Genomic DNA, 60948 nt, shown 5'->3' on the forward strand with positions numbered 1-60948 from the left:
TACGAGTGACAAGTCGGAGACCGTGTCTATAGTGTGGGTTACTCACGGTGAGGGGGGCGGAGGGGGCGTCTTTGCTCTGGGAGTAGCCCAGGTGCGAGGGCAAACTCCGCGGAGGGCCACTGTCCACTCTGCTAGACGAGGGGTTGGAGGAGGGCGGAGCAGCGCTGGGGAGACCCAGGGAGGGGGAAGGCGTGGCACTGGGCAAGCCCAGAGACGGGGAGGGGAAACTGGTGTCCGACACCGGAGGCATGGATGGCAAGCTGCCCAGGGGCTCACTGCAACAGAGGGAAGAGCTAGTGTGAGAAGTTCACCTTGGCCTCTACGCTCACACAACAGTGAGACTAATTAGGCTAATTATTTTGTATTTATTTGAAACACACCTGGCAGGTCCAGGTTTTGAGAACAAGCTAATCTGGGGTTGAGGTACGGCTGTGGAGGCCGGCTCCCTGGCAGACTCGGCCTGTTGGCCCATGTCAGTCACACTGGGCTCCGAGCCAAAGTCCAGAGCCCCAAACTGCACGTTGAGACCAGACACGTCTGCCGAGCCTGGCATCTCCACCGCAGACGAGGGGATCTGAGGAGAGAAAGCGAGAGACTTAAAGAAAGAGGGTGAGGGACATTTACACATGAAATCACATCAATGTACATACGCTATTCACAGTGTGATTAATGAGCACACTGACATTTCAGGCCCAATGTGTAAGAGCATGCAAAGTTACTCACTACTTGTAGATGTTTACAAATAGAGAAACAAACACTCCTTGTATGTACCCTGAGTGAGCAGGCAGCCTCTATTCCCACACACACACACACACACACACACACACACACACACACACACACACACACACACACACGTTTCCTAACCTTAGAGGGAGGTGGTACTCTGCGTCTTTGGGTCTTGATCTGCCTCTGTGGGGGTTCAGCCATGGGGGCCTGGTGGTCGAGAGCCAGCTTGACCCCGGGGGAAGGCCCGTCTCTGGGAGGCGGGGGCCCGGCGTCGTAGTGGCCGTGGCCTGGGGGAGTGGGGACTGAGGGGGGAAGAGACAGAGGCTCTGCCTGGGGCAGAGAGCTCTGCTGGGCCTGCTGCTGCCGCTGGGCCAGTTTGCTGAGGACAGGGGATGGTTCCGGCTGCATCTTCAGATCCACTGGAGAAGACAGAGAGAAACCGACAGAAGGGTTTATGGTGGTATTGGGAGTACAGTAAATACATGCATGAAAAACTTATGTCAGTATGGCTGCTGGTCTGAAATTGCCTCCCTTCTCCTTCAATGTTTGCGCCACCACCACTATACTGCTTACAGACTCATCAGATCTGGAGTTAGGACCCAGGGGATTGGACTAAGGAATTAGTAGGGCCCGGATATGTGTGGCAGCTTTTACAACAGAACTCTGACATAAGGTTCTTGGTGTACCCTGATGCTTCTCCTCCCCACAATGTCACTGGGGGGGGGAAGAGAAGTTGAACAGAGTGATAATGTACTGGGGGGGAAAAAAATGCAATTTGAGGACAGAAGGAGATTCAGTCAGCGGTAATCCACATTAAGTTTCAGCTATGTGCTTGTAACCACCATCTCCTATTCGACAAGCCGATAGACAATGACGTACCCACACCTGAAACTTGATTTCCGTGTGATAGTACCTGCGTGTGTCTTAAGTTGAGAGGTTGGAACTGGGCCATGCTCCACTCTTGGGGCCTTGAATTCGCTGGCGGAAATGGGAGAGGGGACTTCAACTGCAGGTGGACTGGATTCTTTGGCGACACTGCCGTTGCCCGCTGTGACCAGCTGCTGATTGGGCCGCGGGGCGAGCCGGGGCCCGTTGAGCTGCTCTGGTATCCTGACCTCATCCGGGGCCGGCTTGGGCCCACTCAGAGTCCCAAAACCAGAGCCCAGGACTGAGGACTGTCGTGGGGGGAGAGAGTTGATAATGTGAGTCTGAAAGCATTTCCAGGCGTCTAAATTCACTTGAGAGCATAATACTAGTGTGTATGGATAAGAATATGAATGCGTGTAACCATGTTAAGGGCATGCGTTCGGCTGGCTGCCTCACCAGGGCGGCGGGGGCGTAGCTGTTGGCGGCGGCACTGGCGTAGCTGTGTGTGGCGGTGCGAGTGCCATTGTGATGGGAGTTGGTGAATACCAGGCTCTGACCCCCGAGGCCCTCGGCGGCGGGGAGCTCCATGCCACCCAGCTCAGCCTCCACGCCGCCCGTCTTGGGGAGCAGCAAGCCTAAGTCCACACTACAGAGGGGGGGATAAAACAACCAGCAGTTTACAATGGGACACTGAATGCAAAGTGTTGTGCTGTACCCAGATACTGCTTTGTCACGATTAGATATCACTTCAATTTACTTATAATGCGTCTCATTTATATCTCAATGAGAAGTTGAGTAGAGTGAGAATGTAATGGAAAAATAATGTACTTATAGGACAGAAGGAGATTCAGAGATTGAGGTAGTCTACATATTACGATTCAGCTATGTGCTTGTAACCATCATCATCTCCATCATTTGTAAGAGAGCCAGAGGTACTCGAGTATTTCATGGGTGTAAAGTGCGCTTTACTGTGGTGAGCATTAGATTGGAGCCCTTACTTGTGTCCAGGCGTGATGTGGTTTGCAGAGGCAGTGAACACTTTGGTCTCAGACAGCTGTTGACAAAAACAGAAACATCAGGAAGATAACTTTTGTTGTGTGCGTCTGTGTGCGTCTGTGTGTGCGTGTGTCTGTGCGTGCGTCTGTGCGTGTGCGTGCGTCTGTGCGTGTGCGTGCGTGTGCGTCTGTGCGTGTGCCTGTGCATGTGCGTCTGTGCGTGTGCTGTGCGTGCGTCTGTGCGTGCGTCTGTGCGTGCGTCTGTGCGTGCGTCTGTGCGTGCGTCTGTGCGTGTGCCTGTGCGTCTGTGCGTGCGTGCGTCTGTGCGTGCGTCTGCGCCTGCGCGTGCGTCTGCGCCTGCGCGTGCGTCTGCGCCTGCGCGTGCGCGTGCGTCTGCGCGTGCGTCTGCGCGTGCGTCTGCGCGTGCGTCTGCGCGTGCGTCTGCGCCTGCGCCTGCGCGTGCGTCTGCGCGTGCGCCTGCGCGTGCGCCTGCGCGTGCGTCTGCGCGTGTGCGTGCGTCTGTGCGTCTGTGCGTGCGTCTGTGCGTGCGCCTGTGCGTGCGTCTGTGCGTGCGCCTGTGCGTGCGCCTGTGCGTGTGCCTGTGCGTGCGCCTGTGCGTGCGCCTGTGCGTGTGCCTGTGCGTGTGCCTGTGCATGCGTGTGTCTGTGCGTGTGCGTGTGCGTGTGCGTGTGCCTGTGCGTGTGCGTGTGTCTGTGCGTGTGCGTGTGTCTGTGCGTGTGCGTGTGCGTGCCTGCGCGCACGCGCGCGCGTGCCTGCGCGCGCGGGCCTGTGCGCGCGGGCCTGCGCGCGCGGGCCTGCGCGCGCGGGCCTGTGCGCGCGGGCCTGTGCGCGTGGGCCTGTGCGCGTGGGCCTGTGCGCGTGGGTCTGTGCGCGTGGGTCTGTGCGCGTGGGTCTGTGCGTGTGTGTCTGTGCGTGTGTGTCTGTGCGTGTGTGTCTGTGCGTGTGTGTCTGTGCGTGTGTGTCTGTGCGTGTGTGTCTGTCTCCACCGCAATATAAAGCCAAAAGTGGCAAACACTTACATCCTCATTCCAGTCTTCCGCAGCCCAGTCTTCTAAGGTGCCTCGCCATGTTCCTCCTACGCGGGTAGGGGTACATAAGTTAGACACGCCTTCATGCCTGGCCTACTCTGGCTAACAGAGCTCAATCAGCACAATAAAATCTGGGTTGTGTTCAATAGGGCGCCTCCTAAAGAAAACGCATCACAACAGAAAACAAAAAAAAGTGTTTCTTATTGGACAAATGTAGGTAGTCCCTTCCTGTGTTCTTCCCATATGAACACAGCCCTAGTTGTTAACTACTACACTTTAAAGCTCTAAAACATGTAACAACTTGTAAAGGAGTGGGCCTTCATTTCACACCTCAGGGAAACCCAGTTGGCCATCTAAAAATCAACTGGCGTGCCAGAAAGGTCTCACCTGTTCCATCGTCGATCCCCTCAGTTTCCCAGGTTTCCTGGCGAGACGCGCCCGAGTTGGCATTGTAGTCAGCAGGGTTGAAGAGTCTGGAGGCGAAGAGGGGTTGTGTAGGGGTTCGTCTGTGTGTTATCATTAAGTCGACATTATTCAGCAATGCTACGATACAGTGAAACAGCCACCCACACACTAAAGACCTCCTGGATACCAGGCTGAATAGACATGAACAGCGGGAGACAAACGGGTGGGCTCTCCTGTATAGGTTTTTTTTCCAACTCACCCCATCCCCTGAGAGGAGAACCGGCTCCCACCAGCTGCTCTTCCTCTGCCGCGACCCCCTGACCCTAAGGACACACAGACACACGTCTGATCTCTGCTGCAAGACACACAAACCTCTGTCTAATAACCACACGTGAAGTATGTGAGTTAAAAAAATAAATTTAAAAAACTGATATGTTTTCCGCCCACATCTGATATGTTGCTTCAAAAACACACAAGCATAGGTTAGAGGGGGGTATGTTAATAACGGGCGACTTCTACGTCTATACTGGTAGAGAATTTTGAACAGACTAAAAGCCTAACGTTACTTGCTTATTAGAAATCAGTGTTTAAACTTTAGCTTGACAACAGCGACACAATTTGACAGGCTTTAGATCAGTATACGAGAGCGGGCTTCGCCTGGACAGCTGAAGTTAAAACGTATGACGAAACACATCTAGAGGCAGCAACTGCCGTCATAGGCACCCCTGACCCCACCCTCACAGTATGCACGTCTGTCTTTGACTGTCCCAACCAAAACAACCCCCCCCCCCCGGCACCCTTTCCCTAGCAGCTGCAGGACACAGTACATTTCACACGTTGTATGGCACTTGTGGTAATAGCTTGGCGACACAAATAGACACATTGCCAACTAAAATTCTACCACCACCCTACTAGACGTACAAAATGCCCACATCACATGCCATTTTGGGGAGACAAGGGCCCCGTAGAGTAGAGAGTGGGTTTTGCAAAACGAAGATCAGGGAGGGTTATTGTGGAGGCTATTGTAGCGTACAGCATAGTAGTGGAATCTTTTTGTGTGGCACACAGGACTCTACATTGGGAACATTTTGGTAGTATATGCGCATAAATATTTTGCTGTGTGAGCTATTTTTTTATTTTTATTATTCTGGGTCTTTTTATATAAAAAGTCTCAGAATAATAAAAAATAATTGTTCTAATAACTAGGCTTCGCTGTAGTAGCCTAAAGAAAGGTGCTGGTCTTGGTTGCACCATTGCCACAATGAAAACAGATTTTTTTCTAGCCCAAGATATGTCCCAAATAACCAACTCTACATATTTCCTCTTTCCATCACACATTTTTCAATCCATGTCGCGGCCAATTCTAAAACTAGGTCAACTCGCGAGCTGCTAATTATTTGTTTTACATGTTGTTCAGTTCTCTAGCTACTTAACCAGTATATTCTAACATTTGAGGGCAGAGAAATAAAGGAAAAGGGGATATCTTCTTCAGGAGCTCAATGACCATAGCAATGAATGAGGCAGACTGATCTCTTGCATGTTGTCAAACCTTTTTTAAAGTGTGTGTACAATTTTCAAAGTAAGGCAAGGATACAAACTAGTGAGGGCGCAAAGGTGCCATGTTTCGCACCGAAACAATGCTAGAACTGCAAGAAATGTGCCTATTTTCAGAGTGAGGTCATCACAAGCCCAGCGTTTCACTAACGATGAGATACTAGGCCAAGTGTCACGATACCAAATACATCGTGATACCACAGGGTTCCCATTGCATCGAAGCTAGAGAACGTGGCTACATTATTTTCTTAGTACCAGTAACACTCACCTCTGCCAGCAACGCCTCTACCCCTGCGACCACGGTCTGCCCCTCTATCTCCAGGACCCATTTCAAACACATTCTCCTCTGACCGCACTGAAAGGGGGACACACACACACCAAAAACAAATGACATTTGTCAACACACTCGCAAAACAAAGAGGCGATTTAACAGTTTCCAGAACATTAAGAACACCTCTTTCCATGAGAGACTAGCTGAACGCTGTGCTCCTTTATTGAGGAAACCTGTTAAATCCACTTCAGAAATCAGTGTATATGAACGGGAGGAGACGGGTTAAAGACTCATGTTTTAACCTTGAGACAATGGATTGTGTATGTGTGCCATTCAGAGGATGAATGGGCAAGACAAAAGACTTAAGTACCTTTGAAAGGGGGATGGTAGGTGTCCCTAGGGCTGTGGCGGTCATGAAAATGGACTGCCTGTCTCACAGTAATTGACCTTTAATAAACAAACACGTTTAGCTAAATCCATACACCTGGTGCCTAGGCTGAGGTCTAGTTCATTTATAGCAGACAAGATATGCTTATAATTCCCATTATATTCTATGATTTTAGTTATATGAATACAAGTGAACATATAGCTGAATAAAATAGAAGGGATATTTCTTAAATGATTGCCATGGGAGTGTGCACATTGAGCGGCTATTACAAGTGATGTAAAAAGTGACTTGAAACAGGTCTTAAACGCTTAATTTAGAATTATTTAACAACCTTAGTGATAAAGCGTAGAATGTCTTGGAATTCAAAATATGGGCAGCGTGATGCAATTTGATGATTTTTTTATTTTAAAGTCCAAGGCATTCGCTCGGTTTCTGGCCGAGACTGCACCCGCAGCCCGTCTCATTCCCAAGTGAGAATATTCTTCTCACCCATCAGACTAGTCGCAATTCAATATTGTCTTTACAGATTATACTAATAAATGAAAAACAATTTCACACATTATTAACGGGCCATTATCAGGGCATGGCATTCGTATGCACCAACTTGGTAATAGCATATAGGATGCCTGTCCGGCGTTGCCAGTAGGCTACTCCGGATGTAAAGTGAATCATTGCGCATTAGGAGTTGAGAAATAAATACATTATGACTGGAAAGCTGAGATCCTCCTTTTAAGACGCCGTCAAAACTTGTTGCACGCGATTCCGTACAGCAATGTTGCGCAATGACTGGACTTGAAGTAAAATAAGTGATTCTCTATGCATCAACCAGCTGTTTGAGGAGCTGCCTCGGTCTGTGCAATGGACCTATTCCTCTCAAACTCTATGCCAGGGCTCTCCAACCCTGTTCCTGGAGAGCTACCCTCCTGAAGGTTCACTACAACCTCAGATGTTTATAATGTGATTCAGTTTATTCCAAATGGCTACCGTTGCGTTTGGCTTAGAGTTTGAAACAAGATTGACGTAAAAAAAATTGGATTGCTACTTTTATACGGCAGATTTTGGGTTCTAGCAAATAAAATTGTTTGCGTCATTTCTAATCCCCCTCATTCCACCACCCCTCCCCTGATTAGTCAGACAACAATACTTCCACTTAAAGCCATTTTATTCACATCTACAGCACATGCATAATGATTGCCTGATTTCCTCTTTCTGCAAGTGCTGGATTTTCACCCACAGCGGCCAATCCACCATCCACTGTGATCTTAACTCCAACCCTCCGGTGTCCACAGTATACCATTTTGCAATACATCCTTGAGGGTCTTGAACCTTCCCAGTTGTAATTTTGTATTGAGCATACACCTCCATACACTTGTTGACGCGTGACAATTTTACCGTTTACATTGTCTTCATACATATTATACCCATTTTTTCTAAGAAAATGTGTTTTACCCCCTCAGTACATTTGAGTTTAGTCATATTACTTGCTGAAATATTTGATCCGCCTTACCTGGAAGATGAAGTTGCAGCCAACTCTATAAGGCTTCATTTACACTAGCTGTTCCCATAGACTTCCAGTCATTGAGCCAACAACTATCTACTTAAAAGTGCATCTCGGTAGAAATATCTACAGCACCCGTCAAAAATTTGGACACCTACTCATTCAAAAGGTTCCTATTTTTACTATTAGCAAGTTGGTTAGGCTACTCAGCGCCATTCCTTTACAGAGCACAGTTTGAATGGTTACCGTGTGTCGAATTTGACCACATTCGCGACTCTCGACCATCGTTGTGGCGGTAATATGGTCACTAACAGCCCTAGGAGTCCGGCTCTCACCTTCTCGGCTACGGCTGGTTCCACGGCCCCTCCTGCTGGGACCCCCGCGGCCCCGGCTTGCCTCGCGATCCCTCTTCTCTCGGTTGTCCTTCATCTCAGAGGGTCCTCCCTCCTTCCCGGGGCCTCGCGCCTTTTTCCCAACTGTCTCCCAGGAGGTCTGAATGACAAACAGACCTTATTGCAAACATAACACTCAAACCTGAATAAGCAAACATGAGAAATAGGTTGTAGATTTTGGTTATGAGAATACTTTGAGCGCAAACTTGGGACTGACTAAAGTAGTTAAAGAGTCTACCTGCAATTGGAATTCATTTTTGTAGGTAAGTTAATTATGTATAGATCAACTGTCATACTCTATAAGAACCCAAAATACAAGCTAGTTTAACATCAGTGTTTGATCACAATTACATTATTTACAAACAATGTTTAGCAGGGCACTCCAAACCTGTCCTTAGAGATCAACCCTCGCGTAGGTTTTCGATCCAACCTTAAGTTGTAACTAACCTGATTCAACCAGCTAATTATTAGAATCGGGTAGACTAGATTAGGGTTGCAGCAAAGACCTACAGGACAGTAGCTCTCCAAGTGCAGGGTTGGAGAGAGCTGTTCTATATAGGCTGAAAACATGATTCAAACTATCATTTGGATCTCATGTATGGTCAGTACTAGCATCCATAACAGTCTCTAAATTTGAGAGTGGTTACACTTCTCCAGCCCCATCACTCAGCCATTTACCAAAACAGTAGCAGGGTGTTTGCTTTGTGGAAGTTTGAACTGCAGATTGCCCCTTTAATTAGAGTTAAGTGTCACTGGATGTGAATTCCTGTGTCAGAGCGTGGACGCATGTGAGCGCCTGCGGTGAACCTCACCGTGTCAGAGGTGCTTTCCAGCAGGAAATTGATGGCTCTGTTGACATCCTCGTTGCAGTCATGGAGGGCCACCATACACTCATCTTGGGTCTTCCCAGTCACCTCAATCAGCTGTGGGAATACACACATATGATTAGCACTTGGCTGATGGTTCAAATCCCTGAACCAGCAAGGTGGACAAATCTGCCGTTCTGCCCTTGAGCAAGGAAGTTAATCCCCCAACAACTTCTCCCAGGTGTAGAGGACAGTGATTAAAGACAGGTTGAGGCCAAACACGGAAGACATATTTCGGTTGAATTCATTCAGTTGTGCAACTGACTAGGTACCCCCTTTCCCCAAGTAGACATTTTTTTTACATTTAAACTGCCATTTAATAATTATTTACAAATGTTTCCATTGAAACTACGGGAAATGGGCCTCCAAGTGGCGCAGTAGTTTAAGGCACTGCATCGCAGCCGGGATTTCCTAGTCACGTCGCACTCCAGCGAGTGCTTGTGGCTGACCTCGGGCGCCTGCGGGCTGACCTCGGGCGCCTGCGGGCTGACCTCGGGCGCCTGCGGGCTGACCTCGGGCGCCAGTTGGATTGTGTTTCCTCCAACACATTGGTGTGGCTGGCTTCCAGGTTAAGCGAACAGTGTTTCAAGGAGCAGTGCGGCTTAGCAGGGTCGTGTTTCGGAGGACACGTGACTCTTGACCCTTTCCTCTCCCGAGTCCGTAGGGGAATTGCAGCGATGGGACAAGACCGACTTCCAATTAGATATCACGAAATTGGGGAGGAAAAAGGGGTAAAAGTACAAAAGAGGAAAATGAATAAAAATCCGCTTGAATTCACAACGTAGCTGTCGGCAACGGGTTGGGTCTCACGGCGAGTTCCTCTCCGATGATTAAACATTGCACATGTACTACCATTACGGTATCCCAACTCCAAAAGTTGCCATTTCCTTCTCAAAGTATTGCCATACAGGACTTTGCTGCTATCGCTCGTCTTTCTCTGACACATTTTTCTAACAGTTAACGGCACTGACAGTGGAGGAGACTCCCGGTGTGGACTCCCGGTGTGTCAACATTCGATTCTGCTAGGAATCGACTCCTAAGATTGTGTTTTTGGGACAGACCAGTTTGTTTGTGTATCTGGAAGTACAGCAACTAACACGTGCATATTTCATAGCAAATTAGACAGGGATGGAGTAAGAGGGGCACAGAATAGGCAAGCCGGCCACCAGGCAGAGAGCAAGAACCGTGCACTAGGCTCATCTATCGGCATTAGCCGTATCTCTCAATTTCTTGGCTTGCACCTTCAGTAAAGCAGGGCCTAATCAATGAATAGGGTAGGATATTCTAGCCGCAACAAACCGAACAAACTCACATCATTAGCTAAAAGAGTGTGGGCTGTAATCATTAGTCCAAACAGTTTGGAACTAAAACGAGTTTCAATTGGACAAAGTGAGGTAGGTCTCGGCCGTTTAGTTTGCTTACTTCGTGATACAGAATGGGAGTAATGAATGTGACCCAGGCGAGCCAGCCCGAGGGAAAGAGGTGGCACCACGGGCTGTCTTGGTAATATGCATCTGGGAATGTCTTGCATGCCTTACAAATTCACCAAAGTATACTGAAGTTCACCTCTTCTGGTTTTATTTCAAATTAAAACATTGCGCAGGCCTTTATTGTGTAGTTAGACTAACCGAGAAAATTATATATTTTGTGATAACTGCACTGTGATTTTCATTATGTGAGGAATTCTTTGTGGGGGGGGGGGGTTCTTAACTTTAAGGATCCAAATTTAATTTAAATGTTCACTGCCCTAATCGGCACGTGTGCACATAAAACAACTCAGCAGTGCCGACAAACGCACTCACAAATACAAAGAGGACACAAACAGACATGTGTGGGATGAGTGTGCATTGGTACTGTAATTAAAAATCACACACTGCTATACAAATGCCATGTTCACAACATCTTTCACACACTGTCCTCACTTGTTTGACCTTATCCTCAAAGTCGGCATCATTTTTGTCGTAGATCATCTGGGCAAGCCGAATCTGTTCCGCTGTGGCCTGCATAAAAAAAAAAGAGTAGTTACACCCAGGTGACCTCCATTTGTTGTGTGTGTGTGATAAGACTAAAAGGCGAGAGGCACATTTGAAATATGTACTTGTGATGGCAGGAATAACACGAGAAAAGATCATGCGACCCCTGGGTATGGTATAACAAAGGCTTGGTGGGACATTAAGTCAAGTTGGCCAAGATATGAGTATATGTAGCTCTCGAAAAACATTCTCCATACGTAGGGTTTTCAGCAGTTACATTCACCCACAGCTGGCTCCATGTGAACTACAATTCTTATGCTGTGTCTTAACGTTTATAAACGGCAATAACAAATAGTTTTCAAAATGGTTTGAAACATATGCAGATATGGCCTTTATCTTTCATGTCAGCTATAAATTATCTTTCAAGTGAAAAGATGCACTTATGGTACCAGTAACATAGGAGAAGGGTGGGGTGGGGCATAACTGATTTGACGAAGTGCAGGCAGACATAACAGAACACTTAGAAAAAACAATTTATCTGCACACTGCAGAGCTCCCAATGCAATGGGTCAAATAACATTTTTTTTTAAAAATCCATTGCATCAGAGCTATAAGCGGCTACATTTTTAGTACCAGTAGCAACCAAAGGTACACTGTACAGTGTAGCTACTCTGAAATTGTGTATGGAACTCACCTGTATCTGTTTTTGTGGCTGTGTGGTTTGTGTGGTGGTGGGCAGCGCTCTGTCTCGAGTTCCTCGAGGTGGATTGCTGACCACTGAAGTCATCATATACAGTATATACAAAACAATGTATGTACAAAATAGAAAAATCTGAAACAGAACAACGGAGGGGGGAGGCAGTCAGTCAGATGGACATCATAATCATTTCAACCTCACAGGACTACTTGTACCGAGTCTTGCTTTTGTCGTCAACTTTGCCTGTGCCGTGTAAGACTATAACCCTGTCCATCGCCCCTCATGTTTAAATTTAGACATGGGGGGGGGGGCTGTTCTGGTGTCAACTTACATCTCTCACCCAAACATTCAAAAACATTCCCACAAACACAGATGTAATGGTCAAACAAGCATCGCTCATACACCTGGCTACAATCAATTTTATTGAATTAAATGGCAGCTATAAATTCTGGCAATTTATAAATAGTTTTGTTGCTCTGTTGACAATGGCGAATGTGGATTTGAAGCTAGCGTTCAACATTATAGCAAGGCATTCAAACCACAGCGCCTAGTCCAAATCATAGGCAGCCATTTGGGATTGCCCAAAAAAGTTGAGACGTGCCAATGGTTCATGACATGTGCCCGTGAAGTTACTAAAAACTACTAACGTTTGCCAGCTAGCCAAATTAGGTATCGCTATTAACGGAATGCCAAGCGGATATATGGCCTAGCTAGCCAACTAATTTACAAATGAAGTGCGATTCTGATAATCTAATGATAGTGCGTAGCTGGTTTGCTAGCTCTCGTCTAGCTAACAAAGCAGCTGCCATTGTTGTTGTGACAGCTGTGTTCTCTAATCAGGGTGGGTACACAAATGAACAAACCGGATTCGGTTAGCTAAATAGCTAAGCGTCTTTGTAATCGAGAAAAAAATAGATTTTTTAGCTAGGTTCGCTAGCTATTTCCAGAAATAAGAGCATCCCAAAATTAGATTGGTTGAGCGCTTTATTATTTTGATGATTCACAGTAAAGACGATGACTTAACGTTGGCTTGCTTGCTAACGACGCGTTAACATAGCTAGTTATAACGTTAACATTGCCAATCTATTCTTTGTTCACATGTCTAAAGTAAGCTTGAGCAAAGACCAAACTGTCTGTCTCGCTCTAATCGTTAAATAGATAACATTAGCTAGCTAAAATGTTTACTAAAATTACTGTAACTATAGTAGCTAACCTCATGATTAAACCCATAACGCCCGTTTGATAGCTAGCTAAGTATGCTACCGCAGAGAACTTGGTTTGCAGTCACTGTCAGAGACCAAAATAAACAATGTTGGACGGAGCTCTTTGTGTAAACGGCTAATATTAGCCAGTTAGCTAGTACCACTAGCTAATGATTTATGATGGTCGCTCTTTGAGGAACAGTCGCCCATACACTGTACTCCACACACGTGGACTAATAACATTACATTAAAGGATAACATGTAACTAGCAACGTGATCTACAAATTGTATACAATACTACAATGTAACCCGCTAGAAAGAAGTGTGGACATAGCTAGGTAGCTAGCTATTTGACCCGTGAGTTATCTGGCTAGCATGCTAGTTAGCATACATTTTTAGCATTTGAAAACGATAGCACAATGTGGAGACGCTAGAGCTAACTTAGCACTGAAGTGGCTAAGCTAACTGGCAACGTGAAATGATGGCTCGGTCTATCTATTTTCGGAGTATCACTACAGTAAAGTGGATCCACCGTATTGTTTTGTTTATGATTATCATAACAAACCTTTTTCTTTCTTTACCTGCTAACACGCTTCACTCAGCCAGCAGCAGATGCCGTCACGTGACACACCGCGCAGTCGTTCAACCCCGAATAACCGAACCAGCCACTCATAACAGGTCTAGCACATTAGGTTGTTTTACGCACTCTACTGGTGTACGTGCTCACTCCCGCCACCTCGGAACACGCTGTTGATAAGTCAGTGGTTAGTTGGCCTCATTGGCATTTGATATGGATGGCTCTTGTTGGTATTATGCCACCTGCAAGCTACTTATGACGGCTCAAGGGAATCATCTTCTGTTCATCCTTATCCACCAAAATGTCTAAAGAAAAGGAAGGTATTACAGTCTAGAATGTAGATATAGAGCAAAAAAACAGAATGTCATTAAACTATTTTGTGAGCTCAAACCCCAAATGGTAGTTACCAATCAAGAGACAGATGGTACAAAGTCATTTTATTTCAACCCCACTGTCTTCTCTGGACACAAGCGAAGCAGTATATTTTTATTTTAGATAAAACATTTAGTCATTTAGCAGGTGCTCTTACCCAGAGTGACTTACAATCAGTGCATTCAACTAAGGTAGACCACACATGTGTATAATAATAATTGAAAGAAAAATCTAAATAGCCGCTATATGCAAAATCAGGGGCTCGGATGGTCTTTACTGAGCGGCGGCTGCAATAGAGAGGCAGGCGAGGGGGCATCCCAATGAGCCTTTGTCGACGAGGAAATAGACCGCCAATGCCCTCTGTCCTATTGTTGAAGTTATTACGTGACTTGTTAAGCACATTTTCACTCCTAAACTTATTTAGCCTTGCCATAACAAAGGGGTTGAATACTTATTGCCTCAAGACATTTCAGGTTTTAATTTTTCATTCATTTGTAAACATAAAAAAAACCATAATTCCACTTTGACATCCGAGCCCCTGATTTTGTGGTTACGCCAGGGACAACAAAATCTAAATTTGATCCATTTTAAATTCAAGCTGTAACACAACAGAATGTGGAAAAAGCAAAGGGTATGAATACACTGTACATACCCCAACCAGATGCCATGGATTACAGGCAAGGCGTCAATACAGGACTAAGATTTAATTATACTACGCCGGCTCTGACGTTCTACAGATGTGGCAGTACTTGCAAACTATCATGGATTACAAAGAGAAACCCAGCCGCGAGCTGCCCAGTGACACAAGCCTACCAGATGAGCTAAATACCTTCAATGCTAGCTTTGAGGCAAGCAACACTGAACCATGCATGAGAGCACCAGCTGTTCCAGACGAATGTGTGATCTCGCTCTCCATAGCCGATGTGAGTAAGACCTTTAAACAGGATAACATTCGCAAGGCCGTGGGGCCAGACAGAATACCAGGACATGTACTTAGATCATACACTGACCAGCTGGCAAGTGTCTTCACTGATATTTTCAACCTATCCCTGACCCGGTCTGCAAACCCAACTTTTTAAAGCCGACCACCATAGTACCCGTGCCCAATAACGCCAAGGTTACCTGCCTAAATCCCTTGCCCCGTAGCATTCACATTTATAGCCATGAAATGCTTTGAAAGGTTGGTCAAATCAAATCAAACTTTATTTACCACATGCGCTGAATACAGGTGTAGACTTTAACGTGAAATGCATACTTACAAGCCCTTAACCAACAGTGCAGTTCAAAAATAAGAAAATATTTACAACACCATCATCCCAGACACCCTGGACCCACTCCAATTTGCATACCGCCCCAACAGATCCACAGATGACGCAGTCTCTATTACACTCCACACTGGCCTCACCCACCTGGACAAAAGGAATACCTTTGTAAGAATGCTGTTTATTGACTATAGCTCAGCATTTAACACCATAGTCCCTTCCAAGCTCATCACCAAGCTCAGGACCCTGGTACTGAACATCTCCCACTGCAACTGGATCCTGGACTTCCTGACGGGACACCCCCTGGCGGTGAGGGAAGGCAAGAACACATCTGCCATGCTTACCATCAACATGAAGCCCCTCAGGGGTGTGTGCTTAGTCCTCTCCTGTACTCCCTATTCACCCATGACTGTGTGGCCACGCACAACTCCAACATAATCAAGTTTGCTGACCGCAAGACGGAGGTAGGTCTGATCACCGTCGACAATGAGGCAGTCTTTAGGGAGAAGGTCAGAGACCTGGCATTGTGGTGCCAGGACAACAACGTCACACTCAACGTCAGCAAGATAAAATAGCTGATTGTGGACTACAGGAAATGGAGAGTCAAACAGGTCGAGAGCTTCAGGTTCCTCAGTGTCAACATCATTAAAGAACTATCATAGTCCACACACATTAACACAGTCATGAAGAGGGCATGGAAACACCTCTTCCCCCTCAGGAGGCTGAAAAGATTGGTCAAGGGCCTTCAGATCCTCAAAAGGTTCTAAAGCTGGCCCATTGAGAGAATCTTGACTAGCTGCATCACCTCTTGTTACGTCAAATGCAAGGAACTGGATTGTGTTTACAGCATGAGTGGTCTCAAGTACAGTACCAGTCAAAAGTTTGGACACACCTAGTCATTAAAGGGTTTTTCTTTATTTTTACTAGTTCTACATTGTAGAATAATAGTGAAGACATCAAAACTATGAAATAACAAATGGAATCATGTAGTAACCAAAATAGTGTGGGAACTACACATGCTGAAATAATCTGTTCACCTTCTCTGGGTCTCAAATTTGGACTCATCAGACTAAAGGACAGATTTCCACCGGTCTAATGTCCATTGTTCGTGTTTCTTGGCTCAAGCAAGTCTCTTCTTATTATTGGTATCCTTTAGTAGTGGTTTCTTTGCAGCAATTCGACCACGAAGGCCTGATTCACAGTCTCCTCTGAAGGGTTGATGTTGAGATGTGTCCAGTTACTTGAACTCTGTGAAGCATTTATTTGGGCTGCAATTCCTGAGGCTGGTAACTTTAATGAATTTATCCTCTGCAGCAGATGTAACTCTGGGCCTTCCTTTCCTGTGGCAGTCCTCATGAGAGCCAGTTTCATCGTTGCACTTTATGGTTTTTGCGACTGCACTTGGGGAAACTTTCAAAGTTCTTGAAATGTTCCAGATTACCTGACCTTCATGTCTAAAATGAATGATGGACTGTTGTTTCTCTTTGCTTATTTGAGCTGTTCTTGCCATAATATGGACTTGGTCTTTACCAAATAGGGCAATATTCTGTGTAGCACCCCTACCTTGTCACAACACAACTGATTGACTCAAATGCATTAAGGAAAGAAATTCCACAAATTAACTTTTAACAAGGCACACCTGTTAATTGAAATGCATTCCATGTGACTCATGAAGGCACCTCGTGAAGCTGGTTGAGAGAATGCCAAGAATGTGTGCAAAGATGTCATGAAGGCAAAGGGTGGCTAATTTTTTATTTGTTTGGTCCATATGTTTTATTTCATAGTTTTGATGTCTTCACTATTATTCTACAATGTAGAAAATAGTCAAAATAAAGAAAAACATTTGAATGAGTAGGTGTGTCCAAACTTATGACTGGTACTATAGATGCGCTTGTTTTGAGATCAAAGCGAGAGCTTCATGTAGCCAAGTGTGCACATTCTGTTCATGTCCTAGTTAGTGAGTTATTAGCCCAGTTATAGATCATTTTAGTCAGCAATAGGGGAGTGATACTTTTTTTCTCCTAGAGGGGCAGTGTTATATTTTGAGACATGCTTGAACAAACTAAGTAGCCAATGGGCAGAGGGTAGCATCATTTGTCTGATTCTCTGTAATGGCATGGAAATAATTATTTTATTTTGTAAAGTGGTTTCTTGCATCAAACAACACAACAACATTTCCAATGAACTCCTTGCCTGAAGGACAGGTGGATAACAGGTTAATGTCAAGCCCTGCATATTTTCTTCAAAGGTTTCATGGAATTTAGGCCTACATTGAACACCACACATTGGCTGCTACTGTAGGCTGAATGAGAACAGCTATTTCCGCGTTAAAATGTTATGGTGTGCCATTGCTTTTGATTGTAGGTCACTCTGGTATGCCTACATTACGATCAAGTAGCCTACATGGCCACTGTTAAAACTGTAACATAAAGCAGGTACAGCCTCAGTGTTCACAGTAAACGCATGCTGGAAGTTGAACAGAATTTTCACAATGTTAAAGTTTGCTCTCAGTAGACTTGAAATCCGCTGTGCCGAGAAAAATTAGAGGGAACATTGGTGGTAAGTACGGCATCACTGGGGTACATCCCTGGGGCCGAGATACCTTCCATCCAGGACCTCTATACCAGGCGTTGTCAGAGAAAGGCCCAAAATATTGTCAGACTCCAGCCACCCAAGCCATAGACGGTTCTCTCTGCTACCGCACAGTAAGCGGTATTAGCGCACTAAGTCTAGAACCAACAGAACCCTGAAACAGCTTCTACCCACAAGCCATAAGATTGCTAAACAAGACTGCTAAATAGCTAATAAAATGGCTCCCCTACCTGCATTGATCCTTTTATGCACAAACACTGGACACTCACACATACTTACACTGACACCACAAACGCCCACACACACATACATACTGACACCACACACACACACTTTCACACTCAACATATACTCTACGGTCTAGTATCTATCCTGTTGACTAGTTCACTTTACCCCTACCTATAAGTACATAGCTATCTCAATTACTTCATACCCCTGCACATCAACTCAGTACTGGTACTCCCTGTATATAGCCGTGCTATTTTTACTCAAGATTTTTGTTATTCACTGTGTATTTATGCCTTGTGTCATATCAATTTTATATATTTATCTTAACTCTGCATTGTTGGAAAAGGACATGCAAGTAAACATTTCACTTTTAGTCGACACCAGGTTGTTTTACAAAGCATGTGACTTTTCTTTTTGAGTGAATTGTGCAATACATGTTCTACTCTGAAAACTAGGATTTTCACACACAGTACCTCCATCTGCTGGCAAGACAGATGAACAACTGGCAGACATCTTCTTTGCGCCTGCATTTCAAAGACCAACCACAGAGGACAGGCCTACCACATAAAAAAGTGATTTTTCTTCCATGTATATTTAATCTCTCGTGGATAGACTAACTAAACTACCAAAGTACATCATTATGATTCCATAACTTTTTATGGTAAGTTACTCGTAGCAAAATTATTGAAATGACAGAGGTTGGGAATCTCCATAGAGATAGAGGACTCATCTTTGTATCTGTGCCATTATAGCGTCTGTGACAGCATGGGCAGCACCATTGAGGCGATCTCCATTTTGATGTAGCACATTTTCTTCTTCACAATTGGCTGATCCCTCCTGATTACCAGGGTTGGACATGACTCCGACAGAGTCACCAGGAGGCATTAGACAATGAAGTTGGAAGTCCCACCCAGTTGACTACATTATAATGGTGGAAGCCCTCAATGGTGCTGTCCATGCTAATATGGCCTTTTGGCCACTAGAGGACTCTATCATTCTCTATGGGAATCTCATTATTTGTGATACAGGCTAAAGTAGTACAGTGCCTTAATCACGAAGGTATTGACTATAAGTGTTTGTTCCTGTAGGCTACTGTTTAAAAAAATACAGCTCACTCCACACAAGTTCACTCCACACCCACACAAATTATTTGCCTGGTGTAACTTAAGGTACGTCAGACAGGTTTGGGGTCATTTCAGCTTTCAATTCAGAAACAGAACTGAATTGAAATTCACTCCATGAATTGAAAATGACTAATAGTTTTCAACAATGATTTTTCAGTTGGGTGAGGTAGGGCTGTTGCAGAGATCTCAGGCTCCGAACGCACACAGCTTTCTGCTCCATGATCTCCTCCAGTTTATGAACGTAACTCCCTAAAGTCCTGAAGAATAGAGAGGGACCGGTGAGACAGACAGGGAAGGAAGTTGGATCAACAAATGGTAGACAGACACGGAGAGCACTATTCTCAAACCAAGTGTCCCATTCAGCAACAATAATAGTAATTGCAATGAATCTAATGAATCCAATCCATGATTTACGAGCTAGTATATTTAATACTTGTATATACAGTGCCTTGCGAAAGTATTCGGCCCCCTTGAACTTTGCGACCTTTTGCCACATTTCAGGCTTCAAACATAAAGATATAAAACTGTATTTTTTTGTGAAGAATCAACAACAAGTGGGACGCAATCATGAAGTGGAACGACATTTATTGGATATTTCAAACTTTTTTAACAAATCAAAAACTGAAAAATTGGGCGTGCAAAATTATTCAGCCCCTTTACTTTCAGTGCAGCAAACTCTCTCCAGAAGTTCAGTGAGGATCTCTGAATGATCCAATGTTGACCTAAATGACTAATGATGATAAATACAATCCACCTGTGTGTAATCAAGTCTCCGTATAAATGCACCTGCACTGTGATAGTCTCAGAGGTCCGTTAAAAGCGTAGAGAGCATCATGACGAACAAGGAACACACCAGGCAGGTCCGAGATACTGTTGTGAAGATGTTTAAAGCCGGATTTGGATACAAAAAGATTTCCCAAGCTTTAAACATCCCAAGGAGCACTGTGCAAGCGATAATATTGAAATGGAAGGAGTATCAGACCACTGCAAATCTACCAAGACCTGGCCGTCCCTCTAAACTTTCAGCTCATACAAGGAGAAGACTGATCAGAGATGCAGCCAAGAGGCCCATGATCACTCTGGATGAACTGCAGAGATCTACAGCTGAGGTGGGAGACTCTGTCCATAGGACAACAATCAGTCGTATATTGCACAAATCTGGCCTTTATGGAAGAGTGGCAAGAAGAAAGCCATTTCTTAAAGATATCCATAAAAAGTGTCATTTAAAGTTTGCCACAAGCCACCTGGGAGACACACCAAACATGTGGAAGAAGGTGCTCTGGTCAGATGAAACCAAAATTGAACTTTTTGGCAACAATGCAAAACGTTATGTTTGGCTTAAAAGCAACACAGCTCATCACCCTGAACACACCATCCCCACTGTCAAACATGGTGGTGGCAGCATCATGGTTTGGGCCTGCTTTTCTTCAGCAGGGACAGGGAAGATGGTTCAAATTGATGGGAACATGGATGGAGCCAAATACAGGACCATTCTGGAAGAAAACCTGATGGAGTCTGCAAAAGACCTGAGACTGGGATGGAGATTTGTCTTCCAACAAGACAATGATCCAAAACATAAAGCAAAATCTACAATGGAATGGTTCAAAAATAAACATATCCAGGTGTTAGAATGGCCAAGTCAAAGTCCAGACCTGAATCCAATCGAGAATCTGTGGAAAGAACTGAAAACTGCTGTTCACAAATGCTCTCCATCCAACCTCACTGAGCTCGAGCTGTTTTGCAAGGAGGAATGGGAAAAATTTTCGGTCTCTCGATGTGCAAAACTGATAGAGACATACCCCAAGCGACTTACAGCTGTAATCGCAGCAAAAGGTGGCGCTACAAAGTATTAACTTAAGGGGGCTGAATAATTTTGCACGCCCAATTTTTCAGTTTTTGATTTGTTAAAAAAGTTTGAAATATCCAATAAATGTCGTTCCACTTCATGATTGTGTCCCACTTGTTGTTGATTCTTCACAAAAAAATACAGTTTTATATCTTTATGTTTGAAGCCTGAAATGTGGCAAAAGGTCGCAAAGTTCAAGGGGGCCAAATACTTTCGCAAGGCACTGTACAAGGTGCTGAGTTCTCACCACGTCAGACTGTTGGCACAGCAATGTCCCCTCTCTATGACACATAGACTCTATCTGCTTCAACTGCTCCCAATGGGTCTGGACAACACACCATCTGATGAACACAGAAGGGAGAGAAAGAGAGAGATAGAGAGAGAAGGAAAGAGGAAGAGATGGCAAGGGATAGAGCCAGGATGAGTAAAGGACCATAAACCTACACATTGTACATGATACATAACAGATAGACTTGAACTTACTGGGCATGCTCCAGGGCTTCTCGAGTAGAGAAGGAGAGGGTGGCTGGGGGTCCAACGTGCTTTAACAGACCGTTTGAAACGTCTGGGCTGCTTGAACCGCTGAGACGGCATGGGGTGTGGCGATTAGGAGGACTGTTTGAACTGGGCGACTGAGATTGGTCCTGCAAAATGTTAAATTGCACGGGGTTGTTCATTTGTTGGAGAATTTGTACACTAGGGATGGAGGAGTTGGGTGTATCCTGAAATGTGTGTTTAGTCGCGATGGGATGCTTATGTGTATGTTGTGGTACATGGGTGGAAGGCAAAGGGTGTGAAGTTTGTGTGTTGGGCTGGACTGGGCCTTGGGAGCACTTGGTTGTGTGTGTATTGGATACAGTGAGGTTGTGTGGTGAGTGGAAGTGTGGAGAAGGGCCAGGGGGACATGTAGAGTCAGGAGCCTAGGACCTCCCTCCCTAACTGGGCTGGGGTTTTCAGGATTCCTCTTTGGTCTTGGACAGACACCAAGGAGACCACAGGGGCAGATGGTTTGGTCATAGCTGGACAGAACAGACAACACAAGAGAATTAAGAGCAACATTTGACTTAAAACATTATTATTTATTTTTTTACACGCAATCCCCTAACAAAACCGCAATTCTCACAAATGAACAATGTCAATGAGAAGGTGGCAATTATTTACCGAGATATTAAGTAAACAATGCGGGGGGGAAGAATTGCACAAGCTTGTGTATGTGACTCACCCATTCTCCAGAGAGGAGCAGCGTCCATCTTGGATCTCCTCTGATCCATGTGGCCTTCACCACTCTTCCCATCTATCACTAGAGTGGGTACTAGAGACTGGCCACCGTCCACCACCCCTTTTCCCTTTCTACCTTCCCTAGGCAGGAGGGAGGGGGAGTAGGTGCTGTGTGGTACCTGCTGGCAGAGGAAGGAGTCTGTGGCTGCCAGCCTGTCTACTTGAAGCAAGGAAAGTGAGAGGGGGTCCATGGTGCATCTAGATGAATCACCCGAGGACTCACAGTGTGGTGGTGAAGAAGGGGGCATTTGAGCCACAACTCCAGAATTATTTTGGCTCTCAGGGAGAAGCCTTGTGGTGCCATCCGCCGCTCCCCTCCCCGTTTGCACAAAGGACAGAAGGGGGGTGGCAGGGTCTATAAGACGTAGCAGCTCAGCACCTGGTAGCGCTGTCCTCTTTCTGGGGCTCAGTGGTACTCCCTGCTGGCAGGGGCAAATGGGGACATTTTGGAAGTGTAGGCACAGGCCACTGGAGCTCTGGTTGATGTGCTTGGACTCCAGGGACAGGTCGTTGAGCTTGGCTGGGGGCGGGGGTGGAGAGAGGGGCCTCTCGGCCGGAGCGTGGTGGCTGCAGTGTCGGTAAAAGCTGTCGTTGTCACTGTTGCTGTCTGTGGAGCCGTGGGTGAAGTCATTAACGGCAACCTCTCCTTCCTCCTCTGTGCTCCATTCAGCCCCCAGCAGCATGTCCTCTTCTCCTCTCTCCTTGTGTTCCCCTGCCCACCCCCTCCTCTCAAATGCCCCACGGAGGCTAGATGTTAACCGTTCCTCCTCCCCAAGACGCAACACAGCCCCTGTCCACCTGCCGCCCTCTTCTGACTCGACCACTCTACACTCTGGCCATGCCCATCTCCCTCTCTCCTCCTCCTTGGGTGACCCCCATTCGTCCCCACTCCCTCTCTCCACTCCTTCTCCTCCTGTCCCTCTGTCATCCAGCCTGCTGATGGTAGACAGCACTGATCCAACCCCGAGGAAGAGACATTTGAGGATGTGCTCTCCACTACCATCATTATCTCCTTCATTATCATCATCATTATCGCCATTGTGGCAGTGGCTCTGAGACGTGTTGTTAGAGAGGTGACTCTGTCCCCTCCCCTTTGCCTCCACTGTGACCCCTGCGGTCCCTTCCCCCCGGAGCGGGAGGTGGTCTCCCCCGGCCCCAGCAGTGGCCCTGTACCCAGCCAGCAGCTCCTCCACACCGCGGCAGACAGACGGAGAGGCAGGCAGAGGCTGCTGGAGCCACTGCATCTGCTGAAGCTGCTGGTGGTATCTTCTCAAATGCCTCTCTCTTTCCTTCTCGCTCTCCAGCTCCCTTGGCGTCTCAGTTTCTCTCTCCCTTTCCCATTCTGTACTAGTCCTCCTATCTCTCTCCCTGACCTCTCCCAACTCTCTCTGTCCCTCAGCTGTCTTCTCTCTCTCCCTCTCCCCCACAATTCGGTCCTGCTCTATCCATCTCCTGCCCTCTCCCTCTCCTTTACTCGTAGTAGTCCTCTGCCTCTCTTTTCCTCTGAGGCAGGTAGCAGCAGCTGCCCTCTTACCTATGGCCATCTGGCTTGTAGTGGCTCTTCCTTCTCTGGGTATTTCCCAAAGGGTTGTCCTCCCCTCTCCCATTCGCTGTCTCATCACCCAAGCCACCCCGTGGTCCTGTTCCGTGTTGGAATCATCTGTCTTCTCACGTTCCTTTCTGTGCCCTTTCTTTTCCACCTCCCTCTCGCTATTCCTCTCCCTCTCTCCCACTCCCTCACTCCTCCTGCGCCTCCAAAGCCCCCGGCCCAGTGAGCCCCTCACAGGTGTGGTGTGCTCCAAACAGAGGTCTTCTCTCCCCCTCCCAAAGCCCTCCCCCGCCCCCTGGCCCTTTGGTGTGGAGCAGAGCAGAGCTCCCCCTGGGGCTAACCTCCTAGCAGGGGTGCCAGTCACATTTTGGGCCTCCCTGTGTCCCCCCAACTTCACCCCTTTTGGGGGACTTTTCCCCCTGCTGGCACTAGTACCAATGCTGCTAGTCTGATCATGTTCCGGGATGGGGACGGGGTGACTGTGGGCCGTCTTCTCCCCCTTCCCCCCCTCAGCTCCTTCACCCTGTAGAGCCAATAGGACATGATATATCACAGGCCAATGTCACTGACCAATTAAACAATGATGTCAAAACTGTTGAGTCGGAGTGTGTGCTCTCATATGACCTACGTAATACGCAACACTCACCGGTCAGCGTATCTCAGCGTATTGAGTGTGTGTTTGGTTGCTAGGTGACCGGGGGAAACGTTTGCAATCATACATGTCTTTGAATCACCAACAAAGGAGTCCTTCAAAACCTATACAGACAACAAGGTAAACAGAGTTTGAACAAAGTGGTACTGACCCAAATTCTATCATTCCCTGTGGACAACACAGTTGAAGCACCAACCTGGTGTGGAGTTGCTCAGATGTGTTGTTGAGAGTTGAACCCGTGAACGTTTGCAATGTGTGTGTGAGATTCTTTACCTGTGTGAGCTTGCTCTGTCTGAACGGTGTGTGTGACTGCTCTTGGTCCAGAGAACGGATACATTCTTTCAGCTGAAACAAATAGGCTACATGTTAACAGCAATCCCGTTTTATGTGTGTGTGAAAATGAACAATAAAATATTGTATTGTATCCTGTTGTGTGTGTGTTGCGCTCACTGCCAGTAGACTCTGGTTGATCTCTGCCCCCTCCATGCGACTCAGTCTGTCTGGGTCTCTGGAGTCTGCTGCTCTCTCACTCCCAGCCAGATCCACAAATGACATCCTACACAACACAGTGTGGGACACATCTGGTCCGATTACTTTTAATTTAATGTCACATAAACTCTTTTACAAAGCTACTGAATTGTGCAGGCACACACGCACGCACGCACACACACACACACACACACACACTGTGTACTGTAGCTAATCATACATAAAATAACACATTCAATCTCAGGTATATTGCTGAATATGTGTTATATTTGAGATTATAAACTGTGTCTGAATTGCAATGTGCAAACTCCATATACCTGGTTGATCATTTTCTATATATCACTCTCAAAACAAAAATATGGAAATTAGTTTTGCTACCTGGAACTAATTTGGCGACTTTGTCCTATAAGTTATTATAACGTGACACTGACCTGCCAGTGGCCCGATGGCCAGAGTCTCTGAGCTGTATCTGGAGCAGAGCGTGGGAGCGGGACGACATTGGGTTGACTCCACTTGCCCCCTGGGTGCGCTCACCTGTACCCCACAAGATCACCTGGAGGGCGGAGAGAGGAGAAGGTGGGGAGGATGAATGAGGAGGGGTGGAGGCAGGAGAAGGTGGGGAGGATGAATGAGGAGGGGTGGAGGCAGGAGAAGGTGGGGAGGATGAATGAGGAGGGGTGGAGGCAGGAGAAGGTGGGGAGGATGAATGAGGAGGGGTGGAGGCAGGAGAAGGTGGGGAGGATGAATGAGGAGGGGTGGAGGAGGGGGTGGAGGATGAATGAGGAGGGATGGAAGGTGGGGAGGATGAATGAGGAGGGATGGAGGCAGGAGAAGGTGGGGAGGATGAATGAGGAAGGGTGGAGGCAGGAGAAGGTGGGGAAGATGAATGAGGAGGGGTGGAGGCAGGAGAAGGTGGGGAAGATGATGAGGAGGGGTGGAGGCAGGAGAAGGTGGGGAAGATGAATGAGGAGGGGTGGAGGCAGGAGAAGGTGGGGAAGATGAATGAGGAGGGGTGGAGGCAGGAGAAGGTGGGGAAGATGAATGAGGAGGGGTGGAGGCAGGAGAAGCGATGAAAGGAGGATGGAATGAAGAAGGGAAATAAATCAAAACAGCAAGACAGGGAGGTATAACAGACGAGAATAGGAAGAATGAGAAGAGAGGAATACAAGTCTCACCTCTAGCAATGAGTTGACAGACTCCACTTTGACCTCTCTTAGCCCTGCTATCTGAACCACTTGGTGCCCATCCTCCCTTGCAAACAAGCTGCATAGAGAAGACACAGATGTCATTATAAAGAGACCGATCAGAGGTTTACTGGTTCACTTATTTCCTGAGTGGTTCACTGAGTAGTTCACTGGTTCTGTGGTTCGCTGAGTGGTTCACTGAGTGGTTGTGGTTCAACTGGTTCACTGGCTCAATGTTATTATGAAGGAACCAATCAGAGAGCATGGTTATGACCATGTCATTGTGAAGGGACTAGAGGTTGATTGATTAATCGGCATGGCTGATTAATTAGGTGCGATTTAAATTTTTCATAACAATCGGTAATCTGCATTTTTGGACGCCGATTATGGCCGATTGATTACATTGCACTCCATGAGGAGACTGCGTGGCAGGCTGACCACCTGTTACGTGAGTGCAGCAAGGAGTGAAGGTAAGTTGCTAGCTAGCATTAAACTTATCGTATAAAAAACAATCAATCTTCACATAATCACTAGTTAACTGGTCCTTCTGTAGCTCAGTTGGTAGAGCATGGTTGATGGTTAACCACCCATAGCTGACTGTCCTTTGGATAAAAGCGTGCAAATATAATAACACACATGGTTGATGGTTAACTAGCTTGTCCTGCGTTGCATATAATCAATGCGGTGCCTGTTAATTTATCATCGAATCACTGCCTACTTAAGTCGGCTCCTCTCCTTGTTCGGTCGGTGTTCTGCGGTCGACGTCATCATCGATCTATTTTTCATGTTCCATTTGTTTTGTCTGGTTTTTTCAACCAAATTGGGATCAGGTTGAAAAATCATAATCGGTCGACCTCGAGAATGGACCAATCAGAGAGCAGGGTTATGTTCTGTGATGTAGTCAATTTACTAAACCTCGAGTGCGAGTCGAGTCCCAAGCCTCGAGTGTTCGAGTCAGAGTCCAAGTTAGAGTGTTACATTATGAAATATTTTCTGAAATACAAAGTCACAACTACTGGTCGAGATAAGTCAGTCCTGAACTTGAGTACATACACAATCACACACGCACCGTTTTCTACGGTCCAACAAGTCGTAGAGCTGGCCACAGTAGATCTCAAAGAAGCTGACATTGACATAGACGTGGGATGTGACTGCAGAGTTGCCACAGTCCTGGGTGGAGTGCAGCTGGGTAAATATGTCCCTGGCAGCCAGAGCGTATAGCCCCTGTCTCTGAGGAGGACAACCCAGCATGGTGTGTGTCTTCCCTGCTCCCGTCTGGCCATATGCAAAACAAGTGGCCTTGCCTCTGCCAACGTACATACAGACAGAACTAGGTCACACAATATCCCATTACAAATCAAATCTAATTTTATGTGTCCCATGCTTCCTTAAACAACAGGTGTAGACTAACAGTGAAATTCTTACTTACGGGGCCCTTCCCAATACTGCAGAGAAAAAAATAGAGAAATAGTCGAAGAAACAGAAAAATAGACAAATAATAACACAATTAGTACTGAGTCGATGCGCAGGGGTACGAGGTAATTTAGATAGATATGTACAGTTGAAGTCTGAAGTTTACATACACCTCAGCCAAATTACATTTAACCTCAGTTTTTCACAATTCCTGACATTTAGTCCGAGTAAAAAATCCCCTGTCTTAGGTCAGTTAGGATCACCACATTATTTTAAGAATGTCAAATGTCAGAATAATACTAGAGAGAATAATTTATTTCAGCTTTTATTTCTTTCATCACTTTCCCAGTGGGTCAGAAGTTTACATATACTCCATTAGTATTTGGTAGCATTGCCTTTAAATTGTTTAACTTGGGTCAAACGTTATGGGTAGCCTTCCACAAGCTTCCTACAATAAGTTTGGTGAATTTTGTCCTATTCCTCCTGACAGAGCTGGTGTAACGGAGTCAGGTTTGTAGGCCTCCTTGCTTGTACCTGTTTTCACATTTTCTATAGGATTGAGTACAGGGCTTTGTGATGGCCACTCCAATACCTTGACTTTGTTGTCCTTTTGCCATTTTGCCACAACTTTGGAAGTATGCTTGGGGTCATTGTCCATTTGGATGACCCATTTGTGACCAAGCTTTAATTTCTTGACTGATGTCTTGAGATGTTGCTTCAATATATCCACATCATTTTCCTCCTCATGATGCTATCTATTTTGTGAAGTACACCAGTCCCACCTGCAGCAAAGCACCCCCACAACATGATGACCCCTGTGCTTCACTGTTGGGATGGTGTTCTTCGGCTTGCAAGCCTCCCCCTTTTACCTCCAAACATAACAATGATCATTATGGCCAAACAGTTCTATTTTTCAGACCAGAAGACATTCCTCCAAAAAGTACGATCTTTGTCCCCAAAACGTAGTCTGTCTTTTTTTTAATTGGCGGTTTTGGAGCAGTGGCTTTTTTCTAGCTGAGCGGCCTTTCAGGTTATGTCGATATAGGACTCGTTTTACTGTGGATATAGATACTTTGTACCTGTTTCCTCCAGCATCTTCACAAGGTCCTTTGCTGTTGTTCTGGGATTGATTTGCACTTTTCGCACCAAAGTACATTCATCTCTAGGAGACAGAACGTGTCTCCTTCCTGAGTGCTATGATGGCTGCGTGGTGTTTATACTTGCGTACTATTGTTTGTACAGATGAACAGGGTACCTTCAGGCATTTGGAAATTGCTCCCAAGGATGAACCAGACTTGTGGAGGTCTACAATTTCTTTTGTGAGGTCTTGGCTGATTTCTTTTGATTTTCCCATGATGTCAAGCAAAGAGGCACTGAATCTGAAGGTAGGCCTTGATATACATCCACAGGTACACCTCCAATTGACTTAAATTATGTAAATTAGACTATCAGAAGCTTCTAAAGCCATGACATAATTTTCTGGAATTTTGCAAGCTGTTTAAAGGCTCAGTCAACTTAGTGTATGTAAACCTCTGACCCACTGGAATTGTGATACAGTGAATTATAAGTGAAATAATCTGTCTGTAAACAATTGTCGGAAAAAATACTTGTGTCATGCACACAGTAGATGTCCTAACCGACTTGCTATAGTCGGTTAGGACATCTACTTTTGCTATAACAAAACTATAGTTTATTAACAAGGACAACAACCTAAGTGTATGTAAACGTCCGACTTCAACTGTACACGTAGGTCAGAATAAAGGGACTAGGCAACTGGATAGACAATAAACAGTAACCTCAACGTATGTGAAGGGTCAAAAGAGATTATTGCAAAAAGAGTCAGTGCAGATATTACAGATAGATATTGCTTAACTATTTGACTAACTATTAGCAGTCTTATAGCCTGGGGGTAGAAGCTGTTCAGGGTCCTGTTGGTTCCAGACTTGGTCATAGGTACTACTTGCCGTGTGGTAGCAGAGAAAACAGTCTGTGACTTGGATGGCTGAAGTCTTTGACCATTTTTAGGGCCTTCCTCTAACACCGCCTGGTATAGAGTTGCTGGATGGCAGGGAGCTCGGCCCCAGTGGTGTACTCAGGGTTCTTACAGACAGTGGCAAGTCATATTCAAGGACCATTCATTTTGTATTAGTTCATATTATGCAATTGTTTCTAGTCGCCAACAGATGGCAGTATATCACCACAATCTCATGAAAGAAAAATATTAATTTACTACATACATAGGCGGTAAGTCAGTACTGATGATTTTGTCATTTGAATAGCAGAGTTTGGGGATATGCTACTGGTGAACACACATTTCCTATTCACATTACTACACAACTCCAGCTGTGTGAGGGAAACGGAACGGCCACCAGAAAGGGCATGAGCACGGCTGCCGCTTGATAAGGCGGAATATAGCCGGCGCCCTGTGAATGAAAAGCTCTGGGTGTTGTTGCAGAGAAAAAGTCACCTAATGTAGAACTGGCGCCAGTGCAGGATGCAGCGTTGTGTCTTTCCCCCTTCATGTGGCTCTTCAGGGCCTATTCACCCAGTCTGACGCATTTATCTGCACCTTACATGGTGTGGGTTGGTTGGGTCCAGTGATGTAGTGGTAAAAAAAAGGTGAGTAAACTATGCAAAAATATAAAACGCAACATGCAATGTGTTGGTCCCATGTTTCATGAGCTGAAATAAAAGCGCCCATAAGTGTTCCATATGCACAAAAGCCAGGTTTGAATCTACATTTTCCCAGCAGTTTAGCTATCGATGTGATGTTTGGCGGCGCCTAATCAGTCAGTTCTGTACCTACCTGGCTGAGTGGCAGTGAGGGTGGAATGAGCGAGCTCGCCTGGCAGCCACAGCATGAAACACGTGAGGCAATAAAACTCAGTAGTCTGCATGGAAATTAATTTGCAAGACCAATACATTATCTGTTCTCCTCTCATTTTAATTCAAGTACTTTTCAAGTACCAACCTGAGAAAATGTCTGCTTTTTAAGGTATTCCAGTACTTGAATTTCAGAGTGCCACATTCAAGTACTTTAAGAACATCAAGCAATTTGTGAGAACCCGGTGTCCTGGGCGTACGCACTACTCTTTGTAGCGCCTTGCGTTTCGATGCCAAGCAGTTGCCGTACCAAGTGGTGATGCAGCCAGTCAAGATGCAGCCAGTCAAGATCTTCTCTGCCTCCTGAGGGGGAAGAGGCGTTGCCATGCCCTCTTCACGACTGTGTTAATGTGTGTGGACCATGCTAGTTCTTTAGTGATGTGGGCACTGAGGAACTTGAAGCGCTCGACCTGTTTGAGCGCAACTGTTTTTGGGTACATTACGGTAAACAACACCTAGTTGCTCCTCTGCGGCTATTGTGTTACAGCAGGGGTCTTACACACGCGGGGGATATGGCTAACACCGACAGACTTTTCTTATCGGAGTCCCTCCCCGTTTTCTTTTCTTTAGAACCCAATGAACACAACACAAGGTTCCTTACCCGTTGAGGACATGCTGTATCAGCGGAAAGGCTGTTTTCAGGTACACATCCACATTGGAGCTCTCTTCCCCGAACACCTCATCATAATTAAACCTGTGCTGTGGAGGGGACCAGAGAAGAGTGCAGACACACACACAGATCAACACTGTGTTACAAGGAACAGGGGGCCTGAAGCAATATTAATTATATTTATGTACCTTAACTTGGGTTGCAAAGGGTAGGAAACTTTACAGGAACTTTATGGAAATTTTCCATGGGAAGTTAAGCCCTGGAATTTAGGGAATTTTGCTTAAATTCATCAAAAAAAGTTAGCTTATAACAGTTTAGGATAGACATAAGGCAATTCTAGGTATTGTGGCATATTTGGATAAACTATCCCCAATTCAATGGAATTGCAACCCTCTGCATGCACAGTGCATTCTTCCATCACATGTGCAGTGCTCTCTTCCATCACATATACAGCTGATTCTCAAGATCTTGCTCACTAATGAGATGCTATTGTGCCCACACTATTGCACTGTCTGAGCCAAGGGCTACATGCTTTCTGGTAAGTTTTGATTACAATACTGGGTGGGGTGAATATATTTTATTTGACATACATGGTTTTTTGTTAACTAGTAAATAGTAGCCTACAGTAAAGTGTGTTAAAATAATTTCTAACTTGTTAACAATTTCTGCTAGTTAGTTTTTCTACCATGTGGGTTTTAGCTTGCTTGAGCCTGCTAACTGAGGAGTGTTAATTCACCTGTTTCCATACATGTTTCATTTTAAAACATGTATCTTACAAAGGAGTTGTTTAATCTAACTGCTTAACTATTTATCTGTACATGGAATTGTATTGTAATTTTTAAACTTATTTTTTTCTAACCTTTACATGAAAATGCCACGGGCACTATCTGATGTGTGGAGACATTTCACTGCAGCTGATGTAGAAGGAAAAGCTGTGTACATTTGCAAATACTGTGCCAAATCATATGTGAAGAATGCAACAAAGAATTATCTGGCCAAGTGCATAAGGTTCCCTCAGCGCTCACAACAAGCAACCTTCTGACAAAAGTCCCTCTACTTCTATTTGCGGTGAAAATTATGAATCAGACACCTTATCGATGGCAACAGCTCATGGTCCTCCTGGAATCAGAAGGTTTCTTTTACTCAATGGAAGAACGTAGTCAGAGAAATGCTGATGAATGTCTTGCTCGAGCTGTGTATGCAACTTTGTTCACCTATTGGAAGAGATTCCTGAATGTTCTTCGCCCAGCATACACCCCTCCAACCAGAAATGCTTTATCTACGCATTTGCTGGATGCAGAGTTCAACAGAGTGCAAGTGAAGGTCAAGCAAATCATAGAGAAAGCAGACTGTATTGCAATAATCTCTAATGGGTGGTTGGATGTTCGTGGGCAAGGAATAATGAACTACATCATCTCCACCCCAAAACCAGTATTCTACAAGAGCACAGACACAAGGGACAACAGACACACCAGTCTCTACATTGCAGATGAGCTGAAGGCAGTCATCAATGACCTTGGACCACAGAAGGTATTTGCACTGGTGACAGACAATGCTGCGAACATGAAGGCTGCTTGGTCTAAAGTGGAGGAGTCCTACCCTCACATCACACCCATTGGCTGTGCTGCTCATGCATTGAATCTACTCCTCAAAGATATCATGGCACTGAAAACAATAGAAACACTCTACAAGAGAGCCAAGGAAATGGTTAGGTATGTGAAGGGTCATCAAGTTATAGCAGCAATCTACCTCACCAAGCAAAGTGAGACGAATAAGAGCACCACATTGAGCTGCCCAGCAACACATGTCGGGGTGGTGTTGTCATCATGTTTGACGGTCTCCTGGAGGGGAAGGAGTCTTTCCAAGAAATGGCCATATCACAGTCTGCCGATATAGCCCCATCAAGAGGATCCTCCTGGGTGATGTATTTGGGAGAGAGTGGTAAGCAGCCTGAAACTCCTGTAACCAATAGCAATAGCCATTGCACGGATTGAGCGAGACAATGCCATCCTATCTGATGTTCAGACTCTGCTTGCAGATGTAAGAGAAAAAATCCGTACTGCCCTGCCCACTTCACTGTTGCTCCAAGCAGAGGAAACTGCATTTCTGAAATACATCAAAAAGCCTGAAGACTTCTGCCTGAAGCCAATACACACCACAGCGTACATGTTGGACCCCAAGTATGCTGGCAAGAGTATCCTGTCTGGTGCAGAGATCAACAAGGCCTATGGTGTCACCACTACCGTGTCACGCCACCTTGGCCTGGATGAGGGCAAGGTTCTTGGCAGTCTGGCGAAGTCCACTTCCAAGCAAGGGCTTTGGGATGGAGATGCAATATGGCAGTCGTGCCAACATATCTCATCAGCCACCTGGTGGAAGGGACTTTGTGGATCTGAGGCTCTTTCCCCTGTTGCCTCCATCATCCTCCAAATCCCACCAACATCAGCCACCTCCGAGCTCAACTGGTGCTTGTTTGGGAACACACACACCAAAGCACACAACAGGCTGACCAATACAAGGGTTGAAAAATTGGTGGCATTCCGGGCAAATTTGAGGCCTTTTTTTACAACGAGCCATCCTAAACAAGGTTGAGGCCTCAGAGTCTGATGTTCAAGAGGTGGACACTGAGGAGGTCCAGGGAGAAGACATGAAAGCATGAGACGAAGACAACCAAATGCTTTAGTTTCTTGAATATCATTTTACAGATTTATGTTGCAAATGTTTTTGGGAGATGCAATGGATCATTGGGGATCATTCAATATTTTTTTTGTTTCTTTTGTTGTTCAGTGAAATCATCCATGTGAAAAGTCAACCCTTTTAATTAAAGTTCAATTCGTAACTAAATTGTTTTTTTTATTTCTACTGGAAGGATTTAATCATTTGCAATTACGTCTACTTATGATAAGGTAAAAGGTTTCTGTTTCTGTTTCCATATGATATGGTAAATATATCCAATGCAAAATACATCTACATTTAAATGGTATTCATATTAATTTGCATATATTTCCATTATTTCCCATATATTCCAGTTAATTCCCATATATTCCCACAGAAAGTTTCCACCTCTGAATATTCCCCAAAATGTGCAACCCTAGCCTTGTACACAGTACATCCAAACATACAGATATAGGATCTTAATTTGATCACTCTTTTGTTGCTGAGAATTTTCCTGCACGGCAGGAAATGCAAGCTTGTAGTGTATTTGCGTTTTAAAAAGGCTTCTAAAGTTTGTAATTTCTGAAATTGAGACTTGACTTACCCTAACAAAAAATGTATCAATGTAAATGAACTATTATCCACATAATAATTCACATTTCCTGTTGTTGCAGGATAATTTTTATTCTGTAGCAAACTGGCCCAAATTTAAGATCCCACATCTGTATAATATACAAACATAAATAATGTCTCCTTTATTGTACCTATATACTGTATATTCACGGTCTGTACTGTATACATTGCTATATTCAAGTCTTGCTAGACTCTGTCCTCTGTGACTGTGTGATGTAGCCTGAGTGTACTGTACATTAGAGTTCTGCTACCCAACCCGAGACCGACAGGCCCCGACATTATACATCGGGTTACGGCCATGTAGGGCCTGTTTCTTCATCAATAACCAGGGTACGGGTAGGGCTCGGTATTACTAAATTGATCAATAAAATGTTGAAGATGAGCCATTTGCGCGGTACAGTCATATCTGACTAAGATCATAACGTGGCGTCAGACGTGCTTCAACCGTGTCAAATTTTAAGACTGGAGAGATTATTTCGCCAAAATGATCATTCTCATTGAGTTTTGTCGGAGTTTAGAGTGACGAAAAGTAGCTAACAGCTCTCTCATGTCTCTTCATTGAACAGAGCAGCCCAAGCGGAGCTGTTGCTATGGATACTCACAGAGTTAGAGCACCATGAGCAGAGCGCATGCAGAGTGTGCTGCACGCAGGGAGTGAGTGAGAAAGAGGAGCAGCTAATGGATTTACTAACAGGGCAAGTTGTTTCTGGTTTCGGGCAGGGCCGGGCCTTTAATTTAGCAGAAGCAATCGGGCCTGGGTAGGGTAGGGCCTGAGCGTCACCAGCATGGGTAGAAGCTCGACTTTAAATTCATGCCTGTGCAGGGCTCTACTGGACCTGGTACCTACTTGGAGTATGTACTGGGTCAGGTCCACTGCCTCTTTGCTCTCATGGACCACCACAGAATCTCCATCATGAGCTGTGACCACGTCTGCCTCCCCTCTCCTGTACTCAGCATTGGTCAGGGGCCTCTTCCTCACACACACACTGATCCTCTGCTCACCTGCCTCCCTACAACACACACACACAAGCACAAATTACAGGTATTTTGAACAACAATATAATTAATAAGAGAGAGTTACCTTTTCCAACTAACCAAGTGTGAGGGGCAGTTATTTGTATAATGAAAAGAAGTAGGAAAACAAATGAAAGGAGAGACAGCAGCAGACCAGAGACGACCAGCCTAGTGACCCATACACTATCAACAACAGCATTATACACAATTGAAACATAATACAACTTACTTTCTGGTTGACACCGGGCTACTCAGGGGCAGACCATAGTTGCAGCCAATAGTTCTCCTCGATGTGTACATGTATGTGGGCTCATCCGTCCTCCTGGATGTCCCATCCGTCCTCCTGGATGTCCCATCCGTCCTCCCGGAGGTCCCATCCGTCCTCCTGGATGTCCCATCCGTCCTCCTGGATGTCCCATCCGTCCTCCTGGATGTCCCATCCGCCTCCCGGCGCAACTCAGGTCTTGGCCTGCTGCCGATGGTCGTCCCCTCCTTGTAAATGCAGACACCCTGACGCTGGGTCACTTTGCTGTTGCTCCTGTGCACTGTGGTCCGTCTGACAGTCTGCTTGTGAGGACAGCTACGCATCGGCGTCCCACTGATCTGGGTTTTGTGTATGGGTGACCCTCTGCTGAGGTCGCAGCGTGGTTTGGGTTTAACCCCTGTGTTCGGGCTCGGGAAGGGGTGGACACCAGCCCCCCTGTGACTGTCATAGTCACTGAGCCATCCGCGTTTGGGCTCGCTCGACCTACCATCACCATCAAAATCTAGCTGCCTGCATACGGGGACATTGCTGCCCGAAGTGAAAGTCTTTCTTGTTATCACAACTCTATCGTCATCGTGGCCCCCATGGTCTTCCTCTTCCTCTTCCTTCAGAGACTTGACCAGCTGTACCAGATGGAACAGCCGGGCACGGTCCCCCATGCTGTGGACCCCCACGCTCGAGTAGTCGCCCATGGTGAGCAAAGACAGGTGTCCAGCGCGTCTCAGTCCCATGGCGGTAAAACAAGGGTAGTGACGCTGAAGCCCGACCTCGCGCAGGCACTCGTACAGGCATGATGTCATCGCCTCAACTGGTTCCTTCTCACCTCTGGCATGTGTGCGCAATCCCTGTGAGGGAATGAGCGGTGGTCATTCCATTTGGTTAATGTTGGAGCGCGCTGTCCCCAAGGCGGCGCAACCAAATCGATCTTCAGTGGCCTTGTCTACAAATGTATAAACCGGTGGCACATTACAAGACAACTCCCTTGCTTACACCTTGCCTTCCTCCGTGCGTTTTGTTGATGAATGATAACCTACTCTTGTGCTGGGTGTGCTGCATGCTTTGGTGCTGAAACTTGACACTGCTGATGGTGGCACTATGTCACACATTGCAGTGTAGCAAATATGATAAATATAGATGAGCCAACAGCACAACAGCTGTCATAGCTTTACAGTTATGTTGACAGCTGCAGTGTTCTGGCAGTTGTGAAAGACCATGTCATGAACACTCTTGAATTTGGAATAGGAATTCACTGAGATATTGTTGAGGACCCAGGGGAGGAAAATGCTGTAAAAATGTAAATAATGATTTTGTCTCTCACCTCACCTGGCTACATTATATAAGTTAACCTTCTTGCAAGTGTGCTGGCTGTAGTTTTTACAAAACAAGGTGAGGTGCCAAGCAAGTAGGTTAGTCCAAAAGTGCCCACATCACTCACCAATGTTCGAACTTCGAAGTTTAGTCTCCTCTTCGGGAAGATTAACTGACCAAACGAGCTCTCTGTCTCGTGTATCAACGATAAGAATCTAACATACCGGTCGGTATGCACTACATTTTTAAACAGTGGAAATCTCCTTCCCACTGTTTCCATACACAAAAAGCATCTCCATAACGACGGTTTGAGTTAGTGCATTTCTTCCCGCTGTAAACTTAGACCAATGAGCATTCTGCTGCTGCATGTGCTTTGAGTTGAGAAAGGCAGAAAGGGCAGAATTAGTTTGCTTTGTGCGCCGGCTGCTGGCGAATCGGAATATTCCATTTACGCACGGCGCGCTGCACTCACATGGCTCCTCGCGTTTTGTCTGCTGATCATTAGCTTTGGACCAAAAGCTATGCGATATTTAAATCGAATCTTTTTTTTGTAGGGAAGACTAAGTTGCTTTCAAAAATATCTAAAAACAGAGCCCTTTTGCCGTGACATTGTGTATCGCAATGCCGTGACCCGGATTCGAACCGGGGTTGCTGCGGCCACAACGCAGAGTACTAACCACTATACGATCACGGCGAGCTACCAGGGCTTGCCCCTAGATGGGAAAAAATGGAATTTGTAGTGACGTTGATAATAAACTGGCTCATTGTTGAGTTGTGCAGCGTATTTTTAATTTTATGTTTACCTTTATTTACCTAGGCAAGTCAATTAAGAACAAATTATTGTTTACTATGATGGCCTACCAAAAGGCAAAATAACTCCTGCGGGGACGGGGGCTGGGATTAGAATGATATATATTTTTTTATAAATGACATATAAATATAGGACAAAACACACATCACGACAAGAGTGACAACACAACACTAGATAAAGAGAGATCTAAGAAAACAACATAGCAAGGCAGCAACACAACATGACAACAACATGGTAGCAGCACAAAACATGGTACATTATTGGGCCCAGACAACAGCACAAAGGGCAGGAAGGTAGCGACAACAAAAAAACATCACGCAAAACAGCCACAACTGTCAGTAGGAGTGTCCATGATTGAGTCTTTGAATGAAGAGATTGAGATAAAACTCCAGTTTGAGTGTTTGTTGCAGCTCGTTCCAGTCGCTAGCTGCAGCGAACTGAAAAGAGGAGCAACCCAGGGATGTGTGCTTTGGGGACCTTTAACAGAATGTGACTGGCAGAAACAGGTGTTTTATGTGGAGGATGAGGGCTGCAGTAGATATTTCAGAGACGGGGGAGTGAGGCCTAAGAGGGTTTTATAAATAAACGTAAACCAGTGGGTCTTGCAGCAGGAATACAGAGATGTCAATTTTACAGAGGAGTATAGAGTGCAGTGATGTGTCCTATAAGGAGCACTGGTGGCAAATCTGATGGCCGAATGGTAAAGAACATCTAGCCGCTCGAGAGCACCCTTACCTGCTGATCTATAAATGATGTCTCCGTGATCTAGCATGGGTAGGATGGTCATCTGAATCAGGGTTAGTTTGGCAGCTGGGATGAAAGAGGAGCGATTACGATAGAGGAAACCAAGTCTAGATTTAACCTTAGCCTACAGATTTGATATTTGCTGAGAAGGACAATGTACCGTCTAGCCATACTCCCAAGTACTTGTATGAAGTGACTACCTCAAGCTCTAAACCCTCAGAGGGTCATTATTATCAAACCACATGACTTTTATTTTGGAGGTGTTCAGGGACAGGGACATACAGGGAACCACTGCTCCTGCCATTTTAAAGTATGTCACCGAGTACCCAAGGGCCATAGGTAAGGCTGTACATTGCAATATGAATGTCATTACGCACAATGGGGTGATATCTGACAGTTAAGAGTTCACTAATATGATGAACTACGATGCTAATATTTGTGTAAACTCTTCAGAATCGTAATCTGTGGGTGTCATCGAGTAGCCTCATACCCCAATTTATGGATCCGAGATCCATATGCAGGAGATAAGGGTGTGTAGTGCATAGAAGTATAACCCCCAATGCAGTTCTAATACATAATCTAATACATAATCAGTGCGATTTCAACATTTTAAATGATTGTCTTTCGTTGCATTTATATAACAACATTCCGACCTTGTTGAGCATTATCTAGTCGAAATATGTCACCATTCCACTCTTTTTGTATCCGTTTGAATCACTTTCGTTTTATTATGAAGAGGAAAGGCAAATTTTCTGGGGTTCCACTATCTATGTCAAAAGGTTTATTTCAAAGAAAATGTAGAGGGGGGCATAATGGTTGAATCCAAAAGTATGTTCAGTATGAAAGAAAGCCTGTCAGTACTATTCATGTTTGAGAAGGTTGTATGTAAGAAAGTACAGATGGGCTTCCTGGTTTTCATTGTTAAGAGAGTTTGGCCCACCTCCATTAAGATGTTTTAAATGCCAATGAATGGGACATGTAGTGGCTCTGTGCAAAGGAAAGGAAGGATGTGCCTAGTGTGGAGGGGCACATGATTATGGGGAATGTGGGAACAATGTCGAGGTTTAACTGTTGTAATTGGGGTGGGAACAGAGTGCCACATTTGATGGATGCCAGGTACAGAAAAAGGCTAGAGAGGCCCAAAGATATAAAATCACTCATAATGTCTCTTATGCAGAGGCTGCAAGGCAGATTGATGGAACTATTAGGCAGAATGATGGAGACAATAGGGCTTCTCCTGGAATAAGTGGACCTACTGTAGGAAATGTTGCTTATGTTGGTCCAGACACGGATACTAGACATGTTCAGAAATCTTGTTCTCACATGTTGACACCTACTAATAATACTAATGATGGAATGTCTCAGTATGATGGAATGTCTCAGGCCTACATTCAAACTCAGTGCCTCTTTGCTTGACATCATGGGAAAATCAAAAGAAATCAGCCAAGACCTCAGAAAAGAAATGGTAGACCTCCACAAGTCTGGTTCATCCTTGGGAGCAATTTCCAAATGCCTGAAGGTACCACGTTCACCTGTACAAACAATAGTACGCAAGTATAAACATCATGGGACCACGCAGCTTCATACCACTCAGGAAGGAGACACGCTCTGTCTCCTAGTGATGAACGTACTTTGGTACGAAAAGTACAAATCAATCCCAGAACAAAAGCAAAAGACCTTGTGAAGATGCTGAAGGAAACAGGTCTAAAAAGTATCTATATCCACAGTAAAACAAGTCCTATATCGACATAACCTGAAAGGCCGCGCAGCAAGGAAGAAGTCACTGCTCCAAAACCGCCATTAAAAAAAGCCAGACTACAGTTTGCAACTGCACATGGGGACAAAGATCATACTTTTTGGAGAAATGTCCTCTGGTCTGATGAAACAAAAATATAACTATTTGGCCATAATGACCATTGTTATGTTAGGAGGAAAAAGGGGGAGGCTTGCAAGCCAAAGAATACCATCCCAACAGTGAAGCACGGGGGTGGCAGAATCATGTTGTGGGGGTGCTTTGCTGCAGGAGGGACTGGTGCACTTCACAAAAGAGATGACATCATGAGGAGGAAAATTACGGGGTGTGATAAGTGGTCTGAGGTAGGACTACATATATTTAATTAGTGGAGTAGGGTGGTGGGTTTTTAGTGACTAGGATGTTTATTTTTGTATTCTTATTTTTTTTAAAGCAAAATAAGGAAGTTATACTCCAGTCTAATAGGTGACGGTAATGCAACATTTTATTGGACGCCAACCGCCCTTAAACCTCATCGAAGAAGAAGTGGCTAGCTTCACACAGGTATGGCGCGAGACAGCAAGTGCACTGGAATCTGTTGAAAGCAAATTGCGAAGTGAGAAACGAGAGAGAGTGAGAAAATGAAGTTCCTACACACGTGGATTAATTTATATCACTGTAGTTATTTTAAAGCTATTCTGCTTGTCGGGCGGCTTTAAAACTAAATCATAAACGTTCGTTGAGTTTGACTCTAGTGGAGAAGCTTGCTATGCTCGCGCACACAAACAAATAACGGAGAACAACCCGCTGAACGTGCTGAGACGGTGCACACCTATCGACGGAGAACGGACGAATGACATGGGAAACATTTTAGAAACACCCTTTGTCGTCTAATTTATTATTACACAAGTTAAACTGGTTGGAGATCAAAGACGCTAGCAAGCTATATTTTGAACGTTTCGATAGATCATTTGTAAACGGCACCCCCCTCCCATCCAGGATAAAACCATAACATATATGATCAGATTGAGGAATGTGCGGCGTTAAAAACATTTGACACGTCATTAAACCGTATCGGATTATTTTAGTCTCTACCAAAAGCAGCTTCCTCATTATCTACAGAACTGTCAACAGCGCTAGCAGCAGTTTGTCGCTTTGTTTACCTCGCTACTGTAGCTAGCTAGCTAACGTTTTGAGAGCAGGCTGCACAGTTGGATGGATAACGTTAGCTAACCTAGCTACCAACTAAACGTGGTGCCACCACTGGTGGGTAATGCTAGCAGCACCTCTGTATGACAACCAGCTGTTGGTTGTTGGGACGAGCAATTTGAATTGGTCCTGATTTCTTTGACTGGCTGTTAGGAAAGCTTCCAAAGAGCGAGTGCCAACGGGGGTCGTCCGGTTTTCAGCCAGTCTTCATTGCCACTGGGGTCACCATGGCACAGCAGCAGATGCCAAGCTCTCAGAAGGCACTAATGCTTGAACTGAAGTCTCTCCAAGAGGAACCAGTGGAGGGTTTCCGCATCACACCAGTAGAAGAGTCTGACTTGTACAACTGGGAGGTGGCCATATTTGGACCCCCCAACACACTTTATGAGGGAGGATACTTCAAGGTGAGGGAGAATTTCTTCTGCAATACACCTGATCTGGGACCTATTGCTAACTAGTCTAGAGTATAGAAAGTATTAATAAAATAACAAGAATCCAAACCGTAGCGTTACTTATAGTATATACAAACACACTTTTTTGTTATATGTAGGCAATCCCTGTACCCCTGCTTAGAGAGCAGTGTTTCCCAAACTTGGCATACCGCTTGTAGCCTTTCCATAGTTTATTTGACCATATAAATTAACATTGCAATATTTTACGTTACAACTGAGTCTTAAGCTGTCACCCAGGAAGAACTTGCCACAACCCTCCAGTGGGTGTCAATATGAGACACACTATTTGTGAAAAGCCAAAGTATTCCTTCCCGCACACATCACTGACTTTAATTTCCCAGGCACACATGAAGTTTCCAGTTGACTACCCCTACTCTCCACCTACTTTCCGTTTCCTCACAAAGATGTGGCACCCCAACATATATGAGGTGATGTATACCACATTGTATGTTTGTCTTGATTTTATGTGATTTATGAGTTTCTGGGTAATTGTTGGTCTTGCTGTGGAGAGTAACTTGCTGTTTGTCTACAGAATGGGGAAGTGTGTATCTCCATCCTTCACCCCCCTGTTGACGACCCACAGAGCGGAGAGCTACCCTCTGAGAGATGGAACCCCACCCAGAATGTCAGGTAAAATACTCTGTATGAATACATTCCGAATGCACTGTAAATGCTTCAAAATGAACAAAAGGTGATGTTAGCTGATGAGTTTCTCATAGAACAAAAACGTATAAGATCTCCTAAGCCTACCACAGACTCTATTTTTGTAATTTATCCAAAAACCCTTGACAAACCCAATTTCCCCATAGGCTTTAGCCAACAAGCCATGGTGGAGTTGGCCTCCGTTAGTGCCTTAAAAATAGATGCAGTGCCTTAGACCGCTGCGCCACTCGGGAGCCCATTACTATTGCTCTCTATACAGTGCATTCGGAAAGTATTCAGAGCCCTTGACTTTTTCACGTTACAGCCTTATTCTAAAATTGTCCTCATCAATTTACACACAATACCCCATAATGACAAAGCGAAAACAGGTTGCAAATTGCAAATGGATTAAAAATACAAAACAGAAATATCTTATTTACTTAAGTTTTCAGACCTTTTGCTATGAGACTCGAAATTGAGCTCAGGAGCATCCCGTTTCCATTGATCATCCTTGAAATGTTTCAATAACTTGGAGTCCTCCGGTGGTAAATTCAATTGATTGGACATGATTTGGAAAGGCACACACCTGTCTATATAAGGTTGGCAGTGTATGAGCAAAATCCAAGCCATGAGGTCAAAGGAAGTGTCTGTAGTGCTCCGAGATCGGATTGTGTCAAGGCACAGATCTGGGAAAGGGTACCAAAAAATATCTGCAGCATTGAAGGTCGAAGAACCGTGGCCTCCATCATTCTTAAATCACGATTCAATCGTTACTCCTATAGGGAACCTGGTACCATCCCTATGGTGATGGATGGTGGTGGCAGCATCAAGCTGTGGGATGTTTTTCAGTGGCAGGGACTGGGAGACTAGTCCGGATCGAGGAAAAGATGAACAGAGCAAAGTACAGATCTTTGATGAAAACATGCTCCAGAGCGCTTAGGACCTCAGACTGGTGTTAAGGTTCACCTTCCAGCAGGACAACAACCCTAAGCACACAGCCAAGACAATGCAGGAGTGGCTTTGGGACAAGTCTCTGAATGTTCTTGAGAAGCTGTGCATCGACGCTCCCCATCCAACCTGACAGAGCTTGAGAGGATCTGCCGAGAGGAATGAGAGAAATATAGTTGTGCCAAGCTTGTAGCATCATACCCGAGAAGACTTGAGGCTGCCAAAGTTGCCTCAAAGTACTGCGTGAAGTGACTTAATACTTATGTAAATGATATTTCACTTTATTTTTTAAAACTTTGGCAAACATTTCTATACCTGTTTTTGCTTTGTCATTATGGGGCATTGTGTGTAGATTGATGAGGGGAGGAAAAACTATTTAATCAATTTTAGAATGAGGTTGTAACAAAGTGGAAAAGTCAATGGGTCTGTATACTTTCCAAATGCACCGTATACCTGAAAGTTGAAGAATGGTGGGCAACATTTCAGGAGAATGTCTCTCTGTACGTACTGTTGTAAAACCTAGCTAAATGTTTAATCAACTGAACGTACCCCTGACATGCCTAGTGAACACGGCCCAGATGTACTCACCTGTGACCTTACCTGTGTACTGTTTGTATATGAATATGTCTATTCAGGACCATCCTACTGAGTGTGATCTCTCTGCTGAACGAGCCCAACACCTTCTCCCCGGCCAATGTCGATGCCTCTGTTATGTTCCGCAAGTGGAGAGACAGCAAGGGCAAGGACAAAGAGTATGCTGAGATCATCAGGTACCTAAAATTCTCTCTTTTAATACGCAATGAAAAACAGCAATATACTCCTTCACACACACACACATGACTAAACATGGAAATTCAGTGCAGTCAATCACTTCATTTTCTACCTGGAATCTTACTCTTTCTCTCAGGAAGCAGGTAGTGTCCACTAAAGTGGAGGCGGAGCGGGATGGGGTGAAGGTCCCTACCACGCTGGCGGAGTACTGCATCCAGACCAAAGTGCCTTCCCACGACAGCAGCTCGGACTTGCTTTACGACGACCTCTACGATGATGACATTGAGGAGGATGACGAGGAAGACGAAGATGATGCAGAAGCTGGGTGCCAGATGGCCGGAGAGGAGGGGAACTGCTTAATTGACGAGGAAGACTCGGGCAACGAAGAGTCATGACCTTCCTCCTCTCACTTTTTATCCCGCTCCTCCCCACACCCTTCCTACCAGTGACTCTGCTGCAGCCCCCTCCTATCCTTACTTTCTGATTCCTTACCACGTGCGCACACACACACTCTTGCTCGATCCATCCCATTCTTGACAGCTTCCCATAGCACTTAGCATGCCCATATTCTATTAAGGCGCTCTACACCTGAAGCAGGGATTTTTAACAGCTTTATGGGGGTCAGATTTAATGGTTTTATTATGGCATTTCTCTTATTCAGCCATTTGAGGGGTCAGTTTTAAACAGTTCAACATAATCACATGCTTTATAATGACACCAATCTGGCTTGTATGCTGTCTACCAGTGTTGCCAACCATTTTTTTGTGAGAATTCCTATTGGCTGCTTGATTTGTCGCCAGATGATGTTTTGCTGTTACCATGACATTTTCTCCCCTTCTCCTGCTGCACACCCCCTCCCCTTATGCTTCTGTACCTGTGTGTGCAGTGTTGCTGTGACTTCTTTTGCATAGGCAGATTTTCTCACTTTTGTTTGTGGAATTATTTAGTGGGAACAGTCACTAAAGGGTATCAAAACTCATCTCCAAGGCAGCCTGAAAAGTAGCTTAATTTTGTCGCTAGGCACTTTGACAAATAAAAGTTGCTGTGGGGGTCTGAAAACTGACTGAATATAGCGACTTTAAGTTGGCAACACTGGTTTCTACCCCTCCCAAGGTTAAAATACACTCTCAAACTAGTTCTAATTCCGTTGTGTTAAACCACAATTTAAATTAACTCTAATTTGTTCTTATGCTGTGGAACAGGGTGGTAAGAGGCACTCAACTAACATACCCCTCTCTTACTCTCTCACACATCAGTTAAATTAATCAACAAAAAACCTACTCTTTCTGTATTGCCCTGGCGTCGCTCTGGATAAGAGCGTCTGCTAAATGACTTAAATGTAAATGTAAAAGGACCATTTTTGCTTGGTTCCTCATGTTTCTCTGAGTCATCCACTCAATCAAAGATCGCTAGCAGATAGGAAGGGTTGGGCACTGACTCCCAACATGCATCTCTTTGAGTGGATTCATCTCAACATGCATATTTTCAACCAGAGACTGTAGAGAAGCAATCTCTGCTCCAACTTCTGAGGTGAAATGCACCTGAAACTGATAAAGGGTTTCTGAGACTGATAAACTGATAAAGTTTCACGCCTGATGTCACTTAAACTCTTGTGCTCTCAAACAAGATGCTTCCAAATATTGGTACGGTACCAGCGATGGATAATTTCCATGGGGACTGGACTGGCGACATGGCGTTGTTTCCTTGGTGACTGATTTGTAACAACCCATTCTTTCTATGCCTATGGGGGACTTGAACACCAGGGGTAAATGAGACAAGTGGACCCCTGAGAGAGCAACACTGCTGTTTCAAGTAGAGACAATTTGTTCTGTTAGTATTTGCTGTAGTCAGTAATCTCCCATTCAAGGTTTGATGAAAACATCTCTCTTTACCCAGAAACACAGACAATTAATGCTGGATCACCATGGGAAGTGTTGGCCATTCCATAACACTTTGTTACAGCTGAAGTTTGGGGTGTGTCACCTTCCTCTACTAAGGGTGTGTATGAGCAACAGACCTGGGTTCACATACTATTTGAAATCATTTTAAATGTCCCAAAAGTGCAAACCCAGACTTTTGAAAGCAAACTATTTGATTTTGAATAGTATTTGAATGCAGGTCTGATGAGCCAGACATTGAGGTTACAAATGCTTGGGTATAATGGAGTGAACTGAAAGCCACTTAATGTCTTTGATTTTTCATTTGAGTTTGGTAGTCCTCAAGTGGTTCCAAAGTAAATGTGATTCATGATGTTTTTGTTGCCAAAGAGATCTCCCAGTGCCAGTCACAGGCCCTTGACCACAGATGGGTAATCATTACATAGAAAAGCATTCCGTTTGGGGACACGTAGAGCGCTTCATAACCATTATGATCATTTATTAGATATCTCAATTATGTTTAATTTTAATTTAAGTTCAATAATCGCTTAGAGACTTTGGGCTTGATTCAATCATATGCACAGGGCAATATTTATGCAGTAGTATGTAGGCCTAAACATAGTGGGTAAACAAAGATATTGTGTAAACATTGCTAAGGCAGGGTGGCTTGGATCCGGCCCTTGGTGTCTTTCAGCTAATGTTACGTGTTTGTTTTTCGGAGTAGAAAATTCACCTTGTTTTTCATGGTCTAACTGAACTTACGTCATGAACGTTGACTGAAGATAAAATAAGCTTACTTTTGTGAATCAAAGGCTTTATATTTGGGTTGTTTGTTGCACAAAGTCAAATAAATACAGAGAGCACTGGAAATTGTCAAATCTATTTCAAAGTGAGAATTATTTTCGCCATTAAAAACATCCACTTGTTAGATATTTGTTTCAATGAAAAAGAAAACGCATTCAAATGAAATGCCCCCCCCAAAAAAAAAAAAACGTTTGCTGATAAAAATTGGTGGGGTGAATGAGAGAAAGTCTGAAGAAGGAAGTAGAGTCTCAATTGCAGGTGTCTGTAGCATTGAGCCCCTCCCACAACTGATCTCCCTGTGTAGCACAGGAGGCTACTGAGGGGAGGACGGCTCATAATAATGGCTGGAATGGAATGGTATCTAACACATGGAGACCATTAGTTTGATGTGTTCGATACCATTCCATTTATTCCGTTCAAGCCATAACAATGAGCCAGTCCTCCACAATGAAGGTGCCAGCAGCTTCCTGTGGTGTGAGGTGAGGCTCTCAACCTTCTAGCGTCTGTCCTTTTTCTTTGCAGCCACATGGGCCTGAAAATAGATAGTTACAGAGTTAAGAGCCATAAACGCTGGATATTCCTGTATCAACAGGTTCAACTGTATAACAGTGCAACAACAGGCTTCTTATTTTTTCCTCGCAGGGCTCTCCAGAGTGATGAGAAGCTTCCCTTCCTCTGCTTTGCTGCAGATGCGATGCTGAGGCGATCACCGGGAGAGAACGTCTGCGAGGGCTCCAGGCTGGTAGCATCAACTACACTGAACAAAAATATAAACGCAACATGCAACAATTTGAAAAGATTTTACTGAGTTACAATTCATATAAGGAAATCAGTCAATTGAAATTCAGTAGGCCCGTAATCTATAGATTTCACATGACTGGGAATACAGATATGCATCTGTTGGTCACAGATACCTTTTTTTTCAAAGGTAAGGGCGTGGATCAGAAAAACAGTATCTGGTGTGACCAGTATATGCCTCATGTAGATCAGCACATGTCCTTCGCATAGAGTTGATCAGTTGTGGCCTGTGGAATGTTGTCCAATTCTTCAATGGCTGTACGAAGTTGCTGGACATTGACGGGAACTGGAATATGCTGTCATACACGTCGACCCAGAGCATCCCAAACATGCTCAATGGGTGACATGTCTGATGAGTATGCAGGCTTGGAAGAACTAGGACATTTTGAGCTTCCTGGAATTGTGTCCAGATCCTTCTGACATGGGTCTGTGCATTATCATGCTGAAACATGAGGTGATGGCAACGGATGAATGGCACAACAACGGGTCTCAGGATCTTGTCACAGTATCTCTGTGGATTCAAATTACCATTGATAAAATGCAATTGTGTTTGTTGTCCGTAGCTTATGTGCCTGCCCATTCCATAACCCCACCACAAGGCACTATGTTCACAACATTGACATCAGCAAACCACTTGCCCACGCAACGCCATACACGCTCTCTGCCATCTGCCCGGTACAGTTGAAACCAAGATTCATTCGTGAAGAGCACACTTCTCCAGTATGACATTGGCCATCGAACCTGAGAATTCGCCCACTGAATTCGGTTACGATGCTGAACTGCAGTCAGGTCAAGAAACCTGGTGAGGATGACGAGCACGCAGATCGCTTCCCTGAGACGCTTTCTGACAGTTTGTGCAGAAATTCTTCTGTTGTGCAAATCCACAGTTTCACCAGCTGTCCGGGAGAGTCATCTAAGACCATCCCACAGGTGAAGAAGCCGAATGTGGAGGTCATAGGCTGGCATGGTTACACGTGGTCTACGGTTGTGAGGCGGTTGGACGTACTCCCAAATTCTCTAAAATGGCGTTGTAGGCGGCTTATGGTAGAGAAATTAACATTAAATTATCTGGCAACAGCTCTGGTGGACATTCCTGCAGCCAGCATACCAATTGCACGCTCCCTCAACTTGAGGCATCTGTGGAATTGTGTTGTATGACTAAACTACACCTTTTAGAGTGGCCTTTTATTGTCCCCAGCACAAGGTGCACTTGTGTAGTGATCATGCTGTTTAATCAGCTTCTTGATATGCCACACCTTTCAGGTGTGTCAGGTGGATGGCTTATCTTGTCAAAGGTTTTTAGAAGTTTTTGAGATAAGAAAATATTTATTAAATAAACTAAAGTACAGTGCCTTCGGAAAGTATTCAGACCCCTTGAATTTTTCCACATTTTGTTACGTTACAGCCTTATTTTAAAAAGTATTAAATAAATAATAATAAATCCTCAGCAATCTACGCACAATAACCCATAATGACAATGCGAAACCAGGGTTTTACATAAGTATTCATAGATTTTGCTATGAGACTCGAAATTGAGCTCAGGTGCATCCTGTTTCCATTGGTCATCCTTTAGCTGTTTCTACAACTTGATTGGAATCCACCTGTGGTAAATTCAATTAATTGGACATGATTTGGGCGGCAGGTAGCCTAGTGGTTAGAGCGTTGGACTAGTAACCGAAAGGTTGCAATATCGAATCTCAGAGCTGACAAGGTAAAACTCTGTTGTTCTGCCCCTGAACAAGGCAGGTAACCTACTGTTCCTAGGCCGTCATTGAAAATAAGAATTTGTTCTTAACTGACTTGCCTAGTCAAATAAAGGTAAAATGAAATAAAAAATGTCTATATACACACCTGTCTATATAAGATTCCACAGTTGACAGAGCAAAAACCAAGCCATGAGGTCGAAGGAAGTGTCCGTTGACCTCCGAGACAGGATTGTGTCGATGCATAGATAAATATTTTTGCAGCATTGAATGTCCCCAAGAACACAGTGACCTCCATCATTCTTAAATGGCAGAAGTTTGGAACCACCAAGACTCTTCCTAGAGCTGGCCGCCTGGCCCAAACTGAGCAATCGGAGTAGAAGGGCTTTGGTCAGGGAGGTGACCAAGAACTCAATGGTCACACTGACATAGCTCTAGAGTCCCTATGTGGCGATGGGGGAACCTTCCAGAAGGACAACCATCTCTGCAGCACTCCACCAATATGGATGTTATGGTAGTGGCCAGACAGAAGCCACTCCTCAGTAAAAGGCACATGACAGCCCGCTTGGAGTTTGCCAAAAGGCACCTAAAGACTCTCAGACCATGAGAAACAAGATTCTCCGGTCTGATAAAACCTAGATTGAACTATTTGGCCTGAATGCCAAGCGTCACGTCTATAGAAAACCTGGCACCATCCCTATGGTGAAGCATGGTGGTGGTAGCATCATGCTGTGGGGATGTTTTTCAGTGGCAGGGACTGGGAGACTAGATTGAGGGAAAGATAAACGGAGAAAAGTACAGATCCTTGATGAAAACATGCTCCAGAGTGCTTAGGGCCTCAGACTGGGATTAAGGTTCACCTTCCAACAGGGCAACGACCCTAAGAACACAGCCAAGACAATGCAGGAGTGGCTTTGAGACAAGTCTATGAATGTCCTTGAGAAGCTTGAAATTATACAAAATAAAAAATGGAAAAATGGTGAGTGCATCTGTATTCATCCCCTTTGCTATGAAGCCCATAATAAGATCTTGTGCAACCAATTACCTTCGGTAGTCACATAATTAGTTAAATAAAGTTCACATGTGTGCTATCTAAGTGTCATATGATCGGTCATTTGATCTCAGTATATATACACCTGTTCTGAAAGACCCCAGAGTCTGCAACACCACTAAGCAAGCCCATACTAAGTTCTGGTGCAACCAATTACCTTCAGAAGTCACATAATTAGTTAAATAAAGTTTACCTGTGTGCCCAGAGTCTGCAACACCACTAAGCAAGGGGCATCACCAAGCAAGCGGTACCATGAAGACCAAGGAGCTCTCCAAACAGGTCAGGGACAAAGTTGTGGAGAAGTACAGATCAGGATTGGGTTATAAAAAAATATCTGAACTTTTAACATCCAACAGAGCACCATTAAATCATTTTTTTAATGGAAAGAATATGGCACCACAACAAACCTGCCAAGAGAGGGACGCCCACAAACACTCACAGACCAGGCAAGGAGGGCATTTCTCAGAGATGACCCTGAAGGAGCTACCAAGCACCACAGTGGAGATTGGTGTATCTGTCCATAGGACCACTTTAAGCTGTACACCCCACAGAGCTGGGCTTTACGGAAGAGTGGCCAGAAAAAAGCCATTGCTTCAAGAAAATAAATAAGCAAACATGTTTGGTGTTCACCAAAAGGCATGTGGGAGACTCCCCAAACATATGGAAGAATGTACTCTGGTCAGATGAGACTAAAATTGAGCTTTTTGGCAATTAAGGAAAATGCTATGTCTGGTGCAAACCCAACACCTCATCACCCCAAGAATACCATCCCCACAGTGAAGCTTGTTGGTGGCAGCATCATGCAGTTGGGATGTTTTTCCTCGGCAGGGACTGGGAAACTGGTCAGAATTGAAAGGTTAATGGATGGTGCTAAATACAGGGAAAATATTGAGGGAAACCTGTTTATCTTCCAGAGATTTGAGATTGGGATGGAGGTTCACATTCCAGCAGGACAATGACCCTAAGCATACTGCTGAAGCAACACTCAAGTGGTTTAAGGGGAAACATTTAAAAATTTTTGGAATGGACTAGTCAAACCCCAGACCTCAATCCAATTGAGAATTTGTGGTATGACTTCAAGATTGCTGTACACCAGCAGAACCCATCCTACTTGAAGGAGCTGGAATCCCAGTGGGTAGATATGCCAAGCTTATAGAGACATACCCCAAGATACTTGCAGCTGTAATTGCTGCAAAAGGTGGATCTGAAAAGTATTGACTTTTGGACCTTTTGGACTCCAGGACCTTGAAATGCTTCTTACGAAGCCACTCCTTCATTGCCCGGGCGGTGTGTTTGGGATCATTGTCATGCTGAAAGACCCAGCCACGTTTCATCTTCAATGCCCTTGCGGATGGAAGGAGGTTTTCACTCAAAATCTCACGATACATGGCCCCATTCATTCTTTCCTTTACACAAATCAGTCGTCCTGGTCCCTTTGCAGAAAAACAGCCCCAATGCATGATGTTTCCACCCCCATGCTTCACAGTAGGTATGGTGTTCTTTGGATGCAACTCAGCATTCTTTGTCCTCCAAACACGACGAGTTGAGTTTTTACCAAAAAGTTATATTTTGGTTTCATCTGACCATATGACATTCTCCCAATCTTCTTCTGGATGATCCAAATGCTCTCTAGCAAACTTCAGACGGGCCTGGACATGTACTGGCTTAAGCAGGGGGACACGTCTGGCACTGCAGGATTTGAGTCCCTGGCGGCATAGTGTGTTACTGATGGTAGGCTTTGTTACTCTGGTCCCAGCTCTCTGCAGGTCATTCACTAGGTCCTCCCGTGTGGTACTGGGATTTTTGCTCACGGTTCTTGTGATCATTTTGACCCCACGGGGTGAGAGCTTGCGTGGAGCCCCAGATCGAGGGAGATTATCAGTGGTCTTGTATGTCTTCCATTTCCTAATAATTGCTCCCACAGTTGATTTCTTCCAACCAAGCTGCCTACCTATTGCAGATTCAGTCTTTCCAGCCTGGTGCAGGTCTACAATTTTGTTTCTGGTGTCCTTTGACAGCTCTTCGGTCTTGGCCATAGTGGAGTTTGGAGTGTGACTGTTTGAGGTTGTGGACAGGTGTCTTCTATGCTGATAACAAGTTCAAACAGGTGCCATTAATACAGGTAACGAGTGGAGGACAGAGGAGCCTCTTAAAGAATAAGTTACAGGTTTGTGAGAGCCAGAAATCTTGCTTGTTTGTAGGTGACCAAATACTTATTTTCCACCATAATTTCCCTAATTTTATTCTCATTTTGTCTGTCATAGTTGAAGTGTACCTATGATGAAAATTATAGGCCTCATCTTTTTAAGTGGGAGAACTTGCACAATTTGTGGCTGACTAAATACGTTTTTTATGCCCCACTGTATGTTTAGTTTAGATTTTGTCCTGTTCTGGTCCAGCCTTGATTTCTAAACCACAGAGGTCGTCTGGACCGGCCTATATTTGGCCCAAACATATAGACGTCTAGAATTGATTCAGATTTAGTCCGGTCCAGATCAGACCAAATCTAAACCAATCATAGACGTCTGTGTTTTACAAGTTTGGACAGCACAGTATTACAAGGTATACAGTACAGTAGAGCACAGCAGAGTACAGTAAAGAAAAGTATAGTACACTACAGTAGAGTATAGTAGAGTATAGTAAAGAAAAGTATAGTACAGTACAGTAGAGTACAGTAAAGAAAAGTATAGTACAGTACACTACAGTAGAGTATAGTAAAGAAAAGTATAGTACAGTACACTACAGTAGAGTATAGTAAAGAAAAGTATAGTACAGTGCTCTACAGTAGAGTATAGTAAAGACAAGTATAGTACAGTACACTACAGTATAGTAAAGAAAAGTATAGTACAGTGCACTACAGTAGAGTATAGTAAAGACAAGTATAGTACAGTGCACTACAGTAGAGTATAGTAAAGAAAAGTATAGTACAGTACACTACAGTAGAGTAGAGTATAGTAAAGACAAGTATAGTACAGTGCACTACAGTAGAGTATAGTAAAGACAAGTATAGTACAGTGCACTACAGTAGAGTATAGTAAAGACAAGTATAGTACAGTGCACTACAGTAGAGTATAGTAAAGAAAAGTATAGTACAGTACACTACAGTAGAGTACAGTAAAGAAAAGTATAGTACAGTGCACTACAGTAGAGTATAGTAAAGAAAAGTATAGTACAGTACACTACAGTAGAGTAAAGAAAAGTATAGTACAGTACACTACAGTAGAGTATAGTAAAGAAAAGTATAGTACAGTGCACTACAGTAGAGTATAGTAAAGACAAGTATAGTACAGTGCACTACAGTAGAGTATAGTAAAGAAAAGTATAGTACAGTACACTACAGTAGAGTATAGTAAAGAAAAGTATAGTACAGTGCACTACAGTAGAGTAGAGTAAAGAAAAGTATAGTACAGTACACTACAGTAGAGTATAGTAAAGAAAAGTATAGTACAGTACACTACAGTAGAGTATAGTAAAGAAAAGAATAGTACAATGCACTACAGTAGAGTACAGTAAAGAAAAGTATAGTGTACTGTACTGTATTGTACCCTACTTTACTAAGGTCTTCACCGGTCCACCCGAACCTGAATACCCGAGACCTGACCCGGGTCTCGAGTGTGTCCGGGTCTAAAATTTAAACTTCTCTCTCAGGTCTGGGTTGGGTCCAGTTTGGTTGTCATCAGCCAACTGGACCCGAGAAGACCCCTACTACGTAACTGTAATGTACTCTATGCTGTTGAACTAAACTATACTCTACTAAATTAAACTACTGTAATTTATTAAAATAAAAATGTATTAAAACTGAAGTAAACGATACTGTACTCTACTCTAGCGAATTAAACTGTCCTGTACTGTACTGTACTCTACTGGGCTCTTCTGTACTATACTCTGCCATGGTGTATTCTGATGTTAAAAACTTGTGAAATAGAGCCTAGACGTCTATGATTCTTTTATTTTAGTTTTGGATCTGGTCCACACCGAACAAATGTGTACTTATTTGGGGGCAGAGCTCATTCGAATAATACCCAGTATGCTTTTGCAAGGGTTTGTTTTTACATTTACATTTTGATCATTCAGCAGACACTCTTATCTTGCAGTCAGTGCATTCAAGTAAGGTAGTGTCGTGGAAATTCTAACCAAGTGAGAGACTTAGTCATTTCTTCAAACAATCAATCTTTATTATAAGATTTGCAAATCTGGAGCTGGTTATCAATCCACTCAACAACAGTGCAGAGTTACGAGCCCATCAAACAAGATTCTGGTCTCAGCCTATATAGGGAAATACAACCTCTGTCTACGTGGCAGTTTAGCAGGTGTGTGAGATCATAGCGCACAAACAAGTGATAATGCCAGTGTTATTACTCATTTCTGCTGATAGAATTGTCATTGCTGCTCAAGCTAGCCTCTGTTCTATTAATATCTCTACACAGCTGTGCCCTTGAAAGATAGGAAAATAATAGGATTGACAAAAAAAACAGGTCACTCTCAGAGGCTCTTTTGTCATTGGCCACGTGACAGTTACTCAGAAACAAGAGGAAAAACACTGGCTTCTTCTTACATGAGAGGAAATGTACAGGTTTAAGGTTTATACATCACATGTGTATAACAGAGTTTGTCATTTTGCCCACGACAGTACATAAACAAGAACATATCACAGCGACAGCAATAAAATAAAATAAATCTGTAACCGTTACTGAGAATGTTATTGCAGTTAAAGTGATCTGATGGTTTATTCTGTAGGTTGGACTACTTTGAACATCATTGCTGACAGTTTTGAAGCTTTTGAAAAAGTTAATATACAGTGCCTTTGGAAAGTATTCAAACCCCTCGACTTCTTCAAAATTTTGTTAGGTTACAGCCTTATTATAAAATTGATTAAATGGTTATTCTTCCCTCATCAATCTACACATAATACCCCACAATGACAAAGTAAAAACAGGTTTTCAGAAATTGTTGCTAATTTATTGAAAATAAAGAACTGAAATTTACATAAGTATTCAGATTACAACTTTGAGTCTTATTGGGTATGACATTTCAAGCTTGGCACACCTGTATTTGGTGAGTTTCTCCCATTCTTCTCTGCAGATCCTCTCAAGCTCTGTCAGGTTTAATGGGGAGTGTCCCTGCACAGCTATTTCCAAATCTCTGAAGATGTTTGATCGGGTTCAAGTCCGGGCTCTGGCTGGGCCACTCAAGGACATTCAGAGCCTTTTCCCGAATCCACTCCTACGTTGTCTTGGCTGTGTGCTTAGGGTTGTTGTCCTGTTGGAAGGTGAACCTTCGCCCCAGTCTGAGGTCCTGAGCAGGTTTTCATTAAGGATCTCTCTGTACTTGCTCCTTTCATCTTTACCATAAACCTGACTAGTCTCCCAGTCCCTGCCACTGAAAAACATCCACTTAGCATTCAGGCCAAAGAGTTCAATCTTGGTTTCATCAGACCAGAGAATCTTGTTTCCCATGGTCTGAGAGTCTTTAGGTGCCTTTTGGCAAACTCCAAACGGGCTGTCATGTGCCTTTTACTGAGGACTGGCTTCAGTCTGGCCACTACTATAAATGCCTGATTGGCTGAGTGCTGCAGGAGATGGTTGTCCTTCTGGAAGGTTCTCTCATCTCCACAGAGGAACTCTAGAGCTATGTCAGAGTGATCATCGGGTTCTTGGTCTCCCCCGATTGCTCAGTTTGGCCGGGCAGCCAGGTAGATTCTTGGTGGTTCTAAACTTCTTCCATTTAAGAATGATGGAGGACACTGTGTTCTTGGGGACATTCAATGCTGCAGAATTGTTTTGGTACCCTTCCCCAGATCTCTGCCTCGACACAATCCTCTCAAGCTCTACCGACAAGACCTCATGGCTTGGTTTTTGCTCTGACATGCACTGTCAACTGTGGGACCTTACACAGACAGGTGTGTGCCTTTCGACATTTTAGAATATGCCTGTAACGCAACAAAATGTGGAAAAAGTGATGGGGCCTGAATACTTTCCGAAGGCACTGTAAGTGCATATGGCATATGGGCGCAATAATAAATATTCAGTTGGCTCCTCTTTCCTATATTATTAAGAGCCTTGAACAATGATTCATGTGATATAATGCTTACTTCATTGAGAATATACACTGAGTGGACAAAACATTAAGGACACCTGCTCTTTCCATGACATAGACTGACCAGGTGAATCCAGGTGAAAGCTATGATCCCTTCATGATAAATCAATTTCAGTCAGTGTGAATGAAGGGGAGGAGACAGGTTAAAGAAAGATGTTTAAGCCTCGAGACAATTGAGACAGATTGTTTATGAGTGGGTGAATGGGCAAGACCAAATATTTAAGTGCCTGTGTATGGTAGTACAGTGCCTTGCGAAAGTATTCGGCCCCCTTGAACTTTGCGACCTTTTGCCACATTTCAGGCTTCAAACATAAAGATATAAAACTGTATTTTTTTTGTGAAGAATCAACAACAAATGGGACACAATCATGAAGTGGAACAACATTTATTGGATATTTCAAAGTTTTTGAACAAAAAAAAACTGAAAAATTGGACGTGCAAAATTATCCAGCCCCCTTAAGTTAATACTTTGTAGCGCCACCTTTTGCTGCGATTACAGCTGTAAGTCGCTTGGGGTATGTCTCTATCAGTTTTGCAGATCGAGATACTGAATTTTTTTCCCATTCCTCCTTGCAAAACAGCTCGAGCTCAGTAAGGTTGGATGGAGAGCATTTGTGAACAGCAGTTTTCAGTTCTTTCCACAGATTCTCGATTGGATTCAGGTCTGGACTTTGACTTGGCCATTCTAACACCTGGATATGTTTATTTTTTAACCATTCCATTGTAGATTTTGCTTTATGTTTTGGATCATTGGATCATCATCTTGTTGGAAGACAAATCTCTCTCAGGTCTTTTGCAGACTCCATCAGGTTTTCTTCCAGAATGGTCCTGTATTTGGCTCCATCCATCTTCCCATCAATTTTAACCATCTTCCCTGTCCCTGCTGAAGAAAAGCAGGCCCAAACCATGATGCTGCCACCACCATGTTTGACAGTGGGGATGATGTGTTCAGGGTGATGAGCTGTGTTGCTTTTATGCCAAACATAACGTTTTGCATTGTTGCCAAAAAGTTCAATTTTGGTTTCATCTGACCAGAGCACCTTCTTCCACATGTTTGGTTTGTCTCCCAGGTGGCTTGTGGCAAACTTTAAACAACACTTTAAGAAATGGCTTTCTTCTTGCCACTCTTCCATAAAGGCCAGATTTGTGCAATATACGACTGATTGTTGTCCTATGGACAGTCTCCCACCTCAGCTGTAGATCTCTGCAGTTCATCCAGAGTGATCATGGGCCTCTTGGCTGCATCTCTGATCAGTCTTCTCCTTGTATGAGCTGAAAGTTTAGAGGGACGGCCAGGTCTTGGTAGATTTGCAGTGGTCTGATACTCCTTCCATTTCAATATTATCGCTTGCACAGTGCTCCTTGGGATGTTTAAAGCTTGGGAAATCTTTTTGTATCCAAATCCGGCTTTAAACTTCTTCACAACAGTATCTCGGACCTGCCCGGTGTGTTCCTTGTTCTTCATGATGCTCTCTGCGCTTTTAACGGACCTCTGAGACTATCACAGTGCAGGTGCATTTATATGGAGACTTGATTACACACAGGTGGATTGTATTTATCATCATTAGTCATTTAGGTCAACATTGGATCATTCAGAGATCCTCACTGAACTTCTGGAGAGGGTTTGCTGCACTGAAAGTAAAGGGGCTGAATAATTTTGCACGCCCAATTTTTCAGTTTTTGATTTGTTAAAAAAGTTTGAAATATCCAATAAATGTCGTTCCACTTCATGATTGTGTCCCACTTGTTGTTGATTCTTCACAAAAAACTACAGTTTTATATCTTTATGTTTGAAGCCTGAAATGTGGCAAAAGGTCGCAAAGTTCAAGGGGGCCGAATACTTTCGCAAGGCACTGTAAGTGCCAGGCGCATGAATTACAATTCCGCCTTTAACTAGTTAAATCATGTTTGTAGTCTATTGCATAGTTACAATGTGTACCATTGACATCCCAGGACCAGGATTGGTAAACACTGTTGAAGTGTATAATTGTAATACATACAGTTGAAGTCGGAAGTTTACATACACTTAGGTTGGAGTCATTAAAACTCATTTTTCAACCACTCCACAAATTTCTTGTTAACAAACTATAGTTTTGGCAAGTCGGTTAGGACATCTACTTTGTGCATGACACAAGTAATTTTTCCAACAATTGTTTACAGACAGATTATTTCATTTATAATTCACTTTATCACAATTCCAGTGGGTCAGAAGTGTACATACAGTAAGTTGACTGTGCCTTTAAACAGCTTGGAAAATTCCAGAAAATTATGTCAAGTCTGGTTCATCCTTGGGAGCAATTTCCAAACGCCTGAAGGTACCATGTTCATCTGTACAAACAATAGTAGGCAAGTATAAAATCAATTCCAGAACAACAGCAAAGCACCTTGTGAAGATGCTGGAGGAAACGTGTACAAAAGTATCTATATCCACAGTAAAACGAGTCCTATATCGACATAACTTGAAAGCCGCTCAGCAAGGAAGAAGCCACTGCTTCAAAGCCGCCATAAAACAGCCAGACTACGGTTTGCAACTGCACATGCGAACAAAGATCGTACTTTTTGGAGAAATGTCCTCTGGTCTGTTTGGGAGAAAAAGGGGGAGGCTTGCAAGCCGAAGAACACCACCCCAACAGTGAAGCATGGGGGTGGCAGCATCAGGTTGTTGGGGTGCTTTGCTGCAGGAGGGTATGGTGCACTTCACAAAATAGATGGCTTCATGAGGAAGGAAAATTATGTGGATATATTGGAGCAACATCTCAAGACATCAGTCAGGAAGTTAAAGCTTGGTCGCAAATGGGTCTTCCAAATGAACAATGACCCAAAGCATACTTCCAAAGTTGTGGAAAAATGGCTTATGGATAACAAAGTCAAGGTATTGGAGTGGCCATCACAAAGCCCTGACCTCAATCCTATAGAAAATTTGTGGGCAGAACTGAAAAAGCGTGTGCGAGCAATGAGGCCTACAAACATGACTTCGTTACACCAGCTCAGGAGGAATGGGCCAAAATTCACCAAACTTATTGTGGGAAGCTTGTGGAAGGCTACCCGAAACATTTGACCCAAGTTAAACAATTTAACGGCAATGCTACCAAATACTGATTGAGTGTATGCAAACGTCTGACCCACTGCGAATGTGATGAAAGAAATAAAAACTGAAATAAATCATTCTACTATTTTTCTGACATTTCACATTCTTAAAATAAAGCGGTGATCCTAACTGACCTAAACCAGGACATTTTTACTTGGATTAAATGTCAGGAATTGTGAAAAATTTATTTGGCTGAGGTGTATGTAAACTTCCGACTTCAAATGTATGTTTTCAATGTCCGGAAAATATATGTCTTCAACTAAAACGCACCTGACATTGACGCCTTGAAAAGTTGTCTAAAAGACGTCTTTTCAACATAATTTTTCTTACTGGGAAGTGTAAAATGAAAGTATGAATTCACTTTCTCTTTACTTTGAAGGGTTGTCCTATACGATTTGTAGTTTATTTTTAAATGCCCCATTTTGGGAGGGGAAAAGTGTTGGCTGGTACAAAACCATTACAAAAATAGGTTACTCCAGGTCTAGTAATTGATGGATGACAAAGTGTAACAAAAATGCGTCCACCCACCCACCGTTCACGCATCTGTTACTTTATTGAGGTAATCCTGGATTTAATTCGTCATCTCGTCCAGTAATGTCTAGGAATTCCTTTTCTATTTTTTTTGTTAACAATACAAAATATGCATACAAACAACAGCATACAAACACACACACAAACATCAACGACATCACACCTGCCCAGACACCCATCTCCAGGAGCCCGCATTACTCTCCTCCACATGGCCTCAAACTGCACCATTTTGCTTCTCTCTGTCTCGCACACACTTTCAAAATTTAGATAGTAAAGCATTTGACCTTTCTAATCTGTTAACGATAGAGGATTGGTTGATTTCCAGTTTTGAAGTATACGTTTTTTTCAAGATGAGTGACATGACAAGAAAAGTATTGTCCAACCTTATCGGGTATTTCACTGCACCCTAATATGCCATGTCTTGAAATATGAAGAAAGATAGATTAAAAGAAAATTGACATTGTAATACTTCTGACAGACAACTTTCTAACTCCGTACTAACTTCTGGACTTCATAGCATTCCCAGAAGGCATGGATTATTGAGTCATTGTTAGTTTTGCACTTAAGACACGACTCTGCCGTTGTGCTGTATAAGTTGTGAACTTTGTCTGTTGTATAATAGATATCTATAAATTACAAGTGTCCAGATTTCGAATCCATACTTTGACAAAACATCATTAGCTATTATGCAATATGGGCGTGATGGTTTCAGAAACAAAACGACTTTGTCTATTTCCCCTTTAACTCTGTCTGAATAGAGTGGGATGGACCAATCGTAAAGTGTGTCAGCTCAAGTTTCAAACATCTATCCATATTTGACATGACATCTGTTCAGCCTTATTATAAAACATCTTCCAATCAGTTGATTTGA

General features: G+C 44.2%; 5 protein-coding genes and 1 non-coding gene across 7 annotated transcripts in view; 1 reads left to right on the plus strand and 5 right to left on the minus strand.

The window, feature by feature from the left end:
- LOC124036071 (ubiquitin-associated protein 2-like) overlaps window positions 1–149 on the minus strand; it is a 14029-nt gene extending 13880 nt beyond the window's left edge. The window contains 1 exon segment of the mRNA XM_046350197.1: window positions 47–149. The gene's annotated coding sequence lies outside the window, so the exon portion shown is untranslated.
- A 5842-nt stretch (window positions 150–5991) lies between these two features.
- On the minus strand, window positions 5992–13603 carry LOC124036072 (ubiquitin-associated protein 2-like). Its single transcript, XM_046350198.1, has 6 exons — window positions 13452–13603; window positions 11682–11819; window positions 10937–11014; window positions 8961–9071; window positions 8092–8248; window positions 5992–6317 (listed from the first exon to the last, which is right to left on the minus strand). The coding sequence occupies exons 2-6, from the start codon at window positions 11775–11777 to the stop codon at window positions 6304–6306; spliced, it is 456 nt and encodes a 151-aa protein (XP_046206154.1). The 5' UTR covers window positions 11778–11819; window positions 13452–13603; the 3' UTR covers window positions 5992–6303.
- Window positions 13604–16951: 3348 nt separating this feature from the next.
- Window positions 16952–23876, minus strand: LOC124035153. Its single transcript, XM_046348573.1, has 4 exons — window positions 22110–23876; window positions 21371–21906; window positions 21135–21228; window positions 16952–19298 (listed from the first exon to the last, which is right to left on the minus strand). The coding sequence occupies exons 1-2, from the start codon at window positions 23782–23784 to the stop codon at window positions 21800–21802; spliced, it is 1782 nt and encodes a 593-aa protein (XP_046204529.1). The 5' UTR covers window positions 23785–23876; the 3' UTR covers window positions 16952–19298; window positions 21135–21228; window positions 21371–21799.
- Window positions 23877–24033: 157 nt separating this feature from the next.
- On the minus strand, window positions 24034–36750 carry LOC124035154 (kinesin-like protein KIF24). The gene is made up of 10 exons (XM_046348574.1): window positions 35477–36750; window positions 35081–35243; window positions 30937–31034; window positions 27109–27345; window positions 26031–26118; window positions 25287–25408; window positions 24817–24922; window positions 24640–24711; window positions 24361–24470; window positions 24034–24237 (listed from the first exon to the last, which is right to left on the minus strand). Exons 1-10 carry the CDS (start codon window positions 36310–36312, stop codon window positions 24108–24110), a joined length of 1962 nt encoding a protein of 653 aa, XP_046204530.1. The 5' UTR covers window positions 36313–36750; the 3' UTR covers window positions 24034–24107.
- Window positions 36751–37442: 692 nt separating this feature from the next.
- trnah-gug lies at window positions 37443–37514 on the minus strand. The gene has a single exon. It is a non-coding gene; the product is annotated as a tRNA-His (tRNA).
- A 3019-nt stretch (window positions 37515–40533) lies between these two features.
- On the plus strand, window positions 40534–46884 carry LOC124036073 (ubiquitin-conjugating enzyme E2 R2). 2 transcript variants are annotated; one of them, XM_046350200.1, is made up of 6 exons: window positions 40534–40671; window positions 41470–41720; window positions 42110–42196; window positions 42301–42398; window positions 43994–44128; window positions 44266–46884. In XM_046350200.1, the coding sequence occupies exons 2-6, from the start codon at window positions 41544–41546 to the stop codon at window positions 44522–44524; spliced, it is 756 nt and encodes a 251-aa protein (XP_046206156.1). In that variant the 5' UTR covers window positions 40534–40671; window positions 41470–41543; the 3' UTR covers window positions 44525–46884. The 2 variants fall into 2 exon arrangements, with proteins under 2 accessions (XP_046206156.1, XP_046206155.1); XM_046350199.1 differs by lacking the exon at window positions 40534–40671 and having other exon boundaries at window positions 40678–41720.
- Window positions 46885–60948: the final 14064 nt, after the last annotated feature.

Source organism: Oncorhynchus gorbuscha, linkage group LG05 (assembly GCF_021184085.1).
Source record: "Oncorhynchus gorbuscha isolate QuinsamMale2020 ecotype Even-year linkage group LG05, OgorEven_v1.0, whole genome shotgun sequence".
Taxonomy (NCBI): Eukaryota; Metazoa; Chordata; class Actinopteri; order Salmoniformes; family Salmonidae; genus Oncorhynchus; species Oncorhynchus gorbuscha.

Coding starts and splice junctions, on each gene's coding strand:
- LOC124036073 (XM_046350200.1), top strand. CDS start 41,544: ATGGCACAGCAGCAGATGCCAAGCTCTCAGAAGGCACTAATGCTTGAA. Junction 41,721..42,109: donor ATGAGGGAGGATACTTCAAG/GTGAGGGAGAAT, acceptor TTAATTTCCCAG/GCACACATGAAGTTTCCAGT. Junction 42,197..42,300: donor GGCACCCCAACATATATGAG/GTGATGTATACC, acceptor GTTTGTCTACAG/AATGGGGAAGTGTGTATCTC.
- LOC124035154 (XM_046348574.1), bottom strand. CDS start 36,312: ATGACATCATGCCTGTACGAGTGCCTGCGCGAGGTCGGGCTTCAGCGT. Junction 27,346..30,936: donor ATACAGCATGTCCTCAACGG/GTAAGGAACCTT, acceptor GTACGTTGGCAG/AGGCAAGGCCACTTGTTTTG. Junction 26,119..27,108: donor TTGTTGGACCGTAGAAAACG/GTGCGTGTGTGA, acceptor TTCTCTATGCAG/CTTGTTTGCAAGGGAGGATG.
- LOC124035153 (XM_046348573.1), bottom strand. CDS start 23,784: ATGAGACAGCGAATGGGAGAGGGGAGGACAACCCTTTGGGAAATACCC. Junction 21,907..22,109: donor TGCTCCTCTCTGGAGAATGG/GTGAGTCACATA, acceptor TGTTCTGTCCAG/CTATGACCAAACCATCTGCC.
- LOC124036072 (XM_046350198.1), bottom strand. CDS start 11,777: ATGATGACTTCAGTGGTCAGCAATCCACCTCGAGGAACTCGAGACAGA. Junction 9,072..10,936: donor TTGAGGATAAGGTCAAACAA/GTGAGGACAGTG, acceptor GTATTCCCACAG/CTGATTGAGGTGACTGGGAA. Junction 8,249..8,960: donor TGGAAAGCACCTCTGACACG/GTGAGGTTCACC, acceptor TTTGTCATTCAG/ACCTCCTGGGAGACAGTTGG.